Source organism: Peromyscus leucopus, chromosome 3, assembly GCF_004664715.2.
Source record: "Peromyscus leucopus breed LL Stock chromosome 3, UCI_PerLeu_2.1, whole genome shotgun sequence".
NCBI classification, from domain to species: domain Eukaryota; kingdom Metazoa; phylum Chordata; class Mammalia; order Rodentia; family Cricetidae; genus Peromyscus; species Peromyscus leucopus.
The window spans coordinates 155,826,260-155,884,805 of NC_051065.1; the positions used below are offsets into that span (position 1 = coordinate 155,826,260).

General features: G+C 49.0%; 1 protein-coding gene across 2 annotated transcripts; it reads left to right on the forward strand.

Moving 5' to 3' along the window:
• The first annotated feature begins 359 nt into the window (after positions 1–359).
• Positions 360–39,277, forward strand: Tamm41 (TAM41 mitochondrial translocator assembly and maintenance homolog). Of its 2 annotated transcripts, XM_028863975.2 has the most exons (9): positions 360–599; positions 3,226–3,408; positions 6,221–6,313; positions 14,150–14,300; positions 27,253–27,398; positions 29,862–30,027; positions 31,426–31,488; positions 38,357–38,415; positions 38,897–39,277. In XM_028863975.2, exons 1-9 carry the CDS (start codon positions 465–467, stop codon positions 39,077–39,079), a joined length of 1,179 nt encoding a protein of 392 aa, XP_028719808.2. In that variant the 5' UTR covers positions 360–464; the 3' UTR covers positions 39,080–39,277. The 2 variants fall into 2 exon arrangements, with proteins under 2 accessions (XP_028719808.2, XP_028719809.1); XM_028863976.2 differs by lacking the exons at positions 31,426–31,488; positions 38,357–38,415; positions 38,897–39,277 and having other exon boundaries at positions 29,866–29,985.
• The last annotated feature ends 19,269 nt before the right edge of the window (positions 39,278–58,546 follow it).

The window sequence follows — 58,546 nt, forward strand, 5'->3', positions numbered from 1 at the left end:
GGAGAGATGGCTCAGAGGTTAAGTACTCTGGCTGCTCTTCCAGAGGTCCTGATTTCAATTTCCAGCAACCACATGGTGGTTCACAACCATCTATAATGGGATTTGTTGCCCTCTTCTGGCCTGCAGGCATCCATGCAGGCAGAACACTGTATACATAATAAATAAATAAATAATCTTTTTTAGAAAATCGTTCGTGGCTTGAGTGCTACAAAGGATTTGCAAGGCTCTGTAGCAGGTTAGTTAGCAGTCCCAGACTGGACTTGCACCGCGCTCCTCCGCCCGCTAGAGGGCGCGACGGAGTCCCGGCTTCCCCGCTGGCGGCCAGCCGCCCGCTCTGAAGCGCGAGTGCGTGGAGGGGCGGGGCCCAGGCGGAAGCGCGGTCCTCGGGACCCGGAGTTGGGAACACGGGGTAGGCGCTGCACTCCCTACCCTCCCGGCTTGCTCACCCGCCCGCCCGCCGGCCCATGGCGGTGCAGGCGCTGCAGAGCTCGGGCGTGGGCCTGCGCAGGATTCTGGCTCACTTCCCGGAGGACCTGAGCCTGGCCTTCGCCTACGGCTCGGCGGTGTACCGCCAGGCGGGACCCAATGCACACCAGGAGGTGAGTCCCCAGGCCCGCGCCTTCCCGACCAGCCTCAGCCTGGCACCTGCTCGCCGGCTCCTGTGTGCCTTCTGTCCCCGCAGAGCCCTGGACACGCCAAGCGCCAACTAATAGAATGTTCATCCTACCAAAGTGGCCTCGGTGTGAGCTGAACTAGTGGGTTTCTCAGGTCGGGGCTGGCTGGAACTCACTACGTAGACCAGGCTGGCCTCGAACTCACAGTGCTGGGATTAAAGGCTCGTGCACGCCCAGGAAAATGTGTATGTTAACGTTTCCGTTTACCTACTTGCTGGTTATGTGGCAGGCGCACATGCATAACCAGCGTACACTTGAAGGTCAGAGGACATCTTAAGGGAGTGAGTTCTCTCCTTGCACCACGTGGGTCCTGGGGGGGGGATTGAGCTCAGTTTGTCTGGTTTGGCAGCAAGTGCCACTATCTACTGAGACATCTCTCTGGCCTGAGCTGATAAGTGAAGGATAAGTAGTCTATTTACTTAAATCTAAATCGGGAGCTGTTAGGAAGAGGTGGTGGGGAAAAGTAGCAGATCCTATGAAGGGTTTTCAGCCTTTGCCATTGGAGTTTTCCAGAGGGTTTTTTTTTTTTTTTTAGAAATACAAAGACTGGTTTTGTCTGCGGGCTGATTTCACTGGCCTAGGATGAGGCCTGGACTTGAGCAGTGTGTAAAAACGTCTCAGGTGACTCGAATGCGCAGCCAAGTTTGAAAATCACGTCTAAAGATAAGGAGAGAATACACAATGATTCCTGGGCTTCAAGAAAGCTGGTAGACTGGGCAAGGGCTGGGGCAGGAGACAGTGCATTTATTCAGCTCAACACGTTTAACAAGCGTCTGGTTAGGATTGAGCCTTACTGCTCTTCAGAGTTGGCGGAGAAGAGCAGTACACATCCTAATGTGGTCTGCAGAATTAAGAGTACAGATTACAGCCGGGGCAGCCTGGGTATGGCGCCCAGCCACATCCGTCGTTTGCTTAAAATTCACCTCCTGGTGTTGCTTGAGTTTCTTCTGTCTCCCACCTGTTTTCTGTAACTTGGCTGTAACTTTTTGACAATTGTCCATCAGCCCGGCATTGTGGTGCACACTTGTATTCCCAGCCTTAGGGAGGCAGAGACAGGTGGAGCCCCGGGGCTCCCTGGCTCCCAGCCTAGACTGCTTGGTGAACTCCAGGCCAGTGAGAAACCCTGTCTCAGAAAAACCAAGTGGATGGCCCCTGAGAGCAACAACCAGCATCCTCTGGCCCTGTAAACACATGTACTCGGGCATCTGTGTACACACACACACACACACACACACACACACACACACACACAACAGTGCCCTATCCACATTACCTCCAAATCTTAAATAATATTACCAATGGTTTGAGGTTGCCCTGGGAAATGCATAGCATTCCTTAGCCTCCTGATAGCCATCCTGTACTCAATGAGGGTTTTTTTATTTTGTTTTGTTTTGTTTTGTTTTTGAGCTGACCTAGGATTCTCTCCTAGAAAGGGTTCTTCTTTTTCCTTAGTTTCCATTCTCTATGTTCATGCTAAGAAGTCCGATGTATTCTCTCACTCACTCAGTGCCTTAGCTAATAACTCCATTTTGTTTCTTGAGTGGAACCTTTCAGTTTCTCTCTAGCAGATTTTCCTCATCTGTGGTCTCCTCCCTCCATTCAGCTACTCTGGGAAATTCTGTCGTGTGGGAAGTTACCCTGGTCTCATTTAGTACCGCAGGGGTCTGTTTTGTCACACGAGCATCGAACTGCAGGTTGCCAGCCTCTGGGGAGCAGTCTCCTCTCACCTGACCACCCTTTGCCATGCTTCCGGGGTTACTTCTCCGTCCTGTGTTTCTCTCTTACGTTCTTGAGAATGCATACGTGTCATGTCCAAGAAAAATCTTCCTTACTCTCTTGTTCCAATCGGTTCTGAGTGAAGTTGACATTTGTTCCTTCATAGAGTCAATTTAGGCATAATTTGTCTGTCTACAGTGGTAGACTCTTGAGATCTTTGCCATGAAACTTATCAGAACTTGGGGTTTTTTTGTTTGTTTGGGTTTTGGGGTTTTTTTTAATGATTTTTTAAGATTTATTTATGTGTTTGAGTATTTCACCAATGTGAATGTATGTGGACCACATGCACGCCTTGTGCCCACAGAAGTCAGAAGGCATCAGTCCTCTTGAGCCACAGATGGTTGCGAGCCACCATGTGGATGCTGGGAATGAAATTCAGGTCCTCTGCAAGAGCAGCCATTGCTCTTCACCTCTGGGCCAGCTCTCCTTGCCACACTTGGGCTCCACGCCTTTGTGCAGAGCGCTTTCCCCGGCCCTTCATTTCCTTTCTATACAGTTGGGATAACATGCTTGCCTTTGGGATCCTGTTGGAAGTAAACTGACTCGCTGTATGTCCAGCAGACGAGTGCTGACATACAGCGCGGGTTCAGTGTCATGGTTCGCGTGGATAAAGCCAAGGTAGCACTGCTCTGTGGGACTCGCTCAGGTTCCCGATGGCAGCCCTTGGCCTTCTGACCGCGGCACGTGATGTTGCAGCGCTTTAGAAGTTTGTCATTTCTCTAGCGTTTTCTTCAAGCGTTAGTGCTGAACGCCTCCTTGTTCTTCCGCTTTCCAGAACCCCATGCTAGACTTAGTGTTCACAGTAGATGACCCTGTCGCCTGGCACGCCAAAAACCTGAAGAAGAACTGGGGCCACTACTCCTTCCTCAAACTCCTGGGGCCCAGGATCATCTCCTCTGTGCAGAATAACTATGGTGCCGGCGTCTACTTCAACCCACTGGTCACGTGTGACGGGAAGGTGAGTGCCTTCAGCCCTCGGCCCTAGCTGGGAAGCTGTAATTTGGCAGCAAAACCCTGGTGAAATATGTGTGTCCACCTCCTCAGGAAACAGTCACAGCTCGTCCTGCTTTCTTAGAAACCCAGGCACAGACAGAACTAGAGTCTCGATCTGTCAGGCTGTGACTGGGGTGTAAGAAATGGCTACCGGAGGCTGGACTTCATCTTCTGACCTTTGACCAAGTAGTTCTCAGGTTTTAATCTGTTGGCCACACTGCTAAGTGGGTCCTGGGTAGGGATTCACATTTTGAGGACTGCTGTCTGGGCCGTATGGAGAAACAGTGGGGCCACTGAGGAGCAGGATAGAGAGTGATGTCATCTAGAAGGAGGAGCAGGAAGTGAAGAGGCTGGGAGCAGTTCTCAGTGTCAGCGGGTGGGTAGAATTTGAGTTGCATGTCAGAGGGCGGGTAAGATGTTTGGATCCCGCCCCCAGTAGACCGGCTTATGTCAGGAACCCTACGTAAACATAGCACTTCAGGCACTGGCGATACAGCTTAGTGACAGCACTTTCCTAGGTCCTGGGTTTGATCCCCAGCATGGGGCGGTCTAACCTTCACAGTGTGAGCCTCCTAGGGATCGGGTTGAAATGCAGCTCCACATTCAGTTAGTCTGGAGTGGAACCTGAGATTCTGTGTATTTGACAAGCCCCAGAAAATGATCCTGCGATTGGTCAAAGGATCAGGCTGTGAAGGGCAGGAGGTTGGTGTAATGGCAGGAGAAGGCTTCGAAAACCCGTCTGAACTTGGCAGAGCAGTGGTTATGGGACTGGGCAGTGATGTCTTCATAGTCTTCAGGCTGTGCCTTTTCTTTTTTTTCTTATCATTTTGTTGTTTTTTGTTTTGTTTTTTTGAGACAGGGTTTCTCTGTGTAGCCCTGGCTGTCCTGGAACTCATACTATAGACCAGGCTGCACTTGAACTCAGAGACCCGCCTGCCTCTGTCTCCCAAGTGCTGGGATTCAAGGTCTGCGCCACCATGCCCAGATAGGAATGGGCTTTCTGGTCTTTTGAGCACCTTCCTGCTCTATGCAGACAGAGAGGGCAAGTGACGGTATAAGGTCCTGCAGCTACCTAGTGACAGGCCCCTGAACTTCCAGGCCGGCAGTGTCCCTAGGCCTCTTAGCTGCCGCTTGTCTGAAGCAGCACAGCCTTTTGCCTCTCTTTGTTATGCACGGCACATGGCTTGGTTCTTCCTTCATCATCAGTACTCTGCCAAGCCTGTCTTTGATTAATAATTTCCAAACAATATTATAAGCTCCAGTAACCAAATGTTTGCGCATGCTTGTGTGCTACAAGGGCTGTACTTTTTTTTTTTTTTTTATTGTAATTTGTTAGCTACTTTTTAAAAACTTGCAGCCTGAGAAGGCTGCTTAGATACTTGTTGACACAATGTAAGAGTAAGTAAGCTAGGAAATCCACATTGGAGGTTTATACACATTACTGTGGAAATGGCCGCCTCTGTAATTCCATGTGCTTAGCACTGAGAGGAGGGTTTTCATCTTTGGATGTTCATTTGCAATTTGTCACCATTTGAAAGAGTCAACAGCACTGAAAGTCGCTGTGGGGAAAAGGCCAGTGAAAATTTTAGATGAAGAATTTCTAGTATTTTGTAATGCAAAGAATGTGGGAAGCCCAGGCTGCAATTCTAGGATGTAAGTGTTAAGCCCTTCTGGTTTTCTGTTATTTGAGACACTTTGCTATCCAGCTGGTCCCAAAGTACTCCTGGGTTGAAGCAATCCAGCATTCCACTAGGCTCTGGGATAGCAGGCGTGTGGGCATGCATTATTATGCTCAACTACAGGACCTAGGAGGCATGCATTGCTGTGCTCAGCTGCAGGACCTAGGAGGCATGCATTGCTGTGCCCAGCTGCAGGACCTAGGAGGCATGCATTGCTGTGCTCAGCTGTAGGACCTAGGAGGCATGCATTGCTGTGCTCAGCTGCAGGACCACGCTCTCAATCTGCTGGTGCAGTGCCACTGTGACATGTCATTTACTGTGGCTGGACCTCAAATTTCTTTTTAAGATTTAGTGTGTGTGTGTGTGTGTGTGTGTGTGTGTGTGTGTGTGTGTGTGTGTGTGTTTCAGTCAGAAGACAACTGGCGGGATTCAGTTCTCTCTTTCATCTCACGGGTTCTAGGGTCAAACTCAAGTCATCAGGATTGGCCGCAAGCAGCTTTGCCTACTGAGCCCTTTCACTGGCCCCTGGCACTCAGTTTCTTATTTCTCAAATGAGGAACATTACCTAAATCATCGTTTCTGAAATTGGAAGGATCTAGCATTGAGGACTGATACTAGATGGTGTCTAAGAACCGTTCTGCCTTTAACAGTCATATACGTTAAAATACTGATCACCTCACTTCCTGTACCTTGGGAGCCAGGTCAGTCTTGACACTAACTCTCTGGGCAGTTTTGATAGAGATAATGGGTTTTCTTTTTTAGTTTGATTTGGGTTTTTTGTTTGTTTGTTTGGGGGTTGTTTGTTTGTTTGTGAGACAGGGTTTCTCTGTGTAGTCCTGGCTGTCCTGGAACTCGCTCTGTAAACCAGGCTGGCCTCTAACTCAGAGATCTGCTTGCCTCTGTCTCCCAAGTGCTGGGATTAAAGGTGGGCACCACCACTGCCCAGCAAGATGTGGGTTTTTGAAGGATAGGTATTTTCAGTTGCTTAGAAGATGAGCACCCTGTTCCTGAACAAGACCTCAGCCCCTTCCCCCTTCAGCCTGTGGCAGCAGCAGCCCGGTGGTTTGATATTTGTCATGCTCATGTCTTCTCTTGCAGCTTATCAAATATGGGGTCATTACCACTGGTACCCTAATTGACGACCTCCTGAACTGGAACAGTCTGTACATCGCCGGACGCCTCCAAAAGCCGGTGAGTCTGTGCCCTCCATACCACCACAGCTAGCTCAGCCACTTGTCTCTGAACTTGACCTCGATTTGATCTTTGTGAGCTCATAGATAGGAAATTCCAGAAATGGAAATGTTGGTGGTCCTCTTAGCCTCTATGAAGTTCATTACCCCACAGTATAAAGAGATTCCTCTATGGTGTTGTGCTGTAAGAGGAGATTTTGGGCATAGCATGTAGACATGCATCTGTGTACATGTAGTATGTATGTAAGACATATAGTGGGCTTTGTCCTGGCTCCTGGCAGAGAGCTCCTAGAACCCTTGGAATTCCTGAATGGGACAGAGGGGCTAGGGCTGTCACCACTGAGCCACACTCCCCGGCCCTGAGACTGGATGAGCATGTGCTTAGCTTCAGGACAGGGCTGATTAGCAGAGGAACCAACCGTGCAATGGGTGGGCTCCAGGCTGCCCAGAAGGCTCCCCAGCTCCAGGAAGTGAGGGGTACTGGAGATTGAGTTACTCAGAAAAGGCTGTGAATTAATCAGTCAGACTCAGATAACTCAGCTTAAACAGGAAGCTGGAGAGACGGCTCAGCGGTTAAGAGCAGTGCTCTTCCGGAAGACTCAAGTGCAGTTCCCAGCACCCACATGGTCACTCACAGCCATCCGTGGCTTCAGTTTCAGGGGATCCAAAGCCATCTTCTGACCCCAGACACCAGGCACAGACATATATATGCAGCCAAAACACTCATGCGCATAAAATAAATACATCTTCAAAAACAAAATCCTAAACAGCAAGATCCAGAGTCATGTTAGTGAACACAGTGAGGTGCTGGGGGTGGTGTCTTTCTTTTTTCTTTATTTATTTATGTATTGGGGGAGATAGGGAGAGAGAGAGAGAGAGCACAAACACTCTTTGTTGATGGAGGTGAACTCTCGTCTTATAACCTGTACTTTAAATGTGGTAGTGCAGCTCATTCACATGGCCAGGATTGTGTATTTGGAGCAGTATGACACATGGTGTATGCATATTACACATGCATGTGCTCAGGTAAACACGTACAGGGGGTGCCTTCCCTACATGTGCTATAGTCTCGACTTCAGGTAGAGCATGTGGGTGTCCTGGGATTGGAACCCAGGGCCTGCTACAGACTGGTTGAAGCACCCTACAGCTGAGCAGCATCCCTATCCCAGGAGAAACATTTGTAAATGTCCATGAGCAGCAGGCATACTGAAATTGTTTCACAAGTATTCATAAGAAATAATTTTGTTTTGTGGATGTCTCAGGGTTTTCATTGCTGTGAAGAGACACCCTGACCGTGGCAACTCTTACAAAGAAAACATTTAATAGGGGTGGTTCACGTACAGTTTCAGAGGTTTAGTCCATTATCATGGTGGAGAGCATGGTCGTGTGCAGGCAGATGTGGTTCTGGAGCTGAGAGTCCTACACCTTTCAGGCCACAGGAAGTCAATTGACAGTCACACTGAGTGAAGCTTGAGAGAAAGACCTCAAAGCCCACCCCCACCGTGACACACTTCCTCCAACAAGATCATACTTCCTCCAACAAGGCCACGCCTCCTAGTGGCGCCACTACCTTTGGGGGCCATTTTCTTTCAAACCACCACAGTGGACAAATCACTTCAAGGCCCTATAACTAGTAAAACCTGACATTAAGCAAATGACCGCAGCTGGAAGTTTGTAAATACATATTTTCTGTCCCAAGTTTTCTTCCTGGTTTTTGTTTTGTTTTGTTTTTCCTTGAGACATGGTCCTGTTGTGTTCCCCAGAGTAACTGGTACTACAGGTGTGCACCAGCGTATCCAGTCCCAAGAGTGTGAGCAGCAGCTGCTTCGCCACTGGGGGGACATCCTCAGACCTATGAGGTTGTTGGGCTTTTATTTTGGTGGGTTTTTTTATTGGAGGGGGCGTTTGCTTTTGTTTTTGCAAAATCTGTAGCTTGATGGGGAGTAGTGACTAAAATAAGAAACCTTAGGTCCTGCTCTTTTCTGCCACTGTTAGCTGCTCATATGAACTTAGACAGTTGGGTTTTGTCTCTAAATCTCAGTTAACCCATCTGTAGAATGGGTATGGCAATCCTGCCCTGCTTGGAAACTGGAAGAAGGGTGTGCTCGAAAGAACACAGCTTTTTAGAACCTAACACATCTAGTCCTTGGTGTCTGCTTCCCATCTAACTGCATTACCCACATCGATGGCTGGGTCTCCCTCACCTCGGGGCATTCTGTCTGTGGGTGGACATTCTGAAGTGTTTGATTTAGTAGACACTCAGAAAATGCTGGTTCCCTCCCAGTGTTCTTGGCTGTCTGTTATTTTCAAGTAAAAAGAGCTTGAATCAAAATATAATAGTCTGTGTGCTATACTTTTGCCTGGAATACTTTAAAACTTTTTTTCAAAATTTATTTTTTATTTTATATAAATTGTGTGTCTGTGCACCATGTGCATGCAGTGCCTATAGAGGCCAGGAGAGGGCGTCTGATTCCCTGGAACTGAGTTATAGACAGTTGTGAGCTGTCATGTGGGTGCTGGGAATCAAACCTAGGCCCTCAACTGCTGAGCCTTCTCTTCAGCCCTTTAAAGAAAGTTTTCTAAACTAGCTTTTAGAAACCAAAAATGATAGCTGAGCAGTGGTGCGTGCCGTTAATCCCAGTACTTGGGAGTCAGAGGCAGGCAGATCTCTGAGTTCAAGGCCAGCCTGGTCTACAGAATTGAGTTCCAGGACAACCAGGGCTACATAGAGAAACCCTGTTTCTCCAAAAAAAAAGAAAAAAAAGAAAAACCAAAATGCTGCGGAATCACAGAATGAACACATTCTAAATGCCCTTGGTGGTGTTTGTTTGTTATGCTGGGGATTGGACCTAGATCTTCTTGTGAGCTAAGCTTGTGGCCACAGCTGTCTATAACTGTAGTTGCAAAGGTCTGATATATTCTTCTGGCCTCTTCGGGCACTGCACACATATGGTTTGTGTACTCAAATGGACACAAAACTTACTTATAGATATTAAAATTAAATCTTTTGAATAAATCATTGAAAACAGTAAGTGAGCACCATTAACACCCCCCCCACACACACACACACACACACATACTACATACACACTCTCCTGTAGGACTAAATCTGCCAGCCTCTCCCCATTGGGAGCCGCAGATAAACTTTTGACCTGTAGGTGGCAGCAAATACTTGTGACGCTTGAGCAAAGCTGATAGGTTGATGGCATCTTCTACAAAAAAATGAGCAAATGTCTCAAAGAATTCTGAAATGTGTGAACTCCTCGTCTTTTATGTTTTAAAAGGCATCGCATCAAATTATATTGTCAAAAGCTTCCAAAGTCTTGCAAACTGAAAAGGGATTTCTCACCCATTAGCAAGCTAAGTGTTGAAGAGGAATATAAAGGATTTGAAAAGATGGACATTTCTAGAAAGGGCTGACTGTAAATTAAACTTCTATTACACTTTCACTGGGTAAGGTGGTGCATGCTTTTACCCCCGCTCTCAGGAGGCAGGGGCAGGGTGGGTATCTAAGTTCCAGGACAGCCAGAGGTGCGTAAGTGAGACCCTATCTCAAAAATAGAAAAAAAAAAAAAAAAACTAACTAAAAATTTCATTTCCTACTTTCCTGTCCGCTTGCCTCATGGTTGAAAAGATACCTATTTTTATTTCCTGGACAGCTTTAAGCCCTGAGTCACTCGCTGTCTGTGTATGTGTTAACGTAGGTGGGTGGGTGTGCTTGCCCATGCATAGTGCAGGACGTGGAACCCAAGGCCAGCGATGAGCTGCATCCAAGCCCTACAACAGATATTTTTCCAGTAAAGGATCATGGAATTTGAAGTATTTACTGGAGCTAGGCGTGGTGGTACAAGCTTTTAATCCCAGCTCTCAGGAGGCAGAGACAGGTGGCTCTCTGATTCCGGGCCATCCTGGTCTACCTAGCATTCAAGCCAGCCAGAGTTACACAGTGAGACATTGTCTCAGAAAATAAAAAGTAACTAAAAATGAGAACTCCTATGGTCCATCTGTATAAAGCATAAAATGGAGTGGTTTTTTAGTATGTTCACACTTAGGTGGTTTTCTCCATGTTGCAGCTTCCTTGATTTACATTCTGAATCCCAGTGGTGTAAGAGAGGCCTGAACTAGGAATTGGGAGACCTGGTTTCCCAGTTCCGGCTCTGCCCTGCTGTGAGCTAGCCTTTGGGCTTCTCACCTTTGAAATGCAAAGATTGAGCTGTTCATTTAGTGACGTGGAGGCAGCCAAGTTTCTCCTCTGTGCATGCTGAAGGAATAAAACTATAAGACCCCCATATCAGCTGTCCTCAGGGCCCCCAGTCCAGCAGGTAGAGCAAGCAGCCACCTGCCCTGGGGTTTAGATGGGGAGGTTCTGGTGGGGACCGAGTGTCACAGGACTGCAGGGGTCTGGGTTCTTTGAGACTACAAGTTCACTCTGCACTTTGAGGTAGTCTCTGCCTGTCACTGTGTTATACTGGAGTCCCTTGTGTGACTCTTTTTTTTCTGGGCTTGAAAGGTACTCACAAATCTCCCTTTGAAAGACCCTTCAAGCCTCGCCCTCCTCCCGGCAGGCATTTCAGATTGCTAATGCGGTCTGCAGTCCAGGTCGGAGCACTCCCAGTAGGTACAAACAGCTATTCACCAATCTGAGGGCTTGCTGCTTTCCCCAGGCCTCTCTGGCAGGGCCCCAAGCTTCACTGGCTTTTCACTCTGGACAACAGATAGCAGAGCTGCGGAAGGAAGGAGACGAGGTCCTGGTTCACCTTTCGTCAGAGAACCAGAGCCACACATTTCCCCCTGGAGTAAGGATGCTTTTATTTTCACTCTCTTCACCTTAAATAGCAAGCAGACTGCTCTCTGACACCGCAAGGAGAGCGGCCTTCTTAGAGAACAAGTGGTATTTTGTTAACCAGGAAAAGAAAAGACGCCCAAGGTTATTCATGTCTCTGCATCTTTTAGTTATTCACATCCCAAAATAGCTTCTGATTCCACTGGGTTTCTGTAAAAGCCACAGAAATGTACACAGAGAGGTGGTGGCACTGTTAAGAAGGACCTGGTAGATGAGGCTGAGAATGGGAGTGTCAGGAGGCATCATGGGACAAATCGGGAGTCGGTCCTCCGGAGGCCGCAGAACCACTCTGTCGTCAGCGTCCCGGTGAGTGAGATGAAGGTTGCCTTCCTGGAGCCGTGATTTCAGCTGGAATGCAAGGCTGGAGAGAGAGCGCATCGAGTAAGAGGCCAGTGGGGTGGCTCCGTGGGTGACGACAGGTTTGACTCCTGGAACCTGTGTGGCGGAAGGAGAGAGACTCCCTCAAGCTGTCCTCTGACATCCACACGTGCGCGGTGCACGCGCGCGCACACACACACACACTCTCTCTCTAAATTAAAAATGTTTAAAGGAAAGTTGGGGAACGAGCACAGCCGTTATTTTAGACCTTTAAAGTGGGGCAGGGGGCATAGCTGAGGGGCCCGTGCCGTGCGTGTGGAAGAGCTTGGGTTCGAGCTATCCTTAGCACTGGAGACAAATGTTGTTGTTCTGTTTTAACCATCTGTCAAGATGAGAAGTACCTCCCCGACTGACTCCGAGAGGCGAACTCAAACACTAGAACTCGGTTCTCAGCACAGGCTTCGCTCTAGCGTTTGCTGTTGCTCCATCACTCGGCCTTTGGCTGTCCTGGACCGTTTACTTTTGCTCGGTGAATGTAGTGATACTAAACTCACTGGGTACTGAAAGACTTAACTACGGACCCATCATGTTCTCCACATGAGGGTGGAAGAGGTGGTGTTGAACCAAATGCCTTTGCCTCGCCTGCTGCATGTGAGGCTTGAGGGTTAACAATATCCCTACCTCAGGTAACACACACCTGTGATCTCACCACATACAAGCAGGGTGGAGTATTACCACAAGGTCAAGGCTAGCCTGGGCTACATAACAAAACTATCCAGATTCAAAGAGCCAAGCATAGTGGTTCACCCCTTTAATCCAACACTCAGAAGGCAGAGGCAGGAGGATCTGAGTTTGAAGCCAGCCTGATCTACATAGCAAGTTCCAGGCCAGCTAAGGTTACATGGTGAGAGCCTGTCTTTAAAAAAGAAAAAAGGAAGGAAGGAAGGGGGACTGTTCGGCTTATTTCCAGGGTTCTCCTAGGCCTGTCTAATTAGAACATGATGATAAACTGCTGTTAATGCCAGCCCAGAAAAGAAAGAATGAAAAAAATGAACCCTTAAAAAGATAAAACCAGAGAAAGTTGTTCAGTGCATAAGAAACCCAAAGAGGCTCCATCAGCCCGGGGCCCGTTATCCCAGCAAACTTGTGGGATTGGTTGGTGAGGCCATTTTATTGCTAAGGATTTTGGGAAGCCACAGAGCTGGGATTTGGAAGGTCCTGTTACCCATAGCACAGACTTTAAACCTAGAGTCTCGGAGCAGGCTGGCTGCTGTACAGCAGCGCACAGGGAGTCGGGAAGCAGCTTCTGCTGCATTGGAAGGAGAAGAAAGCCCTTGTGTTGAGCAAGGTGATTGTAGTACAGTGGGTGCCGTGGCTTGTATTATACTCAACCTTTGTGACAGCTCTGAATAGATTCGGATCTGGACTTGAGTCCTGAGAAGGTAATTGGCCCTAGGCTCACACAGGTGATAAAGACCTCATCTTAACTCCAGACAGCTTCAAACCCCAGGGTGTGTCTTGTCAAGATTTCCTTTTATGGTTTTTATTTATGTGACTGTCAGCCTGTGGGGGCCAGAAGAGGGTGTCAGATCCCCTGGAACTGGAGTTACAGGCAGTGGTGAGCCACCCAGATGTGATTGCTGGGAACTGAATCCAGATCCTAGAAGAGCAGCAATAAAACATGAACTACCCAGGTTACATGCGGGCAAGAAGAGAGCAAATTCTGTAAAAAGTAAAATACAGTCAGTGCAAGAATTACGAAATGTTTAAGTGTAATTCCTCCCAGGACATTTTTTCTTTTCCAAAGCCAATGAGAGTTTCCTCATTTAAGAAGAATATTAGGAGCTGGAGGGAGGGCTCGGTGACTAAGAGCACTGGCTGCTCTTGCAGAGGATCTGGGTTCCAGTCCTACCAACCATTTGGGGCCTCACAACCACGTGTAGCTCCAGTTGCAGGGCATCTGACCCCCTCTTCTGGCTCTGTAGGCACTACATGCACATGCTGCATGTATTTACATGCAGGCAAAACACTCAGAAATATAATATATATATATTTAATAAGAATATTAACTTTGATTTTCCTTGACATCATGATCCTTTGCTTTGTCATGATTTCTCTGACTGTCATTGGACAGGAGACTCTGGGACTTCTTGTTAGTCCTGATGGCTTCAGGTCACTGGGCATATGTTCTTATCTTTTCCGTGACTGGCAGATGTAGCTAGAGTTTTCCTGCCTTGCCCACAGTCAGGACAAATCTTTGTCACCCGCCAGTCCCACAGCCGCTCAGACCCAACCAAGTAAACACAGAGACTTATATTGCTTATAAACTGTATGGCCGTGGCAGGCTTCTTGCTAACTGTTCTTAGATCTTAAATTAATCCATTTCCACAAATCTATACCCTGCCATGTGGCTCGTGGCTTACCGGCATCTTCACATGCTGCTTGTCCTGGCGGCAGCTGGCAGTGTCTCCTTCTGCCTTCCTGTTCTTTCTTTTCTCCTCTCTGTTAGTCCTGCCTGTACTGCCATGGGCCATGGGCCAATCAGTGTTTTATTTATTAACCAATCAGAGCAACACATTTGCCACACAGCCCATCCCCCAGCAGGGGAGGGGACAGTCAGTGATGCAGCAACACCTGCCCCTGCAGTGCTACCTCTCAATGGCCCACCTTTTCCAGGTGAAGATTGTGTCGATGAGCGAGAACGTGGTTCTTAGATCGGCCCTGGATAAGAACCTGAAGAGCGCGGTGACCGCCGCCTGCCTCATGCTCCCTGAAAGCTTCTCTGAGGAAGACCTCTTCATAGAGATTGCTGGGCTCTCCTACTCAGGTTTGTAGGGTGCATGCCCAGACCTTCCCCAGGGAGACCTCCAGAGAGTTTATGGTACCAGCCCCACCCCCAGGCAGCTGTTAGTACATTTGGGGTGTGGCCTAAGCACATGTATTTCCAGCCAGTTTGTGGGTGACTGGTGCCTCTGCAGGGGTCCCCATTTGAGAACGATTGTCCGCTGGTGTTCACCGTACTGCCCCACCCCCACCCACCTGGCTGTTAGAACTATGTTGTGTAGCTGGAAGGTTTCTCTGGTCCCGCCTGGCCCATGGTCCCACCGCTTATAAAATAATCACTCAGAGGCTTAATATTATTTACAAACTGCATGGCCTATGGCAGGCTTCTCACTAGCTAGCTCTTTCATCTTAAATTAACCCATTTCTATTCATCTGTGTTTTGCCGCCTGGCCATGGCGCTGCGGGTCTGCTGACATCTTGCTTCTCCTTGGGCAGAGGCTAGGCATCTCTCTCGCTCTCCTTTCTTCTTTCCATAGATCTGCTTGGATTTTCCCACCTGCCTCTAAGCTGCCTTGCCATAGGCCAATGCAGCTTTATTTATCAACCAATCAGAGCAATACATATTCACAGCTGTGTTGTACCACTGTATCCCCTTTAGGTCATACGTCCCAGTGTGTGTTTCCTAAGAGTAAAGAGATTCTCTTCATGCCAGCAGTGTTCTCTGCTCGTGTGCCGTCTGTGTGCATGAAGCTTGTGCACATAACATTCCCATGCCATCCTTGACGCAGCCGCTGCCTCAGCTGCCCGTTCACACTGCACCTCTCTGTACCAGTGACAGTGTGGCAGGTCCTCAGGTCCTCAGGTCCACCTCTTCCCGAACTTGAACTACAGGCTTTTCTTTCTCCTCCATTGATTCATTTGTGTTATTTGTCTAAGTGTTCACTTGCTTTTCCTTTGAAGCAGTTGTGGCCCTCAGTCTTGGCAAAGCTTCCCCCACCACCCCCCTCACCCCAGTGAAGTCTAGAGGGTGGCAGAGAGGACAGAGTCCCTGCCTCACCCTAGCTGCAAGGGGATATTACAGTTGTCTGTTCAACACAGTAAGCTTCCATGCAAGCTTTCCTGTGCAGAGAACAATAGAGTGCTTCGCCGGCATGCACTCGGCTCAGGTTCAGGCCCAGCACCACATGTATACACAGATCTTACTGACAGAAATGATGCTTTAAAAAAGGTATTTGTGGCCAGCAGATGACTCGGTGGGTAAGGATGCCTGCCTGCCATGGAGCTTGATGATCTGAGACCCACATGAGAGAACCAATTCTCTCTCTCTCTCTCTCTCTCTCTCTCTCTCTCTCTCTCTCTCTCATGCGTGCGCGTGCACACACAGTTTGAGGTCTGAGAGTGTAGCCAGTGGCAGAGTGCTTGATGCACACAAACAAGACCCTGGGTTCAATCCCCAAAACCACAAAAAGAAAAAAAGATTTGAGAATGACTCCTTTAAATAAACACTGGGAAACAGGGTATTTAAGTTAAGGAACCCTGAACGCACAGCGGTGGTGTGCTGATTCTCTGAAGCCCAGCGCAGATAAGGTTTCATGGAAATGTAATGCCTTGAGGGGCTCTGGAGGCCCCGTTCTCCGGTCGTCTCCTAAACCTCGTCCATCACAGCACAGCTGTAACCGCAGCTGGGGAGAAAGGGAATGGACTCAGCTCCGCCTTGGCGGCCTCTCCCTTTACCTGGCAGCACCCACCCCTCACGAGAGCACAGGCAGAGTGGTCTGGGTGCACTGAGTGGGAGAGAGCAGCCTCTCATTAGCACAGTTTCCTCCTCCAAACTGCTGGAAAGAAAAGGGCCCAAGTCCTCTGTGCCTGGCTGACTGTGGCTGATGCAGGACTTCTGGGTTTGGCCCACAGCATTGCAACCACTCCATTGTTCCAATAAAGTCAATGTCACCATCGTGCTGGGTGGATTCTGGGAGTAGTTATCTATAAGTATTGAAAATTGACTCAAGTTTATCAAATTATAAAGCAGTTTTCATCTATTTATGGGCTGTTTTCACCACCACCACCCTCCCCAGGAATAGAGCCCAGGGCCTCCTGCCTGCCGACCACATAAACTCAAACACTGAACTAAAGCCCCAGGTCCTGACATATATATATATATATATATATATATATATATATATATATATATATATATATATATATATATAGTTTGGAGACAAGGTCTCCTATAACACCAGCTGGCCTTGAACTTGAGCACCCCCTGCCTCTACCTCCTGGTATTACAGGTGGGCACCACTGTCCCTGAACCCCCGTTTTTACAGTGAGCCTTCAAACCGCCCTAACCTGCAGCTGGTTTTTCTTCAGGAAGTAAAGGATCCGGCTGTCCGAGGAGAGCTGACCACGGACCACCTCAGGCAGTGTGCGGAAGGGCTCTGCCGCCTCCTGGCTTTTCTGGGCTCTTGAGAACCCAGCGTCCTTGAGCTGCTCAGATTCTGTCCCTTTGGCAAATACCCAAATCTCCCAAGTTTTCAAAACCTTCCAGCATTTTAATTGCCCCATTTTAGTCTTCCAAGTTGAAAGCTTTGAAATGTAATGTTTTTCGGGGGTTGGGGGGTGGGTGGGCACCTGTCTGTGATCAGACAGGTTCCTGCCGGTACTTGGCAAAGGCAAGCCGGGCCAGCATCGGCAGGAATCGTACTCTGCCTGTTCATTTTGTGTGACACCCATGGCCACTTTGCTGGCGGCACTCATGTAAGTGACAGGTAAGGAAGGAGTAGGTCGGGAGAGCTGCCCGGCCCTTAAGTTGTTCTGAGAAGTGACAGAAGAAAGAGTCCTAATGAATGGGATCACCTTGAACTTTTATGTGGGTTTAAAGTATTAAAATGACTATTCAGGCAAGTGTAGCATTCAGGTGGTTCAGGATCCCACTTTCAAAAGCTGGAGAGAGAATTCTGCTGTACGGGGTCAGAGAGACAGCTTAGCTCACACTGCTCCTGTAGAGGACCCCGAGTTGTTCCCACAACTGCCTATAGCTCCCGCTTCTGGGGCCCAGCACCCTCTTCTTGATGGTGAAGGCACCTGTACTCATGCATGTATGTACACACACAAAATCAAAATAAATCTTTAGAAAGGAAAAATACCAGTGCATGAAAGAGACGAGGGGATGTTTAGGGGGAAATGTCTGGTGTGCCTGGAGCTTGTGGCTTACAGCGGGAGAAAATGGCATGCATTGTTGTGCAATAGGAAAACCCCCAGCAATTCCAGATGTGACAACTAATTAAACAACGACTTTGCGTTGTGTTATCGCCCATTCTACAGATTCGAGAACTGAGATTCCCTTCATCAAGTAGGGGGCAGCCTTTCTGTAGGTGTTTAACCCTCTCAAAGTCTCCCCTCCATTTGCTTGTTTGTAAAATAGAAATATGTATAAGGCGATTCCGGTGTGATTATACAAAGCTACACTAGCTCACTGATTGATAGCTAATGCTCAAATAATGACTGCTGTTGCTTCCAGTTGTTTTCATGGGCTGTGTAGACTTCCTCAGACTGGAGCACTGCTGTTGACTCCAGTCAGTGGTTGACACAGCTCTCTTTATCATTTTTATTGATAATCCCAGCAGGTCCGTTTGTATAAATTACTAGGTAGGAGAGGGCAAAGTAGGCACTAATTACCTTGGGTGTATCTCCAGGCGGGAGTTGAGCTGTCCGTCATAAGTCCTGTACATGCTGATAAAACATATTGGGCAAAACCAGATGAGCACTTAGATCCTGGGCTGATGGGCCCCGTTTTTCCTGCTCTTTAGATCTAAGGGGTGACAGGACTGTTGGGTGCTTGGGTAAGAGAGAACAGCTGCTTTCCCTGCCAGAGCTGAGGGGATCCACAAGTGATGGGCTCTGCTGAGAGCCACTAAAGGGGCCACTCTGTGTGGCTTTCATTGCCAGGGCCTGGGCAGGGTCCTGGGTGCTGTGGACTGGGTTAGGAGTTACAGGACCCCGCCTGGGCTGCAGGGCTGCACACAGCAGCTCCTGGGTGGCCCCCCTCCCCCATCGCTGTGTCCCAGACCTGAGTCTCTCAGTCCTGGGACTACAAACTGGGTCCAAGCCGCAATTGTGTACTCAGGTCCGTAGCTGCTGAGTGCTGGCTGAGCTAAGGGTGGGCCCGGAATCTGATCCTTGAGGGAAGGAGTGGCCATGGGTTTTCTCAGGTCGCCCTCTGCCAGGGTACAGGCCTCTGACCTGTGCTGGCACCCCAGCACCTTCCCTGCTTTTGTTCTGTTTCACGTTCTGGTTAGAGACAGCATGTATCTTAATTTTTTGGTTTATCTTTAGCCTTTGTTCCAACAATTAGGATGAGATTTTTTTTTTAAATGCCTTTTTGGTGTGTGTGTGCACTATCTTCTCTCTCTCTGTCTGTCTCTCTCTCTCTCTCTCTCTCTCTCTCTCACACACACACACACACACTCTCACACTCACTCACTCATCGGAACCCTGCCTGTGCCCACCAGCCATGCCTGACCCCTGCACACTAGGTGCTCGGTCCGTGTCTGCGGATGGGCAGACGGCCGTTTTGGGGGGGATTCTGTCCTAAACCATATGGTGGGCCTGGTTCTTCACTCCTCCCGGATCTCAGCTGTGTTGCATTTGTGTGAAGTGTGAAGGGGAAGCATGCCTGTCAGCAGCCCCTCAGCATTCTGCACCCGCTCTCTCATGCCGCTTAGCCAGACCAGTGTCTTTTCTGCAGCTAGGGAAGAACCTTCCAGAGTGACATCAGGGCCACCTCCTGAAAACACTGCCTTAGTGACATCTGTTCAGATCAACCGTGTGCCCACTTGCAGGAAAATGAAATTGGGTCCCTAAGTCACACCATATACGAAATGAATTCAAACTGGATCCTGGATGTAGAGCTAATGTACAAGCTAAAACTGAAAAACTTAGACTTGGGATTAGGAGCTGAGTTCACACCAGAAGCTGAAACAGCAAAGAAGAAAAAGAAAACCAACAAAAACAGTACACCCTTAATCCCAGCACTCAGAGGCAGGGAGTCTCTGTGAGTTTGAGGCCAGCCTTGTCCACAGAGCGAGATCCAGGCCAGCCAGGCTGTGGGATGAGACTTTATCACAAAAATAAATAAACAGAACCGTATTAAAAATTGTAATGTCCTATAAATAGTGTCTTCCCAGGAGGTGAAAAGACACATGAAATGAGATGATGTTTCAGACCAGTGTCCTTAGAATCCCAGCAAAAATAATCCAAATTATTTGCATTTCCCTGATGATTAGGGATGTTGAGCAATTCCTTAAATGTCTTTCAGCCATTTGGGTTTCCTCTGTTGAGAATTCTCTGTTTAGTTCTAAAGCCCATTTCTCAATTGGACTGTTGGTTGTTTTGATGTCTAATTTCTTGAGTTCCTTATATATTCTGGATATCAGTCCTCTGTCACATGTGGGGTTGGTGAAGACCTTTTCCCATTCTGTAGGCTGTCGCTTTGCCTTGTTGACCGTATCCTTTGCTCTACAAAAGCTTCTCAGTTTCAAGAGGTCCCATTGATTGATTGTTTGTCTCAGTGTCTGCGCTACTGGTGTTACATTTAGGAAGTGATCTCCTATGCCAATGCGTTCAAGACTACTTCCTACTTTCTCTTCTAGCAGGTTCAGAGTAGCTGGATTTATGTTGAGGTCTTTGATCCACTTGGACTTAAGTTTTGTGCACGGTGACAGATATGGATCTATTTGCAGCCTTCTACACGTTGATATCCAGTTATGCCAGCACCATTTGTTGAAGATGCTTTCTTTTTTCCATTGTACACTTTTGGCTTCTTTGTCAAAAATTATATATCCATAGGTGTGTGGGTTAATGTCAGGGTCTTCAATTCAATTCCATTGGTCCACATGTCGGTTTTTATGCCAATACCAAGCTGTTTTTATTACTGTAGCTCTATAGTAGAGCTTGAAGTCAGGGATTGTGATGCCTCCAGAAGTTGTTTTATTGTACAGGTTTCTTTTAGCTATCCTGGGTTTTTTGTTTTTCCATATGAAGTTGAGTATTATTCTTTCCAGGTCTGTGAAGAATTGTGTTGGTATTTTGATGGGGATTGCATTGAATCTGTAAATTGCTTTTGGTAAGATTGTCATTTTTACTATGTTAACCCTGCCTATCCATGAGCATGGGAGATCTTTTCATTTTCTGACATCTTCTTCAATTTCTTTTTTCAGGGACTTAAAGTTCTTGTCATATAGGTCCTTCACTTGCTTGGTTAGTGTTACCCCAAGGTATTTTATGTCATTTTTGGCTATTGTAAAGGGTGATGTATCTCTAATTGCCTTCTCAGCTTCTTTGTCCATTGTATATAGGAGGGCTACTGATTTTTTTGAGTTGTATCCTGCTATGTTGCTGAAGGTGTTTATAAGCTTTATCAATTCCTGGGTGGAATCTTTGGGGTCACTCAAGCTAGGGAGGCCCACGGAGATCCACAAAGATACCCCCGCAAAAGACTGCTGGCAATGGTCGAGAGACGGCAGGAACTGACCTACTCTGGTGATGGGATGGCCAGACACCCTGATAGTGCCATAAACCTCATCCAAGGACTGAGGAATCTGGATGCAGACATCCACGGCTGGGCCCCTGGTGGAGCACTGGGAGTCTAATTAGTGAGAAAGAAGAGGGTTTATATGAGCGAGAATTGTTGAAGCCAAGGTTGGATAAAGCACAGGGACAAATAACCAAATGAATGGAAACACATGAACTATGAACCAAAGGCTGAGGGGCCCCCAACTGGATCAGGCCCCCTGAATGGGTGAGACAGTCATTTGGCTTGATCTGTTTGGGAGGCAGCTGTGCGTTGGTGCCGGGTCCTGGGCTCGTTGCATGAGTTGGCTGTTTGAATCCTGGGACTTATGCAGGGACGCTTGGCTCTGTCTGGGAAGGGGGGATTGGACCTGCCTGTACTGACTCTACCAGATCGACCCCGGTCCTCGGGGGAGACCTTGATCTGGAGGAGGTGGGAATGGGGGGTGGGCTGGGGGGGAGGGGGCGAGAGGGGGAGAACAGGGGAATCTGTGGCTATTATGTTGAACTGAATGATGTTGTAAAATAAATTTAAAAAAATAATAATCCAAATTAAAAGCAGGCAAGGCCTTGGAATGGGCATGTCCTTGGGGAAGAAGTGTGACGTTCCGGCAGGCACACGGGTGCTCAGCCGTCATCGTGAGGGGACAACCAGCAGAGCCAGATAGATCCCGCCTTCAACCTCAAGCCGGTGTCCTCGAGAGGAGGCAGGAATGAGTGCTAATAAGAGGAGAAATCGGAGCCATCCGGGTTGCTGATGGGAAAGTAAAGTGGCACAGAATGCACTTTCCCAGAATACTAAGCATGTTAGCGTGACAAACCGCCCCCCAGTCTACTCCCACGTGAGTAACTCAAGATAAATGAAAACATGCTTACCTGAAAATTTCCCCGTGAATGTCACCACATCGTTGATAATGAATAGCTTAAAAGTTGAGACAACCCAATACTCACCTACTGAAATGGGTAGATAAAATGGGTATGTCCTCACAGTAGAGTTCACTCCATAAACAAGTTGAGGACTACACACACAGAGCATGGTGTATCATGACACATTTTCTAAGGTTGTGTGAGACCACAGACAGTGGGTCCACATGAACCAGAGGGACTGGGGTGCGGCTCAGTTAAGGTAGCATGTGCCTATCGGGCATAAACTCCTGGGCTTGAAGAAGCAGGAATGGAGGGGCACAAATGTCACCCCAGAAATTGGCAGGCCGAGGCAGGAGGATCGTGAGTTCCAGGCCGGCCTGAGTTGGGTAGCCAGTAAGTTAAAACTGTGGAGACACTGTCAGCCTCTGCCTGAGGCTTGGGTAGGGGGTGACAGGAGATGGTGGGTGCTTGTTAATGGCACGGAGTTTTTTGTGGGGAGAACAGAGCACTCTTATGCTGATGTGATGGTTTCATTACGCCTAGACATTAAAAACATTTGAGTCGTGCACCTTAAGTGGATGAATTGTCGGTGTGTGAGCTCAGAAACTGAAAAGTCGGTGTTTTCTTTTTGCCATGGCAGATCCAGTTCCAGCTGCAGTCTTTAAACACTGAAACCTGTGCATGCTGCATGGAGTAGGGTCTGTGCGCCTCCAGGGTCCAGTGTGGCTTCTGGTGCTTCGCAGCCACCCACATACTCAATGTACTGCAGCGATGTTGGTACTGTGTTAGTTCCGAGAGGCAAAGGGACCCAGTAGTTGTTACTTTAGACCAAGGGCTTCGTCCACCCGATGTCCTTTCCCTGCCACCAGTGCCGCTTGTTCCTTAACAATCGTTCATCTGTTCCCCAGCTGAAATCTGAAAGCAGCTGAGGCATTTTGTGACTTGCATAAAATGTGATTTTCTTTTTACTGAAAAGGAAACTGTTCAGGTGGTGTCTTAGAGTCACTATTGCTGTGATGAAACACCATGACCAAAAACAAGTTGGGGAGGAAAGGGCTTATTTGACTTACACTTCCTCATCAATGTCCGTCATTGAAGGAAATCAGGACAGGAACTCAAACAGGGCAGGAACCTGGCGGCAGGAGCTGATCAGAGGCCATGGAGGGATGCTGTTTACGGGCTTGCTCCTCAGCCCGTTTTCTTATGGAGCTGCCAGTCCAGGGATGGCACTACCCACAGTGGGCTGGGCCCTTCCCATCAATCACTAATTAAGAAAATGCCTTACAGCCGGATGTTATGGAGGCCTTTTCTCAACTGAGGTTCCCTCCTTTTAGATGGCTGTAGCTTGTGTAGAGTTGATAGGAAACTAGCCAGCACAGGTGGAGAGTGTGTGTTTGTTTTGAGGTAGTATAGCCTCATTGTATAGCCCAGGTTAGCCTAGAACTTGAGATCTTTCTACTCAGGAAGATGAAGTAACTTGACTCAGATCACCATGGGGCACTGTCTGTCCTGAAAGCCGGAATCTGTGTGCAGGTGCTCCTGTCCCTCCCTGCTGAGCATGTCTGAATCACAGCTGGCCAGCTACCCCGGGTTCCCAAGCCTCTGAGCTCAGCCTCTGTCAAAGGCAGAGACAAATCGTCCCTCCGTGGTTTATCCTGGCAGCTCTCTGAGTAGAGCAGCCAAGGGTTAAAACCATCCTGAGAGACACAAAACAAAAAGTCTGTTTCTCTCGGTCCCTGCGTTTAGTTGCAAAGGGATTTCTGAAGGTGGGAAACGGAACCGTCAGATGTGGTTCGTGCCGTGCCCATTGTTTTGCCCCCTCCGTTCTGAAGAAACGAGAAGCCCGCCCGCCGTTCCTCTCACCTCCCGATCTGAGCTGCTGTTGCTGCACAGCTGTGGGAGAATTCAGCTCAGCAGACGGCTGTCAGTGCACCTGGCCAGCGCCGGACAGCTTGCAAGTGGCCAAGGGTCCAGAGGCAAACAAGCGCAGTCCTTGTCCTGGGAGACCAGAGTGTTTGCTGAAGTCTGTAATCACAACTGACACTTTGTGATTTGGGAGGGTTTGGGTTAGCTTGCTTCTACACGTTGGTCAAGTGCAGTCCTTCTCTGTAGAAAGTAACTGTCTCGGACGTAAGAACCTGAGTTTGCGGGGTCTAGAGAAAGGGAAGGGGTGACACAAGCTGGTCTTACACTCAGAGCGTGCCTTCTTAGACTCGGAGTCTGGTGACATTTCAGTCCTTTGGCAACCGAGAGTCCAGTTTTATATTAAATGTTTGTCTTGCTTTGTATTGTTTTTGTTTTTCATGTTTTATGTGTATGGGTGTTTGCCTACATGTGTATCTTCATGCCACATGCTTGCGATGCCCTTGGAGGCCAGAGAGGGTGTTGGATTGCCTGGGATTTGTGTTACAGATGGTTGTGAGCCACCATGTGGGTTCTGGGAATGGAACTCGGGTCTTTTGGAAAGGCAGCCTGTGTTTTAACCACTGAGCCATCCTTTCAGCCCCGGGGTTGGTTATTGTTGTTGTCTTATTGTCATAAAAGCATAAAGAAGTTAGCGGAGAGAGCTCCGTGGGTCAAGTGCCTGCCAAGCAAGTGTTAGGACCAGAGTTTGGATCCTCAGGCAGGTGTGGTAGCTGCCGGTAATCCCAACATTACAAAGCAAAGATGAGATCCCCACCATTCCCTAGCAGGATGAGCTGCCAAGCTGAACTGTCTGGAATTGGCAAGCTCCAGGTTCAGTGAGAGACCCTGCCTCAGTAAATAAATTGGAGAGCAATTGAAAACAATAGCCACTGGGCGGTGGTAACACACGCCTTTAATCCCAGCACTCGGGAGGCAGAGCTGGGCAGATCTCTGTGAGTTCAAGGCCAGCCTAGTCTACAGAGTGAGATCCAGGACAGGCACCAAAACTACACAGAGAAACCCAGTCTCAACAAACAAACAAGACAAACTACACAAGAGAAACCCAGTCTCAATAACAAAAAGAAGAAGAGGAGGAGGAGGAGGAGGAGAAGACAATAGCCAATCAGCCTCCACATGCATTATGCATGTGCCCACACACATAAAATGGGCATAATGAGGGTTACACATTGGACACTAACCTGGCCACCATTCTGTTTATACCTGATAAATCATTACAAGTGTGTCCCCCGTGCATTTTAAAATGTGGGAATATACCAACATGGCAGAAGTGAGGGAAATAGTTGCCTCGGCCATGGGTACCCTGGTACTAAGGAACATTTTCTCGGCATCCCAGTCTCCTCATCTGTCTAACTTGGAATGGAAATAGCTCCTGCTTCAGAGAGCTTTGACACTAAATGAGAGAGCATATGTAATGCTTGTACTTTTGTGGGGGGGTGGGAGGGTCAGGCCTAAACCCTGACACTAGGGCCTGTGTGTGTTAGGCAAACACTCAGGCACTGAGCCTGTATACCCTCAGCCTAACGAGCAGATTTTTCTGGTATGGTACACGTTAATTTGCACCCTGGAAAGTCCAAGGCACGTGACCTAATCTTCCACCTTTTGTTGCTGTGCATTCTCCCTGGGAGTTGAGTCTTCTCTGCCCGAGAAGATGCTCTGTAGATGGGATGGCGCGAGCATTGGGATGGTACCGCTGCTTGCCAGGTGCTCGGGAGACACCACCGCCTGATCTCCACTGTGGCCTTCTTCAGGCTTCCTCTCCAGAGATGCCTCTACCGACTGACTGCTTTCCGGAAGGACTTTGGCAGATCGTGATGTCAACGGCAGCATTGAGACAACCAATGTCTTGACACCCTCAGCAGTGTCCCTTGGTGTTCACTGTGTAAATAGTAATGAAAAAGCAAGTTCACCCGAATGTGGGCAGCTTATAGGGACTTGAGTAGGCAGACTTGGTCTGTACCAAGGTCAGCCTCCACAAAAAAAGCCTCCTCTTTGGAAGGCTGTTTTTCTGAGGCTCGCCTCCTCAGCTGCATGTCCATCATATTATAGTGGAAGTTGGGCCTTTGATGTTTAAACGTCAGTGTGTCAAACTCCTCACTACAGAACATGCTATCATCGGGCATTGGCTCAGTCTGTTTCTGTTGCTGGTAGTACAACACCCCAGGCTGGGCAGTTACTAAGGAAGGATGCTTAGGCTTCCAGTTCTGGCCAAGGTCATAGGGCCTCATCTGGTGACCTTGCTGGAAGTGTCCCAAGATGACCCATGGGGTGAGAGCAGGTTTATAACTATCTTCTGCTCAGTATTCCTATGAGGCCACCCATATCCAGTCCTGGGAACTCCCACCATGAGGACCCTGTCTAGTCAGGGCCACTCCAAAGATAGTCAGATAGTCTCCACCATCTTTCCTCACAGTAGAGACTACACCCCAACATGAGCCTGGGAGCCACACTCATCCTGTTGCAGACAGCTTCATAATTGTTCTTTTCCACCCAGAAGCTCAAGAAAATTCCACTATGGCAGGCCATAGCCTCTTAGAATCCTTCTCCCTCCAAGAAAAGAAATTGGCAAAGGTAATATAGGCTCTGATGTAATTACCACAGTGCTCTTTCCCCCCAGAGGTGCCTCTTTTGAGTGACAGATTCTCTCACCGTCCTCCCAAGGACCCTCTTCGGCAGCTGTGGCGTCTGTCCGCCCGACGGGGGCTTCAGGACATGGGACTTCACCTGGAGTCCTATCTGTTCTTCCCTGGCAGCACCAGGATGTAACCCGGAGCCTTGCGCCAGCCAGAAGAGTGCTCACCCCTGGGGCACATGCCCTCCCCAGCCCACCAGCCTCTTGCATTCACTCAAGCGGTCCAGTTCACTGTGCTTCCTCTGGGACTGGCCGGTCATCCCCAGGAGCAGAGGAGTCACTTCTCAGTTGCTTCAAAAGTTGCTCCAGTGGGTCTGGTGACATGTGCCTAGAACCCCAGCAGAGCAGGAGAATCAAGAGTTGAAGACCACCTTGGCCTACATAGCAAGTTCTAGGCCAACCTAGGCTTATATGAGGCCCTGACTCAAAAAGTCAAAAGTAAACAAAATAGAAGTTACTCTTTTTCTTTCAGAGTAATTATTTTGCCTGAAATTCATCCTGTAGCAAATGTTACATCCTTCGTTTCTTTCCACTTGAAATTTTTAAAGGTGTATTTTATGCGAATGAGTGTTTTGCCTGCATGTGTTCCTTTGTGTTACGTGCATGCAGTACCCTAGAGGCCAGAGATGGTGTTGAATCTGCCAGATCTGGAGTTACAGGTGGTTGGTTGTGACTGTCACGTGGGTGCTGGGAACCCATAGTGACGGTCATAGGCAGGGTGTCCGTGTTTGCCAACCCACGGGTTTCCCTAGTGGAAAAACAAGCTCTCACGGCCAGGCCGGTGACTTCTGTGAGAGGATCACTGGACGGCAGCTGGCATACAGGGTTCTATGACTTCAGAGGCTCTTTTTCCCCAAACTCTCCAATGCCTTCTGTACCACGATAGGCATTTTAAAAGAGAAGGTGTTCTGTGAGGATCCTGCCACACTGCTCCAGCGAGCCACGGCTGTTCATGGGTCAGGTTTGAACCCTTCTCAGGACTGACCTTCCTGCTTGTTTTAACTAGGTGACTTTCGCATGGTGATTGGCGAGGAGAAAGCCAAAGTCTTGAACATCGTGAAGCCCAACGTGGCCCACTTCCGAGAGCTCTATGAGAACATACTCCAGGAGGACCCCCAAGTGGTATATAAAATGCAGCAAGGCCGACTAGAGGTGAGCTGTGCGGGCCCTGACTCCGCACTCCCAGAGGAAGAGCTGGTGTTTGTGTATGCCTTCCTTATTTATGGTTTCCGAGTTGGTAGTGATTGAAGCCATGCCGCACACGTACTAGACAAGAATTCTACCACTGAGCTACATCCAGCCCTCTGGTCAGGATTTCTGCTTGCTGGGGTTTACAGTCCTGGGCTGGAACCCCCCTCTAGGATTCATTTAGTTCTTGTAAAGACCAGACTTCCTGGGGATGTGATGGGGGCCATCAACACTTTTTTTTTTTTTTTTGGTCTGGGGCTCTCTAGAGAGATGGCATTGTTGGGGTGATGGAGGTTGGGTAGGAGAGAGACCACTTATTAGTTCATCAATCTGTGGGCCAGGCCAGCAGGCTGGAGACCCAGAGAAGAGTTGATGCTGTAGATTTGAGTCTAGAGGCAGACTGCCTTCTTCAAGGGACCATGGACGTTTCTCTTGTATCCTTCAGCTGCTCACTGAGCCTACCCTACTGTGATGGAGGGTGGCCAGCTGATTTACACTCGCCTGGTCTAGATATTCATTCTCCTCGACATCTGGACTGGTGTTTGACCGGGTAGCTGAGCACGGCAGATTAATCGAGGCACACAAAATGGCCACCACACCCCTACATCTTCTGTGTGTACAGGGAGCACTAATCTCCCTCCTGGGGTGTGATTCTGCTTTCTCGTACTGCTTTGGCCGGGGAGAGAGTGGCAGCCTCAGAGCCTCCGTTTAGTCCTCCACAGTGGCAGCTCTAACATGCCTCCATGACGTTTGCTCTAACATGCCTCCATGACGTTTGCTCTAACATGCCTCCATGACGTTTGCTCTAACATGCCTCCACGACGTTTGCTCACGGGAACACTCCTAGTGCCAATCTCAGGTCAGGCGCTTCTGCACCCAAGGGCCTCATCTGGCTCTGTGAGGCTGCTGGGAGCTGGAGAGCCCTTCAGAGTTCTTCCAGTTCAGGGCAGGAGGCCAGGTCTTTACCTCTGACCAACCTACTTAAACAGCAAGGCAAGTGAATGCGTTCATTCTGAAACTGTTCCTTTTCTTTGTTTGTTGTTAATGTTTGGGACAGGGTCTCACTATGTAGTCCTGGCTGGCCCAGAACTCGCTATGTAGACCAGGATGGCCCTGACCTTAAGTGATGTGTGTGTGGCCCCACATGACTTTGTGGAGTCCGTTCTTTCCTGCCTTGACATGGATCCTGGGGGTGGAACTCGGGCCATCAGCCTGCTGAGCCTTCTCACCTGGCCCTGAAGCTGGTCTTGTCTTCGATGCTAAAATCTCAGCATTTGTGAAGGTGCTGCTGAGGAAGGGGTTGCGGCGGCGGCTGCAAACAGCAGGCCGCTGCACTCCGTGTCACTTGCCTGTTTTCATATTTTTAGTTCTGTGAAGCAAATACACTGTATTAGGGAGCTGGTCTGGTCTCAGTAGTGGGGCTAACTTTTGATTCAGGGGTCTCCAGCAATACATAGTTTTATTTCTGCCTTTGTCCTTGAACAACTTGCTGTATTTAGACTGCATTAGAAACAGAACCAGCTGGGTGGCTCAGTCCTATGTAACAAGTAGTGACAACTAAGTTACAATAACCAGTTACAGCCACTCACCTCCTGTACTCTGGAGGGTCAGAGTGAGGCGGCCTTTGTCGTTTGTGAAGAACAGCATCGAGGCCCAGAGCAGAGGCACAAATACCGATCCCAATGCTTCCTACTCACTTCCCTCACAGCATTCAGCGTGGGAAGGAGAACCTGAGCGCTGGGTTTCATCTGGACTTGTTAGCCGCAGCCCCGCCTCCTTCAGCTGCTGGTTTAAGACAAGCAGAACGTTGTAAACTGCAAGTCAGAAACTGATCCCCCAAAGAGGTTTCTCTGGGAGCTGGAGAGATGGCTCAGTGGTTAAGAGCTCTTCTTGTAGAGGACCTGGATCCAGTTCCTAGCACCTCCATGGTAGCTCAAAACTGTCTAACTCTTAATTCCAGGGGATCTGACACCCAGTTCTGGGCTCTTCTGGAACTAGGCACACACATGGTACACAGACATACGTGCAGTCAAAACATCATTGCATAAATAAAATAATTGTTTTAATGTTTAAAAGGCTTTTCTTCTTTACTCATGAAGAAGTGAAATATTCTAGAACCAGGACTGTCCTTTTTGAAGGGACTGTAACCCTGGCCATGTAAATAAATGCTCAGTTTCCTTTGCCACCTGGGGTAGGTGTGGTGCTTACCTACCCCAGAGGAGAGAAAACCTTATTTAATTACAGATGTATGCATGGGAGTCCCACAGAGTGTGAGCGTCTTTCTGTGGGGTTTTTAAATAGAATCCATGTGTCCTGTGTCTAGACTTGAGAGCACTTGCAAAGACGTCATCTCTCTCTGTCTCTCTCTCTCTCTCTCTCTCTCTCTCTCTCTCTCTCTCTCTCTCTCTCTCTCTCTCTCTTTCCCAGATAGATAAAAGCCCAGAAGGACAGTTCACTCAGCTGATGACATTGCCCAGAACCTTACAGCAGCAAATCAATCACATCATGGACCCTCCTGGGAGGAACAGGGATGTGGAAGAGACCTTACTGCAGGTGGCTCAAGACCCCGACTGCGGTGACGTGGTGCGGCTAGGTGTGTCCACGGGCTGGGTGTCGGGCAAGGGCCGGCTGCGGTGGACGCAGCCTCTGTGGCCCTCAGATGCATTCTTTCTTCCTCCTTGCCTAACGAGATCAAGAGAGTGATTCCGTCTGGGGAGAAGAAAACCATGAACACTTTGGGGTTTTTCAAATCTCAGTGTTCACTTGCTTGAAGCAGGCAATGGGAACAGTTTCAGGGTCCTGGGCCCTAAATCACCGCCAGAGGTTGAAGCAGTGCTTTTGGTTTCCAGATGTGAATTGGGAGATGTGTCTGCCCCTTGTGGTATGAGAAGGACAGAGACCGCTGCCATCGCCAGCTTCTCTCTGACTGGTCCCCGGCACTGTCTACCTGTAACGTGAAGTCTGTTTATTAGGGTACACAATCTATCACCACATCGACCCTCTGGTGCCTCTCAGGCTGTGTTTCTCCAGATTCGCCCCAGGACTGGACCTCCCTAACGTTTATCAACAGATTCAAATCTGTGTGGTGGGGCAGACTTGTAATCTCTGCACTCAGGAGACTGGAGCAGGAGATTTGCCCGTAGTTCATAACCAGCAGAGACTAACTACATAGTGAGTTAGTTCAGGGCCAGCCTGGGCTAAGTAGCAAGGCAAGGCTCTGTCTAAAAACAACAGAAAAATCTCACCCTTTTCTTGAGAGACCCACCTCTCTCTAGGGTAGCAAAGGACAGTAGGGCAGAAGTAATTATGAAACTGGAAATGACCCCGTCTCTCTAGCGAGTCCATTGTCCTGCTTGTCCTCAGTAAGTGTGTGTTGATTGGCAGTGCAGTCTGCAGTAAGGAACTTGGAGGGTGACTCCCAGCTGACATGAGGCTGGCCCCGCTCTCCCTGTCTCCGGAACCTGCACCAGGTTTCGTGAGTGTGTGAGTGTGTGCCCATGTACTCGATCCCCCGCGGCCAGGACAGGCCGTGATGGGGTCGCTGCTGCCGTAAGGCGATGGGAGATTTGGAATCTGTGTATTCTTGTTATTTACTTTTACAGTGGATGCTTTTCTCCTAGATAAGAAGGAAACATTCCTTTAAATCTTTCTGTACCTTGGTTGGAACTGAGAACTAGAAGACCCAAGCAGCTTTAAACTCCTAAGATGACCTTTGAGGGTCACCGCCACCGCTCTTGTTTTGAGGTGGCCAAGGTGTACAGCAGCCCGGCCTTTGCCAGTGGTCACACAGCTCAGGCTGCCCCCAGCCGCCCTCCCCAGTGCCCAGCCTCTCTTCTAACACCCTAGTCAGAGTCACTCTCCACAGGGACAGCGCTCCCCCGCTAGTGCTGCTGGAAAGCTGCAGATACCTACTTTCGGACTTTTAAGACTGCTCAGGTGACAGCCATCCGCCCGGCTTCTCCTGATGTCCTTTTGTTTTTGTGTTTCGCAGGGGTCTCGTCGATCGTCAGGCCTTCGAGCATCAGGCAGAGCACCAAAGGCATTTTTACTGCCGGTAAGCGTTTTGGCGATAGGCGTCCGTGGGGTGCCTGCTGGACAGAATGGCTTGCAAAGCTTTGCACATGCCTCCCCTCTACTGGTGGACTCCTCACGCTTCACCACCGTACATAGGGGCCCTGCAGTACCCTAGACACGGTTGTGGCTGTAGTGTGCCCTGAACATCTACCAGGTCCCTGTCTGAGGTACTGGCAGGAGGCTGGGCCTCTCCTCTTTGTCCCTCTGAGAGCTCCTGTGTGGGGGTCACGCCCTCACATTCCTGTATTGAAGCAGTGGTACCGGGCACCCCCTCCCCAACACCCCCCCTCCCCAGCACCCCTTCACAGAGACCTGCTGGGCTCTCAGGCCCTCAGTGAGGGGTTTCTTTCCCTGCTGTTCCCTGAGTAATGAATTGGTTGCCATTCCTCTGCTCTCCAGCTCTAGGGCCATCTCCTGTGGGTAATCAGAAGGCAGTGCTTGGGCTACCAGTTATGTCCTCTCTTCTGTCCCTGTCCTCCTGTCCGGCCCGCCCACTCACGGCCTTCCTCCTGCCTCAGTACTACTCCCAGTCGTTACTGAAGGTTCAGCGCTGAGATGTGGCACGTGGTGTGCTTTTCCTCCTCTGCCCCAGGGAGTGTCTTCGGCTGCCCCGTGGGTTCTGCCTGGCCCCTCTGTCTGCCTTTTCCTCTCTTGGTGTGTTCACAGTGTCCTGTGGATGAGCAGGTTCCGGAAAAAGGCTGAATCTGCAGACTGTGTGCGTGAAACCTTCTCTATCCTTACACGGAGTTAGCAGTTAGGCCGGGTAGAGAATACAAGTAACTGCCCTTCAAACCTTGAGGTCACTGGGTCTGGTGGCACACCCGTGATCCCAGCACCCAGGAACTCACAGTTCAAGGCCATCCTTGTCTCCATAGCAAGACCCTGTTTCCGAGCAGAAAAGAGAGGGGAGGGGAGGCAGAATTTTGAAATAATTACTGCAATTATTCCCTCACTTTTCAGACTACCGTTGAAGTTCAAAGCCTTGCTGCTCCTTAGTCCATCGTGTGTGTTCTTTCTGGAAGCTTGTGGAGTCTTCCTTCTCCCCGGGGCTCTGGAGGCTCAGTGGCAGGCTGTGATGTGATTGTTTTGATCTCTTTTCCTGGCCACTCTCTCAGTGGGGAAACCCAGAATCGTCTCTCATCCCCCATTTGTTTCTCAGTCCTCTTCTCTGAGTCCTTTATCCAGATGCTGGCGCGCCTAGACCAGGGGTTGCTCTTTCTCTTGTCCCCATGTGTTAGCCTTGTGGTCTTTTTCCCTTGCTCTCTGGGAGGTTTTCTCAACTGTGGTTCTGATCCCACAGGTCTGTGGGGGTGTGGGGTAGGGGTGGGGGTGTCATGTGGGGGGTGCTGGGTGTCGCACGCTGTACAAGTACTTTCCCACTGAGTTCCTTCCCTGGCCCTGCTCCTTTGTTTTTTTATTTCCAGCACTTTTGTCAGATGTATCCTCAGATACTGCCAGTTGCCCACCAGAGTGGCTCTGCCCAAGAGTGGGGTGTGGGAAATCTTCTTTCTCCCCCCTTCCCAGCACTTAGTATCATCATCGTTGTTCAGAGACCCGTGTGTTAAGCATCTGTCCTGGGCTGGCTGCTCAGGATATGAAGGTGGGCATTGGCCATCCTGCCTCCTGAGCTGGAAAGGGAGACGGACACACGTGTTAATGGAAATGGGACAGGGGTAGCTCCCAAACCGAGTGGCCCTTCACCCTGGACCTGCTCCTTGGGTGTGAGACTGCCCTGGAACTGGTGTGGCCATACTTCTTAGAGTCTCACAGTCCAGTACATGCCGCTCAGAGTACTTGTTCCCAGGATACAGCATTGCCCTCCTGAGGCTGTGGAAAGACCTGGCCAGGTTTCAACAGTAGTAAACACTAAGTCGGCTGCAGAAAAGATCTCCCACAACTCGGGGTGGAGCCGTGTGTTTCTAACTGAGATAGTCACTTATTCTGTGCTCCTGCTAGTGTGCCCTGGTAAGGCCGACATGGGGGTGCTTTCGTTTGCTTGGGTGAATCAGGCTCTAGATTTGTGTTGTGCCTGTGGCTGGCTGCTCCTTGTCATGATCATCCTTGAGCGAGACTTACAGATTGATTTTCCTGAGCGGGGACTTCCTAGAAGGAACATTTAATGCTTTTAGTTGTAATAATGGTGTTATTGGGTTTGTCTTTTAATCTTGTTCTTTCAGAGAGACATGCAGAAATATTTATGGATAAAATAATATGATACCTGAGATTTGCTTTATAATAAATGATGGAAGGTAGTGGATTCTGGATTGTTTCTGAGCTGGTGTGTTGTTGAAATCCAGTAAAGATAAGTAGGGCTGTATCAATATTCTGTTATTCTGTCAGTATTTGTGTATTTTTAGTTAAGACAGGGTATCGTATAGCCCTGGCCAGCCTCAAACTTGCTATGTAGCCAAGGATGACCTCAAACTCTTGATCCTCCTGCCTCACCTCCCATGTACTAAGACATAACAGGTTTGCACCACCACACCTGGGTTTATGTAGTGCTGATCAAATCCAGGGCCTCGTTCATGCTGGGCATGTGTTCGAACTGAGCCACATCCAGACCTTGTTGGTTTTTTGAGAGACAGTATGTTGCTGTGTGGAACAGGGTGAGCCTCTGAATGCTGGAATTTCTGTCTGTTAATGTCAGTTTGTGAGTATGTTTGAGTCTTTCTGTAATTAAAGATTTAGGGGTGGGGGATTCTAGAAAAACCAAACTATTTTTCTTAGCTGGACTCCTTTGGCCAATGAGAAGCTTTACCTTCTGCTCCATCCACGTACACTGTGAGGTAGAACCATACTGTTTGTCACTTAAAATTTTTTGGCACTTTGGGTCTAAACAGTGGAGAAACTGAAGGATTTCATCCCATTGTGTGCCTGATTTTAATGAAAGTAACTTCAGTTGTGGCAATGTCTTACTGAGAAAGGCAGCCTCTATAAAAACTGAATAATGGTCCCGTCATAACACACGCCAAAATAAACCCAAAAAATTGCTTCTCCTGTTTGAATAGTGAAGATTGGATAGGTGTGAGATAATCAGTGTGAATCCCAGACCCACCTCCTGATAACCTCCAAGCTGAGCCAGGCCCGGGTCCTCTTTCCACTAATTCCTTCTGTTCGCCAGCAGAGGGCAGTGCAGCAGAACCTGCCGCCCGGGTTCCCTCAAGGCTCAGGACAATGACTTGCTCCACCTTTCTTTCCAAGGGGCCCACACTGCACTGTGGGAGCCCATAGGCTGCGGAAACTGTAGGAAAGGATGAGTCCTGTAGTTCTGTGGGTCTTCTGGCCTTGCTCCTGGCCTCTGTATATGCTGTGACATCTGTAACCAGCCCCTCAGATTGTGTTGGGAAGCGTGGCCAGTGTGGTGTGGGCCCGACCCCTGTGTCTTCGTGGCTTCCCTTTGTAGTTCTCCCCATCAAACACACTCGTTCTTGTTGAGTACATAAATATTCTGTTCCTCTTCTCTGGAAGTTTCTTCTTTAGGAGCTGATCTCCGTCTCTCTTAGACCATGTTGTTAGCAGAGCAGCAGGGCTCTCCTCAAGTTTTGGGGGTCATGAAGGACTGAGGCCAGCGGGGTGCCCCTGAAGAAAGAACTTTGTCGTGGAGGGTATCACATCTCTGCTAACGAAAGACTAGCTAAGCCGACTGTCACTGTCTGAGCAGCAGCCCATTACAGAGTGTCTCTGCCCGGCTAGAGACAGCCGCAGCAGTTTGAGGAAGCTGGTGTGGGGACAGGTAGGTAAATAAATGGGAGAGGCAGTGACCAGCCTGCGAGATAGGCCAGAGCCCCCCAGAGGATGGCCCCAAAACTGCCTTCAGCCTTCAGGAGTACAGAGCTTCCTGAGGGCAGAGGGAAGCGCCTGGCCCATGTCGGAAGACTGCAGCAGCAGATGGAGAGGGAGAGCTGTTGCCAGAGAGACCGGCAGACAGGGTTACAGCCAGCCAGCCAGCTGAGGGACCCCTGCAGCCCGAGCCCAGTCCAGGGCAGCACAGACAAGAGAAGAGCGCCCAGAATGGAGTGTCTGGGGCACGGGAGTGGAGAAGCAAGCAGTCAGGCTCAACTCAAAAAGTTCCCGCCTCGGGAGGCGGTGGGGCCGCCCTCCGAGGGGCCGGGGGCTGGGAAGGCTCTTTTCTGATTTCCCCCACCTGTCTTTATGGTCAGTCAGAATTAACTCTAGGGGCAGATCCCTCTCCCAACTTCAAAAGATTCAGCTGAATTAACAAGACAGGTTTAGTCTTGTCCCTAAAAAATATCCCAGCATGCCTCACTGCTTCTCAGCCCTTTCCTGAAACACTGTGGAGCCATAGTTATTTTCTTTTTGCATTGCCTTTCTAATGTTTATCGCTTAATCCTGAACATCTACCCTTTCCCCCCCCCCCCCCCCCGCTTCTCTCTCCTCCCCCCCTCCTCCCAGCGGGGTCTCTCTGTCTGAGGCTGCAGTGAACTCAGCTCTTCTGGCTTTGGTCTCTGAGGTCTAGGATTGCAGAGGTGTACTGCCACACCCAGCTAAATCTAAAACTTGTCAGAGTAAGTTGTAGCTCTGCCTCAGATGACCTTTCCCCTGTGGATAGGTCTTCATTTGGAACTCACTGCAAGTATTTGGAGGCTCCCCGGCTTTCTCCTTGAAGGTGTGAATATAGACTTGCAGGTTAGAGGTTTGAACAGCTGAGGCACACCCCTGCCTTAGAGTGGTTTCTGGAGAATGGCCTGCGCTAATGGCCCCTTCTTGTTGAGGCTTTTTCTTTCTGAATTGAAGGTGCCGTCTAGATGGATTTTTCTTCTCTCTCTCTCCTTTGGCCTGTCTTTGTTACTAGACCAGGGCCCCTTGCATGCTGAGCACTGAGCACACACCTCAGAGTAGAGTACAGCAGCCCCTGGAGCCCAGTTCTGTCGGACGTGGTTAATACAAACAACCCAGCCTGGAGTCCACTCGGCACTCTCCGTGACCTCGTCAGGGGCTTTCCCCTTTCCCAGTCAGGGTCACCGACCTGTTGTTCCCTGTGCTTCACAGCCCCTGCTGTCTGTCCTTTGAGGGACACTTGGCCTGTTTCAATTTTATGAAATTGATGGTTGAAAACTAAAGCCTTTGCTGAAATTAACCTGTTTGTCCTTAACCTTGCGCACACCTCAGAGCCTGTGAAAACCTGGTGGGATTGAGCACTTTCCGGGTGGTATGGCTACAGACAGAGCCCGTGAGAGTTTGGCCTCTGGCCCCCCAGCATGGAAGTACACATAAACACAGCCAACTTTCCTGCAGCTTTGGGAGCTCGCATTGACAGCCAAGCCTGTCTGTGGCTGGACCCTCTCTTACCTCCAAACGAGGCCCAGAAAGGGAAAGTCACGGTCACACTCCTAGTCCCGCCGCACCCACAACCCAAGCCTCTGCTCTTCCTAGCACGCCGGTTCCCTGCTGCAGCCTTTCTGACAGAGCTGACGGAGGGAGTGTGTTCAGTGAGGGGAGACTTTGGTCCTCTCAGCAGCTGAAGGTGGCCACTCAGCTGTGTTCAGTGTTTACCTGCCGGTCCGGCTCAGAGGAGCTTGTCACTGAGCTTGCCGAAGGTCTCTAGCCGTGACTCAGCAGCCCGGGCTGGCCGCACTGAGTCTTGCATGTGTGACTCCCTGGCTTCCACTCGGTCTTCTGGTTGGTTCCGCTGGAATTAGAAACAGCACCTTATGTAATGCTCATCCAGCCCCAGTGCTCAGGTGGGTGAGGCTGGCCAGAGTCATTGCTCCAGGGAGAAAATTAAGAGGGGTGGAGGCAGTGAAAACGCTCTGAGTTTCTCAACAAGATCATGTCGAGCCAGGAGCACGCATCCAGACTCCTCACTAATGATTTTGGGAACCCTGCCTTTCTCTCAGTCACTGCCTGCAGTCGCCCAGGTTCTGCACGGGCGAGGCACTTCCAGGTAACAGGGCCAGATAGTTCAGAAGATCACTCCCTGGAATGAATCGTGCCCCCCTGTCAACGTGTTCACCAAGCCTGCAGCCAGGAGCATGCTCTTCCAACCTCAGCACAGATCACAGTGTACAACTCCAAGAGAAAAAGGCCTCAGCTCCTCAGGCCACACCCTAAAGCACTGGGCGACCTCACCCTCAACACAAGGAAGTCAGACCTATAATAACGTCCACTGGCGGAGCTGGAGAACCCCCGCCTACCACTGATCCCTTTGTATGCGTTTCCCATCAGCCCCAGCGAGCCTCTTCTCTGGGGTCTTGTAGTTGGGATGAGGTCAGGGCTGTGAGAGCCTGTTGTGTGTTGCTGGGGAGCAGGTACTGCACCAGGTGCAAGGGACACAGGGTGACTGAACAAGGTCCCTCTCCTGGAAGAGCTGTCAGTCTAGGCAGAGAGGCAGGAGAATCAGCTCCAAACACTGTACAGTGTGGTAAATGTTAGGTGAGAGCTGAGCACCAGGCACGAGAGCAACCTGGCAAACGTCCTAAGCAGGAAATAGTGAGAACAGCGTTTGTTCTGGGCAGACAGGAGGCATGTGTGGGTCACAGAAGCAGCAAGATGACGAGGCTGGTGCAGGTGTTCCTCTCTTCTGAAAGACCTGTGAACATAAACAGTTCCCCCTGTTTATGTTCCCGCCAGTACCCCCGTAACTCAAAGACTTGCTATCCCAGGCAGTCTAGTTCCATGAGCAGCATTGTATGTACAACAGAGGCCCAGCTCAGAATCTCTGCTACACGTCTCTTGGCCTTCAGCTCCCAGGTTCTAAGGAGTGTCCAGTCAGCCCACCATAGCCCCCATCCAAAGACAAGCCTCCGGTCAGATCGACACTGGCGCCCTAGCTGCGTGTCCGCCGAACAAGGCTCATTTTCTCACCCACACTTCTTCTTCTCTTGCAGGTGTGAAGAAGTCAGTGATTTATAGTTCACGGAAACTGAACAAAATGTGGAAAGGCTGGGTGAGGAAAACACCCTGACTTGCTGTGTTTTTGTTTTGTATAGATTATGAATAAATGCTCCGTGCTTTTTGATGGGGCTTTCTCTGTCACTCTGACTGCTTGGATTGAGGAGATCAGGGTTTGCAGCACACTTGGTAGGGTTTGTTTTGGGTTTGTGTTTTGCTTTTAGACAGGGTTTCATTCTGTAGCCCTGGCTGGCCTCGAACTCACAGAGATCCACCTGTCTCTGCCTCCTGAGTGCTGGGATTGAAGGCGTGCGCCACCATGCCTGGCCATGCTTGTTCCTTTTTTTTTTTTAAATTTGCGAGTCAGACACTAACTCAGGTACAACCCAAACACATAAGAGGGCTTTGCATCCCAAGAAATGTCTTCTGGGTACAGAGTTGAAAGGATGCTTTGTGAGCCAGGTTGGGGAAGGGGTTCTGACTCTGAGAACACAGTCTGGGTCATGACGCATGCTGCTGCGCTTCTGAACTTGCAGCCTGGAAAGACTAAGCCCCCCAAGCTGCTTACCTTCCCACGGGAGGCAGCTTCCTCCCGGGCTCGGATGGCAGGAGAAGAGGAGCTCCATGGATGTGAACCAAGGAGGAAGGACACCAGCAAGCAGTTTCGTCCTCCACCACAGGTGGCTTATCTGTTCCGTCAAACCTCAGGGTCTTCGTAGCCTCGTGCCCTCTCTGTCCACCTCATACTGTTTCCGTCGTCAGTACTCGGGTGCTGACCCTCCGATTCTGTTGTGAATTCTGACTATGTAAGTTTCCTATCTTAGAATTCATCCCATTTCAACCTAAATTAGAAGCTTGTACTTAGTGCCCCAGCTTGGCTTCCTATTGCTGAAATAAAAGACCATGACCGAAACCAACTTGGGGAGGAAAGGGTTTATTTCAGCTTGCAGTTTGTAGTCTCATCGTCTGGGGAAGTCAGAATAGGCACTGGAGGCAGGAACCGAGGCAGAGGCCATGGAGGGGTGCTGCCTCCAGTGCTCCTCTTGACTTGCCCAGCCTGCTTCCTTACAGCACCCTGTCCAGACCACCTGTCCAGAGAGGGAGGGGTCCTCCCATATCGTCAGTCAAGAAAATATCCCTCAGACTTGCCTACAGGCTAGTCTGATGGAGGCACCTTCTCAGTTGGGGTTTTCTCTTCCCAGATGACCTTGGCTTGTGAGGTTGACAGAATTAACCAGCGTACTTAGCAGATGAGTCAACTCTGTTGAACACAGCTTCACTACCAACTCTAAGACTTTGGTCTGTGTGAACAGTGTTTCCCTCTGTGAAATGGGGATGGCGTTTCACAGCTCCGTCGGGTGCTCTCTGGTGCCCGTTTTGCGCTGTAAGCCCACCTGTTTATTCTTTCCGTGGTGGTTACTGCCGCTGTCTTTCTGTATCATGGCATCAGAGATTTTTTTTCCATAGGAAGCTAATATGATCCCTGCTGTTTATAAGACACAACAGGAACCTCCTCCCAGGCCAGTCAGCATCCTCTGCTAGAGCTCTGCTGCGCCTTCTGTCCCATATCCGGTAAAGTCTTTTCTGTCCCACAGTAACGTCTGTGCACTCAGTAGAGCTCGGAACATCAGGTTCATTTTCCAGATGTGGAACCTGAGGTCTCCTGAGAGGAAGATACAGCCTAAGGTCATAACACAGCTAAGTAACAGCTGGGCCAGCAGCCCTGGCCCCTGGTCTTCAGTCCCTGCCTTTTCCCATACATACAGCCTGCAGGTTTTACAGGTCATGGACATGTGAGCCTTCCCTTCCTCCTGCCCTGGACTCTTGCCTGCCCTCTGTGCATTCCTAGCAGCAGATTTATATCTAAATTGGAACTCAAGCATGTATATAAGAATGAGAAATGAGGTGTCGTATGAGGAAAACTTCTAGGCAGGAAGTCCTTTCTCAACCCAGAGACCTGAGGTGGGTCGAGCTCTGCCTCTTCACAGCTGTATCCCGGCTGTTCAACCTGAGGAGCCTCGGTTTTTTGCATCCATAATACTGTCAACCTCAAACCAGTATGTCCAGGCTGGTGTCAGAATTAAATGAGACGGCATCCATAAAGCACCCAGTGTGTTTCATAGCACACAGTATGTCTTCAAGCACCTGCTAGTGTGTTCAGATGGTGCGTTTGCATAGCATAACCACAGATAAATCCAGCTGTGTCTGTCAGAGTCTTGTCAAGAAAAGAAAAACTCCCAAGGTGTATCGGATAGAAGGAGTTTAATACTAGTTCCCAAACATTGGAGGGGCCAGTAAACAGAAGAGGGTTCTTGAGAGGAGGAGAGGGGTGACATTCAGAAGGCAAGGAGGGTGCTGGCACCCCTGGGCTGGAACGACGGGCCCATGCCTGCTGCTGAGTTGCTGACGGAACTGCCTGTGGCGGTCTCAGAGTGTGCATAAATGTTGGCCCTCCTCCCACCAGTGGGCGGAATCTGTTCTTCCTTGACTCTGAGCTGGCTTTAGTGACTTCTAACAGATAGAATGCAGCGAGCAAGATCTTAATGTGATTCCAGAGGCCAGCTCCTAAAGACAGCTTCCGCTTGGCTCTCTAGATACCTACTCTTTTTTTTTTTTTTTTTTTTTTGTATTTTATGTGCATTGGTGTTTTGCCTGCGTGTATGGCTGTGTGAGGGTGTCAGATCCCCTGGAACAGGAGTTCTAGACACTTGTGAGCTGTCATGTGGGTGCTGGGAATTGAACCCAGGTCCTCTGGAAGAGCAGTCAGTGCTCTTAACTGCTGAGCCGTCTCTCCAGCCCCTAAATACCTGCTCTTAGAACCAGGCTGCAGAGGCCACCATTTAGAGAGGCCACTGTTTTTGACCTGGCAGGTAAGTGAGTGGGTACAGCTTTGTGATAGCTCAGCCTGGCCTCTGCCTACCTGGGCCGTGAGCTCCCCGATGTAAGGGTGAATAGGCAAATGAATGCTGTTCACAGTGAGTTTGCTTGAGACCTGTATGCCAAGTTAGACAAAGGAGACAGTGTCCTGCCACTGCCAGATGCCACTTGGCAGCCACCACGATTGCTGCTGCTGTGATACCAGTCAGGCCAGTCACCTCTCTTCCTCCTACCTCGTCTCCCGCAGTGTCCCCAGTACCTAAATAAATACCTAATGGAAAGCTGGCTACTGAGATGGCCTGAAGAACAGTTTGCGGGCTCTGATCCCCAGCAGAACAGAATGGAGCAGATGGCACCTGGCCTGGTCCCCTTCTGGGGTGACTTAGCATCTGCTCTGCCCTTCATTCCCCACGGAGACATCTACAGCCAACAACTGTAAACAAGAGGCAACAGCGAGGGAAAATGGGCTCAAGCTGGCTGGGAAGGACAGATGTAGCTAGGCTAGCTCTTAAAGCTATCCCATTCTGCTCTGGACAGTGGTGATCCTCTTAAAATTACAACCCTAGATGTGTACTGCTTATTCTAGAGACTCACTGTAAGGAAGTGCAGGCGTGAGGGTGGAAACGTGGTATCAAGAGCACATTCCTTCATCCTGCAGTGGCGCCCCTGCTGGCCTTTGTCATCCTGTCGCTTAACGTGCCATCAGGATCTACTATTGAAGCCCCGAGGTGGTGGCGCACACCTTTTATCCCAGCACTTAGGAGGCAGAGGCAGGTGGATCTCTGTGAGTTTGAGGCCAGCCTGGTCTGCAGAGTGAGTTTGGAGAACAGCCAGAACTACCCAGAAAAACCCAACCTCCCACCCCCCGCCACTGCACAAGAAAAAAGATCTCCTCTTGAGCAGTGAGCCTGATGTAACCGACCAGCAACCCTGTAAGGCATGTGCTGTTTTATTCTGACTTGACAGTTGAGGAACTAAGACTCAGCTGTTAAGTAATTCACACTCAGAGCCACTTAGTTAAGTGACAGAGACCGGGTTCAAAGCCAACTCCTTTGAATGGTGTGGTTTCAGCCAGTACCTTAGCTGCCGCCTACCTTGGCCGAGCAAGCAAAAGGGCTCTGAACAGTAACTCTTGGTGCTATTTCACTAGGTACCGCCTCTTGGATTTATGGATCTTCTTTACTCCCTTCCCTAAAAACAGTCCACTAAAGTGATGCCTGGCAAGGAGGCCGTTGTCCCATTTCTGGTAGAATTTCCTAAAACACTGCTTCAGAACTCACAACTGCCACTGCAAGTAGACTACATCCCAAAGACTGAGCGTTTCCCTATTAATCCTGGGGATGGAGAGATGACCAGTGGTTAAGAGCACTGGCTGCTTGTTCTTCTAGGACCTGGGTTTGGTTTCCAGCATCCACGTGGCAGCTCACAACTATCTGTAACTCTAGGTCAGGGGATCCAACACCCTCTTCTGACCTCTGCAGGCACTGTATACATACCTGCAAACAAGCAGGCACACACACACAGGAAAAAAAAAAATTTAAGATTTATTTTTAAGCATGGATCTGTGTGTGTGTGCGCGCGCGTGAGTGCGTGCGTGCGTGCGTTCCTAAGGAGGCCAGTGATGTTAGATCCTCATGCATTTGTGAGACACCTCACATGGTGCTTATGTGAATTGAACTCAGGTTCCCTGGAAAAGTAATACATACTCTTAACCACTGAGCCATCTCTCTAGCCCGTCAGAGAGAGAGAGAAGTATAAAATAGCAATTGAGGAAGACACCTGGCATTACTGACCTCCCCGCATGCATGCATACATAAACATGCACATGTATACATAGGCACACACACACACACACACACACACACACGCACGCACGCACGCACGCACGCACGCACGCACGCAAAAAGGTAGGGGTTGCAGAGATGGCTCAGCAGTTCAGAGCACTTGTGGCTCTTGCAGAGGACCTGGGTTCAGTTCCCAACATTCACATAAGAAGACAAGCAACCACCTGTAACTCCAGCTCCAGTGGATCCACTGACTTCTACAGGCGCTGCGTGCACATTGTACACATAAATACATTCAGGCATGCGCAGTCATACAGCGTATAACTTACGTAGGGAAGATGACCTAGCACTACTGGTAGGCTGCTAACACGATGTGTAACTGCCCTCATTAACCCTACAACAAAGCTAGGACCTTCCTTTTCTTTCCTTGGCCATCAGGGAAACAGGAGTGTAAAGGTCAAGGAGCAGGGGCAGTCTCATAGCAGGCTCTGAATTCAGCCTGTGTCTCCAAAGTCTTCATCCCCAGCACATGGGGCCTTCGGAACTCACCTTCAAGGTGTGGTCCCTTCTCTCTGGGTTCACCCAGATGAAGTGCCTTGCCCCCCACTGGTGGCTACAATGTAAAGACGCTTGTGCTTCCTCCCATTTTCTGTTTCCTGCTGATATCAAATCAGGCTGTAGAAAATTCCTCCCAAGGCTGCCCAGGATGGAATTCAGTGGCTCAGCACTGAGCTGTGTGAAGATGCCTTTGCCTTGGGTGCATCCCCAGCATTGCGTCCTCCACAAAGAAAAAAAGCCTGCCTAGAACGAATCACCTTGGAGAGATGGTGTATGACCTGACAGAATTAACAGACTTCAAAACCAGCGAAATGCTCTCCCTTTGCAGGTAAGGCAGGCCAGTCACCAGATGTGACTTCCAGGGTCACAGCTATTTGTTGACAGCCTGTACCAACCCCAAGTATCTTCTTTTACATTCCCCTTTCATTTCCACTGTCTCTCTTATCCCCTCAGCACACAGGGAAGTGGTTTTATAGTCCAGGGCCTCCACATCTACGAGTCTGAAAGAACACAGTCTCTGGGCTAAGTATTTTTAAACAGTACAGGACACCCATAAATGTAATCCCTCCCTTTGGCTTGCATTCATTGTCCTTAACCAATCCCTGGGTGACTAAGTGAGCGTACAGCAGGTTGTGTTAGAAGTATTTGGCAGAATGTGGAATGTAAAGTCTGTTCACGGGAGAGTGTGTTCCACCTGGTTTCAGCTAAGGGTCTGCCAATAATAAAAAGCCACTAATCAGCCTTGGGTTGGGAAGGGAGGTGTGCCACGGTGGTTGTGGAGATTCTGTCTAAATAAATAGAGAGGACAAGTCTCTCCCCTCACAAGACAACATGAGTCATGAGGGTCATTCATTCATTTAGTCCAATAAGTAACAAAACTTTAACAAATTCAACCAAGTGTGGCGGCACAGGCCTTTAATCTCAGCGCTTCAGAGGAACCAGATCTCTGTGAGTTCAAGGCTAATCTGATCTACATATTGAGTTCCAGGCCAGCTAGAGATACATAGGGAGATCCTGTCTTAAAAGAAAAGAAGCTAGGTGGTGGTGGCACAAACCTTTAATCCCAGCATTCAGAGGCAGGCAGATCTCTGTGAGTTCAAGGTCAGCCTGGGCTACAGAATGAGTTCCAGGACAGGGTCTAAAACTACACAGAAAAACCCTGTCTCAAAAAAAAAGAAGAAGAAGAAAAGAAAAAAAAAATGAACAATTTTTTATGGTGTGCTAGGATCCCGAGGCCTGGAGCATTGTCTCAGCTCTAATGATCTTAGAATGTAGAAAGTGGTCACGTGGGTAAATTATGGATCTGTTTCTCTGTAAGTGCTTAATTGTAGGGGTAATTATAGTGTGCCATGGAGTTTCATCAAAGCAATGGCAAACACTGGTTGAGCCATTACAGTGTGTCAGGTACTGTCCTAAGGACCTTCTACATACTTACTCGTTTAATCCTGACCGCAGCCTTATGTAATAAGACTCTTTTTATCTCTGTTTTCTGCATGAGGCAACCGAGGCTCAGAGATGTAAGATCTTGTGTACAGTGTTGCAGGCGATGATACATGGAAGCCAGGATTCAAAACCGGGCCATCCAGTTCCAAGGCCCTTTCTCTCTCACCCTCTTGATTGAAGCACTTTTAATTACTTACTGTTTTAGTCAGGAGGGAGAAGCAAGTGATGCCTGGGAGAAGCTGCCCAGAGGAGAGCAAAGTGTCCCAGGCACAGGGTGTGGGTATTTAGAAGCTCTGAGTGTGGAGAGTGAGGGATTTAGGGAACGAGTGGCCAAAGGTGAATAAAGTAGCAGGCAGATTCTGTTCAGCAGTGCGGCTGTGAGAGGCCCAGTCAGGAAAGGCCTCCCGGGGCCTGTTAGGTCAGTCCTGATCCCCAGAGCTGTGATGGCCAGCGGGGAAATTTGTGTTAGGAACAAGGCGGGGTTTGCGCTTTGTGAAAATTAATATGGATACAACATAGAGAATGGATTGAAGGGGAGAGACTAGTCAATGGCAGAATCCTTGAGAATGGGTGGCAAGGGGCTGACGGAGGTGGCGTTTCAGAAGTAGACTCGGTACACACAATGGCTGACTGGGAAGAAGGCGGGTGGGCACCAGCTGGCTGGGTGGGGGCAAGGAGGACAGTCATGCTCATATGTCTGCAGCTGGGGACCCAGAAGAATAGATTTAGGGGTGCGTGAGGACCGTGATAAGTTCATGTCTGAGCGTCACCTGGGATGTCTGTGGACCGTGTTCAGTAGATCGATATGTACCCATGTCCGGAGCTAGAGATGTCAGTGTGAGACGCAGCATTTAATAGATGGCTGTTACCGACACCGTGACAGTGGATGGGATCTATCCAGGAAGGCTGCAGAAAGCAGAGCAGATAGCCAAGACTGCACCCATCAGATGGGAAGGGAGCAGGCAAAGTCCTCAGGGTGGTGCCTGGAGGTCACAAGATACCTGTGTGGTGAAGATGGGTTCGTGCCGGTGCTTTCCTTGAATAGCCTGTTGCCTCTTGCAATGGCTGCATCCCTGAGAGAGGAACAATTTTCCTCACAATCATGTATAACTCTGGTTCTAGGGAATTCCATGACATTTTCTGAATCCTGCAGGCACTAGGTATGCAGGTGGTGCCCATACATAGATGCAAACAAATTTTCCATACACATAAAGTAAATAACCTTATTGGATATGGTGATGCATGCCTTGAATCTCAACACTCCAGAGGCAGAGGCAAGCAGATCTTAGTTATTTTGAGGCCAACCTATTTACATAGTGAGTTCCAGGCCAGCAAGGCTGTAGTGAGTGAGACTCGGTTTCTAAATAAATTAATCTTTTTAAATTTTGCCTGAAGGCTGGTGAGATGGCTCATTGGTTAAAAACACCGGCTGCTCTTGCACAGGACCCAGGTTCAGTTCCCAGCACCCACATGGCAACTTCAGATCCAAGGAATCCATCACCCTCTTCAGTACGCACTGCATACACATGATACACCAACATTGATGCTGGCAGAATACTTCTGCACATAAAATGAAAATAAGGCCTACAAGATGTAGGACTCTCAGCTATTCCCCCAGCACCATGTCTGACTGCATGCCACCATGCTCCCCACCATGATGATAATAGACTGAAACTGTAAGCGAGCCACCCCATTTAAATGTTATACCCCAGCTAGCACCACACTGACTCTTCAGTTTTACCAAATCACCAAATTGAATCTAAGACCTGTAATTTTACACACAGAGGAAGGAAGGAAGGAAGGAAGGAAGGAAGGAAGGAAGGAAGGAAGGAAGGAAGGAAGGAAGGAAGGAAGGAAGGAAGGAAGAAAGGGAAAGGAAGAAAGGGAAAGGAAGAAAGAAAGAAATCTTTTTAAAACTTTCCCTTAGGCTGTTAAAATGTAAGAAGGATTTCACAGATATTTGAAATGATCGCAAAAGAGTTAGAGGTTAAGGAAGTAATAGAAGAATGTCCCTAGTGCCTGGCATGGGTTGGAGAGCAAGAAAGAGAGGGATTTTTTTTCTTCTTAGTTCAGTATTTTGTTTTGGGTTCTGAAGCCAGAGCAGCCACTCTTCATGAAGCAAATCTGAATTTAAAATATGTGTGTGTGCCTGTGTGTACATACATGTTTATTCAGACATATACATATACGTCATTAACAATTGAAAGCTTAAATATACTATTTATTTATTGTGTGTCTGTATGTATACAAGCATGCTCAAAGATCAGAGGACCATTTGGGAGACTCCATTCTCTCTTTCCACCATGTGGATCCCAGGGAACAAATTCCAGACCAGGCTCTGTGGCTAGTGCCTTGACTGCTGTGCCAGCTCGCTGGCCCTAAAGCCGAATTTAAAGACACAAACAGGAGCTGGGCACACACCTTTAATCCCAGCCCTTGGGGGTGCAGGAGCAGATGGATCACTGAGTTCGAGGAACCAGAGCAAGGTCCAGGATAGCCAGGGCTACACAGAGAAACCCTGTCTTGAAAACCACAGTGTGTGTGTGTGTGTGTGTGTGTGTGTGTGTGTGTGTGTGTGTGTGTGTACAATAAAAAGACACAGACATAAGTCAGAGAATGTCATCCTGTCTGTCTCTTGTCAAATGCTGTGCAAAAATCCCTGGTGTCCACTCCACTGTCTCCAGCACTCTGCCAGAAGATAGGAACTATTGGCCATCCCCAGAGCTGATCATGAATCAGTTGTGGAGAGCTGAGTGTTTATGAACCTCGTGTGGATAGGGAGGCAGGGCAGGAATGGCAGCTGTGTGGCATCTAGTCTCTTGTTTGCATGCTGAGGGGAAGGTTCCCACCTTTCTTTATAGAAATGATAGGATTTCTGAAGCTGGGAGGTTGTTTTGCTGACCTTGGACTCACAGAGATCCACCTGCCTCTGCCTCCCGAGTGCTAGGATTAAAGGTGTGCGCCACCCCCGCCAGACTGAAGCTTCAGGTTTTAAGAGAGTGTCTATCATGATTGTCCATTTCCCCCCTTGCTAGAGATGTGTAGCAGTCCTCTGGCAAGAGGCCCACAGACCCGAGTATCTTCCTACGTGCCTAACGAGTTCCGAGTCTGTTTTCACAGCTGTTTCCCTGGAGTATGGTGGACCACAGTCATGTGTCTGAGTCCTTTGGCACTGGTAGGTTCCCAGGGAAACAGACTCTGAGAATGGGATTCACCTGAAGACACTTACTGAGGAGGATTGAACTGGGAGATCATGAGGGCAGTGGGTATGGGCAGCAAAAGACTGAGCCAAAGTATACCTGAGCTGTGGTAGACTCCTCACCAGCCACACGGGATGTGCTGAAGCTGGCTGCAGTGGGACTGTCCTGTAGGTAAGTGTTAAAGGCTTGGTTATCAGTCTGTGGCACTATTCGGGGTAGTGGAGGACTAAAAGGAGGGGCCTAATGAAGGGTCATTGGGAGCAGCAATTAAGGGGGGTGGGGTGGGGCCCTAATCCCTCATCTCTCTTTGCTTCACCATGAGGTGAGCATCTTTGCCATAACATGCCACCACCACACACAGGCTCAAAAGCAATGGGACTAGTTGAGAATGAACTGAAGCCTTCAAAACAGTGAGCCAAAATAGTTTCCTTTTTTTCCTCATCAGTTGACCCCCTCAAGTGTGTTGTCACTGTGCTTATTAATGTAAAAGACCTTTGAGAAGCTAGTCCCAAATTGAGGCAAGGCGGACAGCCTTTATATGGTACTATCCATATTATCAGAGCTGAAGGCTTGAGCCTGGCAGGTGATTTTCTTCAAATGTTACTGTTTGCACAGTAGGACTCAGCTGTGAGCCTTCAGAGTCAAGAGGCCTGCCAGCTGAAGCAATGCCTGCCCCTTTCTAGAGAGAAAATCCCAATAGTGCTGAAGTCAGAAGGCCTTGTGAACTTTTTTTTTTAATGGTCGGAAACCTTGGTGCCCCCATAATTCAGGAGGAACCTCCAGAGAGCTCTTTCCAACCAAACCTTCTTTTCTAGACCTCATAAAACAGTGTAGCATCAAAGCAAGCCAGTAAGCAGCGTGCCTCCAGGTTCCCTGCCTCAGGTTCCTGCCATGAGTGCCTGCCCTGGCTTCCCTCACCGTCGGACTGTAACCTGGACGCTAAATAAACCTTTTTCTTCTCAAGTTGCTTTTGGTCAGTGTCTTGCTGCAAAGAAGTGAACTAAAACATATATTCTAGTTGTTTCTCTGACAGGGGTAGGTATCTTTCTTAACTCAAGGATTATTTTAAAGTTTCCTTTTTGGGAGTAACAGCTGTGTGCTTCAAATTTTGGAACTACTTCCAAATATGAAACTATTGGAAGCAGAAAACTGAATTCGCTTCGAGGTGGGCCACGCCAGTTCAGCCGGCTGGGAAGGGTGGGAGCTTGGGTTTTCGATGCTTTTATTAGAACTGCAGTCACAGCTCATACAAGTGCAGAGATAGCAGTGGTTTGATTTAACTAGAACAACAAGCATATGTTTTGCAGATATTTTTACTCAAGACAAAAAAAAAAAAAAAAGCATCTGCCTTTTCTTCCAATAGAGTGAAGGCTTAACTTGTTTATAAGTGTGAAATGCACTTAAAAAAATAGAGTCACCCCAGGGGAGAAATAGATGATACGTCTACATGAAATGCCATCATGAAACCCATGGATTTCAATGTTAGCTTAAAACAGGTTTTGAGGCTGGGCAAGTGCTGCACACCTTTAATCCCAGCACTCAGGAGGCAGAGGCAGGTGGGTCTCTGAGTTCAAGGCCAGACTTGGACTACAGAGCGAGTTTAAGAACTACCAGGGCGTCACAGAGAAGCCCCTGTCTGGAAAAGCAAAAACCAAAACAACAACAAAAAACAAATTCAGCTGTGTGTCAGCACACACTTGCTCTATAAGTACCATGTACTAACAGATTAGGCCACTGGGGAGACACACACACACACACACACACACACACACACACACACACACACACACACGAGATTCCCTGGGTTTGCCCTGTGACTCTGCTGACTAGTTCTCTCACTTCTGGTAGGTCACTTAAACTGTGCCTCAGTTACATCGTCTAGTAAAAGAGTACATTTATCTTTCCTTGTCTACAAGGGATTGCTTCTAGGTCCTCAAAGGTACCAAAATCTGCAGGTGCTCCTGATGCCAGTGGGGTCGTGTTTGCATATGATCATCCTTCTGCACGCTTTGTATCTTCTACATTCTTTGTAATGCCGGCTTCAATGTGTAGACTATGTAAATCGCTGTGACATACTATTTAGGGAATAAGGAGAAGGAAAAAAGTCTGGACCTTCAGTCCAGAGGCAACCATTGTCGGCTTCACTGTGCACGTGTGACAGTCCATGGCTGGGTGACTCTGGAAGCAGATGGTCTGGAGCACGTGGCCATTTTGCAGATGGTTACGTAGTTACAGGATCCTGCAGCCTCACTTTCAGCTTCTCCTTCCTCATTATTCACAGGAGAGCCCATTTGCATGCATTTCGACTCCAGCAGTTCCAAACAGCGCCTGCATGCAGTCCTTCCCTCGCAGAGCAAATTCCCAGCCTCTTCATGCTACTGCGGTTCCAGGCTCACTTTCTGCCTCAGAACGTGGCTGTGGGTTTCACAGGCCTCAGCAGGTAGTCAGAACTCAGTTCAAATCCCAGAGTACTGCTCCTGAGCAGAAGGCTCAGGAGCCCATTTATCCACCAAGAAGTTGCCTTTCTTCCCCTGGAAAACAAGGATAACATCTGCCTCCCAGGGTTGGCTCTAGTCTCAGATAACTGCCATAGTATCTTATCCATCTTTAAGTGTGTGGATGTTGTCTTCTTGGATGAAGTCAGGTGATTATGAGCTCGTGTCTTCTGACAGAGAGCATGCTGGCTGTGGAGTCCACAGAGGGAGAGAGGGCCGCAATGTGTAAGTACCCACTGCCAGACTGGCACCTTCTGGAAGCCCTATTTCTCTCCTTCAGGAGCCCCGGGGGGGAAGTTGCTGATATTTCCATTCAGCAGCATTCGCCTCCCTGTGCCTCGTAGGCTCAAGTTCAAGTTTCCATTCACCACTTACTGTGTGGCCTTGGGGATTTCACTTATTCTCATCACTACCCTCGGTTTTCTCTGTGAAGCTGTAGTCTCATTAGTCCTGACACCACTTAGTAACCCCTCCACTCCTTTTTGAAACCTCAAACTCCTTGGAGCTCCAGTGACTCTGAAAAAAGTAAGAAGGTTCCATGGTTCTTTGCTTTTCTTCCGGCCTTATCAAGGCCTGGCCAACAGGGCTGGAGAGACAGCTCAGTGGTGAAGAGTGTGCACTGTGTTTACAGAACCCCGGAGTTCAGTGCCCAGCACCGTGCTGGGTGACTCACAACTGCCTGGGACTCCAGCTCTGGGAAATCTGATGCCCTGCACTCATGTGTACATTTCTACCTGCACAGTCTCGTGTACACACGCACACACAGATATGTAAGTCCATGATGCTTCATTTGTCTCTGTTTCATGCCCGATGTGACTCAGTCCATTCAAATGGTTAATTTCCAGTCCAGTCAGAAAACAGACTATAATGCCTTGTGCACAGTTGGATCATGGTAAGTGATTAGTAAACCCAACAGGAGCCAAGTCACTTCCACCAGCATACTAGTGTGGCTTTCTATAGAACATCTTAGCATGCAAACCTCCTTAGGACTAGTTTACACTCTTAAAGATCTCCTTTACAAGCACGGGGACCAAGGTCTGATCCCCAGAACCCATATTTTAAAAAAAAGTTGTGGCTAAGCATGGTGACATATGCCTTTAATTCCAGCACCTGAGGGGCTGAGGCAGGTGAATCTCTGAGTTTGAGGCTAGCCTAGTCTATATAGTACATTCTAGGCCAGCCTGGGCTACATAGTAAGACCTTGTCTCAAAACAAACAGAAAGGCGGGCCCTGCAGCTTGTCCCTGTCATCAGGCAGCTAGTCTAGTTGACTCAGCAGCTCCAGGTTCAGTGGGAGACTGTCTCAACAAATGAGATGAACAGAAACTGAGGAAGATGGCCAACATCAACCTGAGCCTCCACATGCGCACACATGGACACACGCAGAATCACACACACACACACACACACACACACACACACACACACACACACACACACACACGAGTATACATACACAGAGACAGACAGACCAAAAACAAAAAATGTGTAGGCTTGCATATAGCTGTTGGAAATGAATGGCCAGGCTCACCCCATCTTGATGGAGGTTTAACATGGAGAAGCTGTGTTCCTGAGAAACATGGCTTCAGGGCAGGCCATCTTCATGGGTTTTGGAAAGGATGGAGTGAGGAATGTGACAGAGATGAAGGAGGTTCAGGGAGTTTAAAGCTGGGGGCCAATATGGTGACTGAACAATGATTAGTGAGTGACAGCCGTGAGGAAACGGTCTAGTTCATAATTTGAACCTTGCTACGTCTGAAGGGTTTCGTTCCCCTAAATTCCCCTGTTGAAACTCTTGCCCTTGAGATGACTGCCTTGAGAGATGGGCTGTGGACTGCAAGATGGCTCAGCTGTTAAGAGCATGTACTGCTCTTCCAGAGGACCTGAGTTCTGTCCCTGCATCCACATCCATCAACTCACAACTGCTTGTAACTCTAGCTGCAGGGGCTCTGATGTCCTCTTCTGACCTCTGTGGGTGATACACTCACACTTGCACAAACCCCTACACACATGCACACACACAAATTTAAAAAATTAAATAAATCTTTACAAAAAGGTGTGGAGCCTTTGAGGCAATTAGTCCTTTATAGGAGACCCCAAGGGACATGATCTCCTTCTGCCACTGAGAGGTGAACCTTACCAGATATCGACTCTACCAAGGCTTCCAGAACTGTGAAAAATGCTTTTTTATTGTTTATAAGCCATTCAGTTACAGCAGTTTCTTAAAGGAGTCAAATTGGTGAAGATAAAATCTCAAAGGGAGAGAGGGTAGGGTCAGGCCCAGAGCATGTCTTACGTCTGGGGACTGCAGGTTCTGGCCATAGGACAGTGGCATGTGGCTGTTCTATGGAAAACACTCCCTTTTCTGCCCTTGGTACAGCTGGCAGGTCCTGGGGCAGCCTTCCAGTTAACACCTGCTCATCCTGCAATGTTGCTGTTGGAAGAAGGGTAGGGGTGGGCCTGGTCTGCCACTCCAGTTCTGAGGAGATCATTCTCCTCAGACAAAAGGCTGTTGTACCTACTGATTCTCTGTGCCTTCCAAGCTGCTAAGAGAACTCTCCTTGGCCCTGCTTTCTCCAGGAAGTTCCCTGTATGTGCACGGAGCACCCATCTAATCAAAGCATAAGGTGCCCAAACCTGTTTTAAGTGTCTACTTAGCTCAGGACACATCAGTGGGTTTGGTGTTGGGCTCCAGCTAGGAGCATTCTGCTTAATTAAATATGTATGCTGTTGTAAATTGAGAAAAATCACAGCCATAAGCACAGTGACTCTCAAGAAAACAAGTTGTGAGCTGGCCAGGACCATGTTTGCAAGTGTCTCTCTCAGCCAATAGTTTTGGTCATCAAAGAAAACTTAAAATTGCCACTAGTCTTTTGTTTGTGTGTTTTGTTGTTGTTTAACTGTTTTATTTATTTTTGTAAGAGTACGTATGTGGTGTATGCACCTATGTGTGAGGCCATGTGTGTGGAGGCCGGAGGAGGACAAAGGGGTTCTTTTCTGTCGCTTTCTGCTGTATTTCTCTCGAACCAGGGTCTCCCAGTGAACCTAGAGCTGGGCTGGCAGCCAGCAAGCCGCAGTGATTCTCCTGTCCTCGACCCCTGCAGTACCGAGGTTCCAGGCCCCTGCAAAGACATGTCAGCCTTTTTACCTGGGTGCTGGAGACTCACCCAAGTCCTCAGACATGCGGAGCAGGCACTCAGACCTGCAGAGCCATCTCCCCAGCCTTGGGTTTTTGCTATTATTTGTTGGGGGTTTTGTTTTGTTTTTCTGTTTTTGTTTTTGTTTTTTTAAGCAAATCACATTTGGGAAACTTCAGAGTCACAAGACCAGAGGTTTGAATCAAAAGCCTTAGGTTCCTGCCCTTAATCTGAGGAACTATCAGAACACTTGGTCCAGCTCATGAAGCACCAAGAGGGCCAAGCTGGGCTGGGAAAGGTGGGGGGCTCCTGACTCCAGTTCCCTCATTAGCAAAGGAGGCGGCTGAGGTCATGCAGAGGGGGACCTGGGTCATCCAGAGACAGCAAGGTCCCATGGAATCCCAGTCCTGGTGGCTCTCCTCTGGCTCTGCTCTCCTCTTCTGCAAACCGCAGCCTCTCTAAGATGCCCCACATGCCTCCCTGGAGGCCACAGGCTAGTGCCTGTGTTCCCTCTCTTTTGGTAGCCAGCCAAGAGGAACAAGCTTGCCGCCGTGACTCACCAGGTGAGCCAGTCCCCAGCGACTCTTCCTGTGACAGAAAACACTCCTCCCTGACGGTGCCCACAGGTTTGTATTCCCTGTGATTTTTTTTTTTCCCTCCCTACCGTTTGGAGAATTCATAACGTGTGTTTTAAGGTTACCCCAGCACATGGCCAAAGCCTGGCATGCTGACCGTGTGGCCACCCAGAGCAGAAAAAAGTCTGGGGCGGTAGTTTGGCATGAGTTCAAGGAGGTGCTGATGCAGCCTCAGGGCTGCAGGGAGCAGGTTTGGGCAGTAGGAGGGGACGGAGTGAAGGAGGAACTTGTTGGTGCTTGTCTGCATACCCAGCCTGCTCTCTGGGGAGAAAGAGACACCTGGCATATTCAGAAAGACAGAAGCAACACAGAGGAACCCAGGAGGCCCTTAGAAGTAGCGTTGTTTCTCGTATGTGAGACTCTCTTTTATTGCTTACAACACACCATGTGCTTTAAAAGTTCCTCGTTGGTGGCCCCCATAAGCTCCTCAAATACACTGGCCGCCCTTAAGCAACGCTATCAGTTTGCACGCTCCGCCTTCCTGCTTTGTGGCTCTGCCGGTTATGAGTGACTGCCAGCCCAGTGGGGCTCCTGAAATCCCCATTAGGTCATCAGCAGCCAATCAGAGCTGCTGATCAACTTGGCCTAACCAGTGTTTCTACCTGGGTTGACTTAATCCTAAAAGCAAAGAAACTTGACAGCTTTCTTCAGGCAGCAGAGCCTTTAAAATGTCTTTTTGAAAGCCTACAAGTGCTTGCAGGGGAACCCTGTTATTCCCTTGGGGAAATCCCAGTCAAGAGACAATGTGTAGCCCAGACTCAATCTCAGGCTCAGCTACTGGATGGGGCTACACAGGCGTTCTGAGCAGATTACATTTAGCTGCCTTCTAGTCTCCTCCACAGAGCCATGTTTTCACAGAAGCGTTGCATACACTCATATATTTCTCAGGGTCTTCATTCTAAGCTAACTGATAAGTACACTAGGCTAAATAGTGAGATCCTGGCCAACTTGGGCTATGGAATGAGACCCTGCCTTAAAAAAAAAAAAAATCTCCCAGTCCAGGGCTGTCCATGTGGCTCAACTGACAGAGTGTTTGCCTATCACGTAGGGGGCATTGGGTTCAATCATCAGCGCTCTCCCAGCAAGCACCATGGTATATACAACTTCAGCACCTAGGAAATGGGAGGCCAGAAAATCAGAAGTTCAAAGCCACGCTCTGTCTTGTCCTGTCAAACTTATAAATAACCTTTAAGACCAAATCCAAACAGCTAGAGAGAAGGCTCAGGGGCACCCAGTGCTCTATCAGAGGACCCAAGTTTGGATCCCAGGACCCACACAGGGCAGCTCACAAATGCCTGTAACTACAGTTCCCAGGCATCTGACACCCCACTTCTGACCTCCCTGGACACCTGAACACAAAAACATACACACATGAAAATAAAACAAATCCTTAAGGGAAAAAAGCCAGACTCAAGCTGGGTGTGGTGCGACCCACCCTTGAGCCCTGCCCTCGGGAGGCAGAGACAAGTAGATCTTTGGGAGTTTGAGGCCAGCCTGGTCTATATAGCAAGACCCAGGACAGCCAGCGCTATAGAGACTCTGTCTCCAAAAACAAAACAAAAGAGTTCAGGGCCATCCTCAGCTACATAGTGAGTTTGAGGCCAGCCTGGGACATGTCAGACTGTCATCACCACCATTTCTATGGCTCCCGCCTCTGTGCTCCTGGAGCCTGGTGTGTGAGACACTGAGCCATGAGAAACCATGGATCTTGTTTCATTCTGCCCCTGCCAGGAACAGATAAACTGTCTGGACGAAAGCCAAGTTAGGTTCACTTTCATTAGAGTGCCAGGAAGCTGAGCAGAGCACTGTGTCTATGGTTTGACTTCCTGCCTTGGCCTTTGTGTCTTCTGGTAGCTGGAGCAGGGAAGGTGCTCAGAAGATAACTGGACAGGTGTGTAACTCCAGAAACCCATGCTGTTTTTCTTCTAACAAGATGCAAGAAACTAACTGTCCTGCTCATTTCATCCTCAGGTACATTCGGGACCCACCACAGGAGGCATGCCAGCAAGCCCAGGAAAATGCTCATCAGGACAGTGCAAATCAAAGGCCCAAGGCCATAAGTGCTTCACACGCACAAGGACGGCACTCGTGGTAAAAGTCATAACCCTGGCACATTGCCAGTGGAGCTGTAACACAGTAAAGCTGCGGTAGATGTAGTCTGGTGGCTCCACATGACTGTCAAGACCCCACTAATCATGCTGCCTCAGCATTTGAGAAGCTGTGGCTAGAGGCAGGCACCACTGCATCTTTCTAGTATACATACATACATATGTACATACGTACATACATGCGTGTTTGTGTGCATGCACGTGTACGCACATGACATGGCACTACATGTGGAGGTCAGAGGACAGCTTGCAGAAGTGGATTCTTCCATCATGTGAGTCTGGGACTCAAACTCAGGTTGTCAGACTTAGCCGCAACCTCCTTTGCTTGCTGAGCCATCTCACTGGCCCCAACAGCCCAAGAATATTAAGCGGTGTTCCCCTTGGATGATATTTTACACTTGTTAGGAACCATAGGTTGAGCCCATACAGCCTATAAAAATTTTCACAGCAGACCCAAGTGTTAATGCACTGCTTAAGTTATTTAGTTAGTTATTCTGTGCTCATATATTCTAAGCATGTGTCTAGCATTGATATCTTTTAGTCCCCAGAGTTAGGAAGGAAGGAAACAGAGCTATAATGTCAATGTTGAATGTGTATCAAATATGAACTTACAGAATAACTGCAGAAATTCAGTGTGTGTGTGTGTGTGTGTGTGTGTGTGTGTGTAGCATGCATATATGTATTTAATGTGAAATATTCTAAGGATTTGAAACTAGAAGTGACTTGGTTTGGAATGCTGTCTTTACCTCTCGTAGATCCATAACTCCCATACGTTTCATAACTTCTTTGAATCTCAATTTGACTATGTATTGAAAAGGAAATTATGGTGTGGCCGCCATAGACTTTTGATGACTGGAGTTTAATGAATAGCTAACACTTGTAAAAGGCCTGATATGATCCGCCCCTTGGTTAGGGGTTGACACATGGCGACTGGTGAAGCGCGGTGATTTATGCACAGCTGCCTCCACGTATGCTTGTGTGCGGTGGTAGGGGTGTAAAAGCTGGGAGCCCAGCAGGTCCTGAGTCCATTTAATAATGGGATTGTCCCTAAAGAGAACCACACAAAAGGCTTATATTCTGTTGTCAACTCTGCAGGAGAAACAGTGGGAAGAAAACAAAGCCTGGTTCCATCAGTGGTTCCAGCGCATATGATTTAATGAAATGAGAACAGCAAAACTCCAGGAGAGCAAGAGCAGGGGGCTGGTAGCACGTCAGTGGGTGCGAGGTCACAGCACTGCCTGCAGGCCGCGGTCTGACAGGACTGAGTTTTCTTTGCCAGCACAGCGCTGGGTTTTTCGTTCCTTTTTGGGGGGGGGAGGGGAGGATTGGCTTAAGACAGGGTTTCTCCATGTTGCCCTGGCTGTCCTGGAACCCACTCTGTAGACCAGGCTGGCCTTGAATTCAGAGATCCGCCTGCCTCTGCCTCCTGAGTGCTGGGATTAAGGCGTGCGCTGCCACCGCCACCTGGCTCAGCAACACTGACTTCTCAAAGTATGTGTGTGTGTGTGAGATTTGTGTTACTTTATGCATGAAAAGGCTCATATACAGCTTAAATAAAATTATAAAGGTTTATTTTTATTATTTTTATCTATGTGATTGTGTGTGCTCCTGTGGAGTTTAGAAGCTGGAGTTGTAGCTTAGTATATAGAATATATGAGCACAGAGTAAATAAATAACTTCAAGGTGCACCTGACACTTTAGTCCCTTGAAGGCACATGTGACAGCTTGTGAAGTTGGGAGTTGGTGAAGGCCTGCAGAGGTGGGGTCCAGATGGAGGTTCCGGGCCCCTGCCCTTCCTTTCTCTTCCTCTTTCCCTCCCAGCTGCCATAAACACAGCCCTTCTGTCACCAAGATGTGTTACCTCACGGCTCCAAAGCAAAGGGGACTAAAAAACAAAGGTGAGAAAAAGGAATAAGTCCTGAGGGGGAGTTTTCTCAACACACACACACA

Bases quoted from the DNA above. Each gene is read 5' to 3' on its own strand.
- Tamm41 (XM_028863975.2), top strand. From the start codon at position 465: ATGGCGGTGCAGGCGCTGCAGAGCTCGGGCGTGGGCCTGCGCAGGATT. The intron at 6,314-14,149 runs GTGAGTCTGTGC...CACCTTTTCCAG, and splicing joins CCGGACGCCTCCAAAAGCCG to GTGAAGATTGTGTCGATGAG. The intron at 30,028-31,425 runs GTGTGTCCACGG...TGTGTTTCGCAG, and splicing joins CGGTGACGTGGTGCGGCTAG to GGGTCTCGTCGATCGTCAGG.